Below are 72,089 nucleotides of genomic sequence, written 5' to 3'. Positions count from 1 at the left end.
GGAAGGAAATGAGATTGGTGAGGATAACAGAAGAGCATTTTTATCAAGGTGATCTGATTGAGGTGTTTAAGACTTTGAATGGATTGAGCAGCTCAATGCTTACGGGATTCTTCCTCTTGCTCAGATTATGCACATGAGGAGGCATAAATTCAAATTGAGGAAGGATGGTTATAGAACAGACGTATGGAAATTTTCCTTTAGCCAGTGGACGGTTGGTTGCTGGAACAAACTTCCATCTGTTGTTGCAGAAGTGGACAGCTTAAATAAATTCAAGGAAGAACTAAAAAAGCTATTTTAGTGAATATATAGGTGAAATAGGAAGTGTTTTTTTGGTTGATGCTATATAACTATATAAGCTTGATTTCTTACATTGCTTGCCACAGCTAATACTAAAACCAAGCAAAGATGTACTTTTCAGTGCAAACTTAAGTGCCATTTTAATGATATTAATTTAGGAGACACTTCAAGACCTGGACAAACTAGGTTGATGGGCTGAAAAATGGATACTGAGATTTAATATTTATACTGCAAGGTGGTGGCATTTGAGTAGGAATAATCCCAGAGTGGATAATGAAAAAAGACCTAGGTCTAATAGAACAGCCCAGAGGGTTCTGTTCTCTACTAGTTCCCAACGGAACTAGTAGTTGTTGGTGACTCTATTGTCAGGGAAACGGGGAACATGCTTTGTAAAAAGGATAGGTGGAACAGGACCAGGGTATGTCTGCCAGGGGCAAAAGGTTGATGGCGTAGAGCAGATATCATCTTTTAAGGGCACAAAAGGTGATATAGTTGTACATGTTGGCACTAATGGTGTGAAGAGTAGGAGACCAGCAGAATTACTTAACAAGTACAGTTCACTGTTGAAAAAAAGCCATGAATTAGGGTTGAATTTGAAAGTGTCTGCAATTCTGCCCAGACAATAGGAGGGAGTATATAATGAGAGCCTTGTCGATCAATTCGGCCCTGAAAAGATTGTGCAAGGCTCAAGGGGTAGAATTTTTTTCAGCCTGGACTGTACTTGTTAACAGGGGAGACTGCTTCTACAGGGATGGGATACACTTAAATAGAAAGGGTGCAAGAATATTTGCTGATGCTATCGAGGTTGTGTTAGGTGGGTCGGAAAACTGCTAGCTTTGGGGGTGAGACAAAGACTAATAGATTAACGGTAGCCACTGGCACAGGTGAAACAGATTCTTGCACTGCTTCTATTGGAATGAGCAGAAGCCTGAAAAACAAGATGCAGGATATTTCAGAGACTGCTGGGAGTCATCGCGGTACAAGTAAACACATGGGTTGTGTTAGGGTAGCTAAGAATAGAAACAGATGCATGTATACTTCCGTGTACACCAATGCTAGGAGTTTAGTAAATAAATTTGATGAATTTGAGGTATTGCTCAAAACATCAAAGGCAGATATTGTTGGGATATCAGAGACGTGGTGTCACACAGATATAAGGAATGCAGACCTGGAATTTGGGGAGTACGTCTACAGAAAGGATAGACTGGATAGGAAGGGAGGAGGGGTTATGCTATTAGTTAAGAAATACATAAAATCCAAGGAAGTGAAGCCAGTGGACATCGCTGGACAGTGCAGTGTCGAGTCAGTTTGGTGTGACATAAGCATTGGGAGATCAAAATTGAGAGTAGGAGTGTGCTATAGGCATAATGACTCTGATGAGTATAATAAGAAACTGTACAGGGAAATAGAGTGGGCCAGTAAATCAGAGAGTCTTATAATGGCAGATTTTAATTTCCCAGATATTGACTGGAATTTGGGGGCTGGTCACTCACACACTAGCAAGGCTTTTGTGGATTTATTGGATGATTGTTTTCTACATCAGCATGTTCGGGAGGCAACTAGACGGAGGAATACTCTTGATTTGATTATCAGCAGTGATTCTTCATGCATTAAGAATCTGCAGATAAATGAACCACTAGGTGGCAGTGATCACAGTGTGCTGAAGTGGGATTTACTCAAAGAGGTAACTACCATTAGGGGTAAAGGGAAGAGTTATTGCTTTCGTAAAGGCGACTATGATGGACTGAGACAGTATTTAAATTCTATACAGTGGGACCAACTGATGATGTTACAACAGCAAATGCAAAATGGGAAGCATTCAAAGAACCTATCTTGGAAGCTACTAGGCTTTACATACCAACCAAGAAATATTGTTCAAGGTTTAGGCCTAAATGGATGTCAGATGAACTGATGAGGCATATGGCAGAGAAGAAACATGCATGGGATACATACAAATTAACACATGACACAGAAGCCTATGATAGATACAATTTGATCTGTAACCAAGTTACAAAGGAGGTTAGGCAGGGAAAGGCAGATTACGAGAAATCTTTGGCAAGGGATGCAAAGAAAAACAGCAAAGAGTTCTTTACTTATGTAAACTGTAGAAGGAAGGGGATGAATCAGATTGGACCACTTGATATCGATGGGTCAACTGTTGATGATCCTGCTCAGGTAGCTAACAAACTAAATGAATATTTTGCATCGACATTCACACACGAGGAGTTATTTAGCGAGGGGAAAGCCAGAGGTGTATTCAACTCTAGCAGTAAGCTTGAGAATCTTGTAATAACTAAGAGTAAAGTGGAGGAGAAATTGTTGAAGATAAACACAAGAAAGGCACCTGGGGTGGATGGGATCTATCCAGTTATATTAAAGGAGGCAGCAGAGGAAGTACCCCACAGACTGGAGATGTGGAAATGTGACCCCAATTCACAAAGGAGGATCAAAGGCTGACACAAGTAATTATAGACCTGTGAGCTTAACTTCTGTTCCAGGAAAATTAATGGAGGCACTAGTTAAAGAAGCACTGCAGGATCATTTAGACAAGACTTCAGTTATAGCTCGGACACAGCATGGTTTTGTTAAGGGGAAGTCTTGCCTGACCAATCTGATGGGATACTATGATGCAGTCACAAAGGAACTGGATGCAGGGAATAACTTTGATATTATATACTTGGATCTTAGAAAGGCTTTTGATACTGTTGCACATGGAAGACTGCTGCACAAATTGGAGCAGTGTGACATTGGAGGCAAATTGCTGCTGTGGATAAAGGGGTGGTTGAGAGGGAGAAGACAGAGAGTGGTAATCAATGGACACTGCTCGTCGTGGACTAATGTTATTAGTGGAGTCCCTCAGGGCTCAGTGTTGGGTCCATTATTGTTTTCATAAATCATATTGATGATTGTATATCAAGCTTAATGTCAAAGTTTGCAGATGATACAAAGGTAGGCAGGGTTGTCAAGGACACTACTGACACTATGCTGCTGCAACAGGATCTGGAAAGGTTGAGCAGATGGGCTGAGAGGTGGCAAATGAAGTTTAACATTGACAAATGTAAAGTACTACACATGGGAAACAGCAACCCCAGAGCAACGTATCAACTCTGTGGTACTACACTGACAGTGGTAGAGAATGAAAGGGACCTGGGGGTGGTTGTGCAGGCAGATATGAAGTTCTCTGAGCAGTGCAGACGGGCTGCAAGAGTAGCTCATGGTGTATTGTCAATGATATATAGGAATTTTTCTAGCAGGGATAAGGAGGTGATTATTCCCTTGTATAAGGCAATGGTCAGGCCACACCTAGAATACTGTATACAGGTCTGGAAGCCTCATTTCAAGAAGGATGTAGAGCTGCTGGAACGAGTACAGAGAAGGGCAACAAGATTAGTGAATGGAACAAAGGGGTGCTCTTACGAAGAAAGGCTTAAGTTTTGCAAATTACAGTGTCTAGAGACTAGGCACCAGCGAGGTGATCTGATAGAGGTGTATAAAGCCTTGAATGGTTTGAGTATGCTCAATGCTGATGGGATTCTTCCTCTCGCCCAGAATAATCACCTGAGAGGGCATAAATCCAAATTGAGGAAAGACAGATGTAGGATAGACGTGTGGAAATTTGCCTTTAGCCAGTGGGTGGGTGGTTGGTTGGTGGAACAGACTTCCATCCCTTGTCGTGGAAGTTGATAGCCTAAATAAGTTTAAGGCTCAGCTGGACAGGTATTTTGAACGAACAGAGGGGTGAAGTGGAAGTGGTTTCTTTTTTTTTTATTTATTTTTTTTATTTTATTTTTTATTTTTATTTATTTATTTTTTTTATTTTATTTTTTATTTTTATTTATTTATTTTTTTTGGCTGATGCTGCATAAGCTTGCTTTCTTGCATCAAATGCCTCTACTAATGCTAATGCTAATGCTGATGGAAAACTTGAGTATGGTTGTTACAGGCACCAACAAAATCTGCTGTTGTGTTGCTTTGCTTCAGAGTGGTCAACTAAATAGTGTGAAGAAAAATTAGTGCTATTTGTTTCCTACCTACATAACTTTTATTTGGTTTTAATAAAATTGTTCTCTTTCTATTGATTTGATAGTTTTGATTATTGATGATTATCAATTTGAAGGCAAGGAATACACATTTAAAATAAGTATTCCTTGCCTTTAAATTGGATTTTGTCCAATTTGGCTTAGATCATCCAATGATAATCTACTTGCATTTCGATATGGCTAGTTAAGATGGATTTTGTTGTAACAAAACATGCAGTACCTTCATTTGTCAATGTTAAACTTCAGTTGCTGCTTCTCAGCTCATCTGCTTATTTCCCTCTTCTCTTAAGTACTAATTCAACATACCTGTGTTCAAGTATGGTGACCTCACCTAAAGAAAAACAATGCGTTTCCTGAAAGGGTCCAAAGGTGGGCAACATCACAATCAAATAAAATCTTTCAAAGTGTTCATAAAATGAAGGCCAAAACAGAATAATTCAATGTTAGTTAAAACTGTGTTTAATGCAGCTAATAAACCTCTATATGAAATGAGTAAGGTGACTAAAAAAAACAAGAGGTTGATTATATTGCATGGTGATCATATAATTAATCATGAACTTAAAAGCCAAAAAATAAATAGAAGTTGTCTTTCAACATGTTATTATCTATACTAAACAGTATTTGATACATTATCTTCATCAAGCAGCATTTGATGCACAAATAATACAATAAAAAAATTCAAACAACAAGCATTCCTATTAATTAACATACAGAACATGAGAAGATAATTTTATTTAGTGTACCTGAATGAAAATTTTCAGTTGCACCATGCAATGAGACTACACATGGAATTCCATATTCTCTTGCCACTACAGCTCCTAAAAAAATTGAGTACATCAAAATTTTTAATCAAAAACGAATAAAATTCATATTTGTTGAATTATCTTCAATTCATAATTCATTATCTTCAATTCATAATAATCCCAATAAAGCTATATATAATAATTCCAATAAAGTTATAAATAGCCTATAGTATATTTTAATTTTTACAAAAATTGAGTGAAAAAATGCACCAATACATAATAACAGTTCCATTTATCTTGAACCTGTAAGCAGGTTCACGGGGTATTATTTACAAGAGTGATAAAAATTTTCTGAAGGAAGAAGAGTATAGTTAATACAGTTACATTAAGTTTGAAATTATAAATCCAAAATATGGAATTTATGGAGATGGGGATGCATTTATAAACTACCAGTTCCTAGAAAAAATAGACATATACAGGGTGTCTCAAAAATATTGGTACAAACGTTTAGAGGAGGTAGGTAACATCTAAAGGAATGTGAATCGCATAGGAACCCATAACCGGAAACGTCACGGGAAAGTAGTAGCAGAGGCACAAGAAGCAGAAATGACACAAGACAGTAATTAGTGGCAAACATTTATTTGACATAATATTAACAATGGAGTACGAGATGGATGCATTTCATGATGTTACAACAGATGCTCGAAGGTTCCACGATGAGAAAAGATGCATGCGTGACACGGACACAGCATGGATTGGCGGACACGGTCGAACCCACCTGGAGTTTCTTTGACAGTAGCAGCAGTGCAGATGAGTCTCGCCACGAGATCCATTTCCGTTTCCACAGGCGAGTCACACATGATAGATTTGAGGGCCCCCCCACAGAAAGAAATCAAGGCTCAATAAATCAGGTGAGCGTGGGGGCCAGGCAACGGGTCCACCACCACCAATCCATCGACGCCCAAAATGCCTGTTCAAATGGTCATGAACACACCTTCCATAATGGGCAGGTGCCCCGTCATGTTGAAACCAAATGTTGCGTCTCACATTTGCTGGAACATCGTCAAGTAACCCTGGTAGAACTTGTTCAAGAAAGATCCGATATTTAGCGGAGTTCATTCGGGATGGTAACAGGTATGGGCCGACTAAGCAGTCACTGACCGTACCTGCCCACACATTTATTGTGAAGCGAATGTTGTGCTGCATGGGGGCGCACACCATGTGGGCCCTCTGCTAATCCATACACTAGGTGCATGTCTGCCAGCTCACAGTTTGTATATTGATGCATGCTCTTCGTGCGGCGACTACTGCTTGAATGACTAAACCAGAAATTTTCCCTCCCGCGAACTGATAAACAGCACCGTGTACTGACTTACGGTGACATTTTCTGTTATGTGTTCCTATGCGATTCACATTCCTTTAGATGTTAGCTACCTCCCCTAAACGTTTGTAGCAATATTTTTGAGACACCTTGTATAGGCTATAGATAAAATATCTGTACAGTTGTACAGATGAATATGATACAGTGAATCATATTCATCTGAAAAATATCTGTACAGTGAATATGATTCACTCAGCCTCATTTGCTACAGTGCTCTAAATTTTTTGATCTCTTTTCCCCCAGAGGTGTGCTCTGTTACTATGGAATAGTGCTATTCACTACAAACACCTTAGGAGAAATTACCCAATTAACAGGTGTTTGGGGTGCTTAAAAGACCCTATCAAAAAGAAAAAAAAAAAAAAAAATTAACTTCAATTTTATTTTTCAATTAACAGCAGTGCACAGAGTTTACCTTTAAAGGTGTGTTCTTTTCATTTTAAATCACTTTTAATTGATACAGTCAGTCCTCATATAACACGTGTTTGCACTACACGAATTCGATCATACACGATTTATAAATAGGGGAATGATATCTTATATAACACGAACCGAATTCGCTTATGCACGATTTGTGTTTACAAGAAATTACAGTCGAACGCAGAATCACCCCAACCAAATGCAACACGATAGGAATGAAGAGAAGATTCTGACAATGTATTTATGTTTTTTATATCAGTGAAGGGGAAACACATTTCACCATAATAACATAAAAACCAACACAATTCCAGCTATCAGCATAATCGCAAATGATGCAATTAGATCGAGTTTACTACCAGTTTATAACAGATTCCACTAGCAGAAACGCAACTGGAAATTGTTTTTATTGTTTTATGGCAGTAACCAATAGAAATGTGCTTTAGTAAAATGTGAGGTGTTAATTAATAGTGCATCTCTGCCTTTACGGTGTTGTTTATTCAGTTGCTACACGCACGCAGCTTTGTTTATGTGTATCAAGCGTGCCTCCTCGTTTTGTAATTCTGCTTTATTCCCTAAAAATGAGTAAAACACTTAAAAGGTGAGAAAAGGAAGCGTCCTGGTGAAGACACTGCAGATTCGGAGAGAAAAAGAAAAGCAATATCGATAAACAGAGGCAGACTGGGTCAAAAATTCTTACCCGGTAAAATTTATAGTGGCCTCATAGTATGAGGCCACTATAAATGGCCAGAATCACACCGGCCTCAGGCCCACCGGGGTTTCCCCGGTAAGGCTTAGGGCCAGTCCGCCTCTGTCGATAGAGAAAAAATATGAAATTGTGAAATGCTTTGAGCAAAATGAGAGACCGTGTGATATTGCACGTGCTACAGACCTAAATGAGGCAATGCCGAGAATTACAAAGAATGCAGAGAAAATAAAAACAACTTTCATAGCAGGAACAACTCAAAGTGTAATTAAAATACATTATATTAAGACAAAGGATTGGAAGAGATGGAAAGGCTGTCATCTGTTTGGATAGAAAATCAAACAAAAAACAAGTTTGCTTAAGATAGAAGCAAAAGCATTAGCAATATTTTATTACGTAATAGTCGTAATAAAATACTTACGTATTTTATTACGATTATTTATTGTGTTTGGTAATGTTTTGGTTACAAATGTGTGTTCAATCTTGGGTGGTCGGCACCTAACTCTGTTTTTCCCATAGGGCCTGTTGTTTATATTGCACGATTTTGCATTGCACAAAGATTTCTAGGAACACAACTATCGTGCTATACGAGGACTGACTGTATTGTAATTAACAAGAAAACAATTTCCCGACTTATGTAATACTCAACTTATGCAAATTCGACTTTAGGTAAGTTTTTGCCGGCTGGTGCAAACTAATAAAAAATATGAAAATGTATTTTTCATCTGTAGGGATAAATTGAGGTATTGCAAAAATATCGCAACGTGAACCCAATAACATATTTTTTTTGGTAATTTGTTTCAAGTCCTTGGAAGTTGAAATTTTCGCTATATTGCTAAGCTATTTATTGCTCTAAAAGGTCATATTTATAATGGAAATTGGACTACACTTTCATTGTTATCATATGTTCTCCCATTATAAGAATCAATTTTGAACGCCTTTGTGATATTTTTCTAAAGTAAGTTTCTGGAGGTCACAACCAAAAAACAATAAAACAATTTTCACTTTCTGGTTTATTGAGCTTTTCGGTTAGCACAATCTATTATATATTATAAACTCAATCTTATTGAATCTCCGATAATACCAATAACTGGAATTCTATGGGTTTTTACATTATGGTATTATGGTGGAATGAGTTCCTCTTCACTGAAATCTTCAATCAAATAAAGAAATTTTCAGAAACTTGTCTTCTTTCCTATTTACTTATTACAATGGTGAAGGGAAAGGGATCAACGGAAAGTACAAGTGCTGGCAGTGCTAAGAAAATAAACAAGTTTCATTTAGAAATGAAGATGATTAATTAAGTACGAAACAGGACAAAGTTTGTCATCACGGAATTAGGTCTCGCTGCTTCAACAGTGAATACTACTTTAAGGTACAGTGTGTATAAAAGAACATGTCAAAGAAAAAGGATCAATGCACTTAACAGTGATCACAAAACAACGCTCAGTTGCTATATTGAAGATGGAACAGCTATTAATAATATGGACGGAAAATCAGATTCAGAAGCAAGGGCCCCCGAGTCCAATGGCCATTCAAGCAAAAGCAAGACGTATTTAATAAAATATTAAGGATCAGTATGACGAACCCCAAGCCAAGTTCGTGGCAAGCAATGGGTGGTTTAATAGGTTCAAGCATCGTGCTGGTTTCCAAAACATTAAAGTATGTGGTGAAGCCACCAGTGCCAATTCTACAGCTGCAGAGAAATTTTATGATGTGTTGGAAAAAATTATTGATGAAGGCAGCTATTCAACGCTGCAAATTTTTAACATTGACGAGACTGCTCTGTATTGGAAAAAAAATGCTGGATTGAACATATATTGCCAAAGAAGAAAATGCAATGCCAAGTTTCAATGTATCAAAAGATAGGACCACGCACTTGCTTGGGGCTAATGCAGCTGGAGATTACAGATTAATACCACTGCTTGTGTACCATTCTGGAAATCCTCGTGCATTTAAGGGTATCAATAAATGCCACCCTACCCGCGCATTTCCGATCGAACCAGAGAGCATGGATAACAATATCTCTCTTTGAGGATTGGTTTAAATGCTGCTTCATTCCTGAGGTTGAAAAATATTGTAAAGACAACAATGTTTCTTTCAAGATTTTGCTTTTGTTAGATAATGCTCCTGGAGATCCTACGCATCTAGATGATTTCAATTTGAATGTGAGAGTCTTATTTCTACTGCCAAACACTACTTCACTCATCCACCCTATGAATCAGAGTGTTATTTCGAATTTAAAAGCATACTATTTATGCACAACATTTACTCAGGCATTGTCTGCAGTAGACGGTGAGAAAAATTTGACGTTAAGAGACTTTTGGAAATCTTACAATATTTACCACGCCATTTCTGCCCAGGCCTTATTAAACATTAATAAGGCCTGGACAGAAATTACTAAAAGTTGTTTAAATGGCACATGGAAGAAAATATGCCCACGGCACGTAAAAGGCTTTGAAAAAGATGAATCATATGAAGAGGTTACAGATATGATTGTAAAGGTTGCAGAGCTACTTCAGTTGGAGGTTGTTGCCAAAGACGTGGAGGAGTTAATAGAGGAAGAAGAGAAGGAATTATCTAACGAAGAACTTATTGACTTGCAGGCAGCAATGGTGAAAGAAGAAAATGCGATGAAGCTCAAGATGAACCAAATGAGGAGCTTCATCACCAGAGAGATGGCAATGGCATTTTGTGAAATTGCATTGGCAATGGCGAGGTTTGAGAAGATGGATCCTGACAGTGAACGATTCTTAAAAGTTAACAGGGGGGTGAATGGTATGCTTGCTTGCTACAAATAAATTGACAATTAAAAGAAGAAAAAAGCCACTGTCCAGTCATCCATTAATATGTTCTTTCGTAAGGTTGATTGGCCGACCCCTTCTAAATCTCCACAGTGGCATACTTATCAGCTGAAGATGTCGATTCTGGCAATGACGCTCAAGAGGTAAAACTCACTGATGTTATGCCTGTCTCCTCTCTTTTTTGTAATTTTATAATTTAAAATTTTTTTAAATTGCACGCTTTTGTGATTTTTTGTGCACATGAGATAAAAAATCGAATAAATTCAATAAATAATTCTATTCATATGTTTGTCGAACATTTCTTTTTTGATCCAATCAATTTAGCGAGCATAGTTGCGAGTGCTGCACAAGCACGGGGGAAAATTCCAACTTATGTAGAGTTCCGGGGAACGCAACCTTCACGTTAATTGGGGAGTGGCTGTAATTGCTATCTAAACTGGAAATGCTGCAAAGAATTTCCAATTTATGACAAGGAGAAACTTTTAAAGTGCCTGTTTATTGCTCCAAAACTTATTTGTCATGTCCAGACCGATGCAGTGCTCAAGATGTGGCCTGATCATTGCCTTATACCAGTGTTCCGCAACCGGTGTGCAAAAAAGATGACAGTTGTGCTGCAAACTTTGCTGATACCTATAAATAATACTATACGTATTATGATTAGAAATTGACAATTGAGGAACTTTTATCTATTGTAAGAAATTAACTGTACATTATTTACTCCCAATCATAATTTTTATGTTTGTTTGTAATGCTACTCATTGTTATTTTTCACAATACAGCATTTTTACTGAAACACAATGTTGTACGTGCGGGACAGTAAATTATTTTTCGCGTGGGTATCCAACACTCACTTTCTAAAGTTATTTGTGTGTTTGCCCTTCGAATATTTCTCATTTTGTCGCTGCACTGACTGAAATAAGATGCCGCTTGTTAAAGTTAGATACTTATGTGCTGTTCCTTAAAAGTGTAAGGATTATCAAAACCCTCCCCCCATCTTTTATTATTTTATTGGCTTGTTTTGATATTTGTCTCTGTTTGTCCATGCTAATTCAACTTTATTTTTTGTTCCTGTGCCGATGCACCCGCCCTTTGTTATAAGACTATATTTTAAAGCCATAGGTGTGCCCATCCCTCTGTTCGAAGAGCATTGGTCCCATGTCTATTATTTTCAGTTTTCTCACAGCTGCACTCTGAAATAGTCAGAAAACTGTGATCACAAGCCATAACATTGTTGATTTTCTTTTATTAACAATGGAGAAGTTCCTGGTAAGGAGTATTCCATCCAAGAGCACAAGTACTGAAAGTGCTGAGCCCAAAAAAAGAAACAAAAATTAGCATGCAGACAGTATAGTGAAAATTATTTGTTTTTTGGATTTTTCTGGTGTGGTGATAAAACATGCCCAACCCTCGAATGTCTCATGTGCAGAGAAAAACTCACAATGCTGCTATGGTTCCTAGTAAACTGAAACGGCATTTCTCAACAAAACAAAAAACAGGCAACGTTCATGATTTCTTCGGTACATATTTCAGAAAATGTACAGGGAGATAGCTATAAAAATAAGCTGTCCTTATCGTAAAGGCCAAGAAGCCACACACACACAACAGCCAAAACTTTGTTAATGCAGGCTTGTAAAGAGATGGTGAAAATAGTCCTGGGCCCAGAAGCTGCTAATGAAATTTCAAAAATTTCCACTCACAGCTGACACAATCAAGTCGCTTAGTCAGTGATATGTCTAGTGACATTGAAGACATTATGAAGGAGAAAATCAACAGCAGTCAGAAGTTCTCACTTCAGATCGATGAGTCCACAGATGTTAACGGTCACACTCAACTTCTTGCCAATATTCGGTTCATTGATGGAGATGTAACTGCAACAAATTTCTTTTTTTTTTTTTTTTGCAAAGTACTGCCTGAGCGATCCACTGGTGGAGAAATATTTTGTGTTACTAATGAATATATGCTCTAAAATGAATTAAGTTGAAGGATTGCATTAGTGTTTGCACAGATAGAGCTGCTTTCATGACAGGTCGAGTTACAGGCTTTGCAGCTAAAGTGCGCAAAGCGAATCCTGACATATATTGTGACCAGTGTCGCATTCACCATGACGCAATTACTGCCAAGTCTTTGCCATCTGCTCTGAAAGTCGTGCCGCATGAAGTAGTAAAAGTCGATAATTTTATCAAATTGCAGCCCTTCAATTAGCGGCTCTTTTCACACTCCTGCTACATACAGAAGTACGATGGTTGTCACGTAAAGTGTTAACACACTTTTTTGAACTTAAGGAGGAGGTAGAGATGTTTTTAACAGTTGAGGGGCATGAGTATGCAGAGTTATTTGCAGATGATGAATGGGTGACTAAGTTGGCATATCTTTCTGATATTTTCGTTCACTTGAATGAGCTGAACCGAAAAATGCTAGGCAAGAACGAACAAAATCTTTTTATGAGTATGGATAAGAGTCAAGGCTTTCAGAATAAGCTGGATTTGTGGATACAATGCACTGCAAATAGGTTATTTGAGATGTTCCCAACTGTATGGTCACTTGCTGTCGGTAATAAAGTGGTGATGGACTTCATTAAAGAACATTTGGATATCTTACAGCAGAAGTTCAAGGATTATTTTGGAGAGAGAGTTGAAGATTTTGACTCGATTCGTGATCCATTTGTTGCAGATACAAAATCTCTTCCGACGAATGTACAAGAGGAACTATTAGGTCTGAAGGCGGACAGAACATTGCTATTAAAACATCGTGAAGTGCAATTGCATTCTGGTTGTCAATAAGGAAAGAATACCTGACTAGCTCCGAGATGGCAATTAATATGTTATTACCATTTTCAACATATTTGTGCGAACTGGGCTTTTCGACCTTGACTGAAATTAAAACATCAAAGAGGGAGAGACTCAGATCTATTGATGAAGAAATGAGACTTGCATTGTCATCGATTCTGCCATGCATCAGCCGTCTGTGTTCAGCAAGGCATGCACAAGTATCACATTGAGGGTATGTGTAGTTATTTGGCTTAATACTAATAGAAGTTTTATTATTTTTATTTTTTTTTTTGGCATTGCTTTTGTACAGTGATTTAGGGTTCATAAAATGTTAATATATGTAGGAGCCAATTTCTGTTGGATTGTAGGAACAATAAGAATTGATTCTATTGTGACTTATAGCATATTCATATTAACATTTCCATAAATGATGCGTTTTGGGAGATTAAGATTTTGATATGCCATGTTGTGTTGTGGATAGCTTAAGGTGTGCCGCAAAGAGAAAAAGGTTGCAGAACACTGTCTTATACAGTGGGATAAGCACCTGGGGGACTTCACTAATAACATTAGTCTACAAAGACTGGTGTCTATCGATTACCATTCTCTGTATTCTCCAACTCAACCATTCCTTTATCTATAGCAGCAACTTGCCCTTAATGCCACACTACTCCAGTTGGTACAGCAGTCATCTGTGTGCACAGTATCTTTTGATACTGGAAGCATTCAGGGAGCTTTTGCTTTGCTGAAATCCAAGTACAGGTAGCCTTTGTTTTGTGCCAGTCCAATTTGTGCTGATTTGCAATAGCACCGGTCACTAACTACAAGGCCATGAATATTTATTTTTGAAATTTTTTTATAAATTGAAAGTTTAAAATCGTCAAACAAAATTTATCGGCATCATACTGTACTATGTATTATGCACTGTTCGCGTGATCTGTACATGTGATCAAGGGCAATCTGAGACCAATCACAGATAATACATCAGTTTTGCAATCCATGGACCAGGGGGTAATAGCCACTTTTAAAGCTTATTACCTACAGCAAATATTTGCAGAAATTATAAAAGCTTTGGATGAGTCCAACATTACCATCAGAGAATATTAGCGGTCATTTGATGTCTTAAAGGGCATCAATCACATTAACACAGCCCGGCAAGAAGTGACTGTCAACTGACTAAATGGAGTGTGCTGCAAACTTATTCCAGATTTCATGCATGACTTCAATGGATTCGAGCCACAACAGAATGTTGTAGAAAACATTAGCAGGCTGGCACTCATGGGGCAGGGTTAGAAGAAGTTACAGTTGAAGATGTAACTGAGCTCTTGAAAAGTCATGTACAGACTATTTCAGATGAAGATCTTGAAGAGTTAGCCGCAGAACCTAGCCAACAGCAGGAGGAAGAGAAAGAAGAAGACCCTCCTCTAAAAAGTTACAAAGGCTAGTAATCTACAATGGATTCTTGCAAGTGTAGAGTCCCACACTAATGAGCTCTGTGACATTGATCACGACTGGGAGAGGAGTGCCACAGTTAAAAGGGGTGTCATATTAACCAGGGCCATTAACAGAAGATCCACAACCAGGACCTTCAAAAGCCAACTAAAAACTTTGGCATTATGCCACTGTCAAAATGTTTTATGTAATTTATTTTTTATTTATTATATGTAACTGTATTTATGTAGGTTAAAAATAAATTAAATAAAACTCTCCAGTATTGAAAAGGGTAGGTAAAATTTTGTGCCCAGAACCTAACCCCAGCATAAATCATGGGCTACCTGTATATGATATCAAATTTATTTTTGGCATCCAGTTCCTTTGTGCCCACATCATAGTATCCAATCAAATTGGTCAGACAAGATTTCCCCTTAACAAACCCATTTTGTGTCTGAAGTATAATTGCAGCTTTGTCTGGATGAACCTACATCACCAGTAACTCCATTATGTTCTCTAGAATAGAAGTTAAACAAACAGGTCTGTAATTACTCATATCACCCTTTGATCTCCCTTTGTGAATTGGGGATACATTTGCCTATCTCCAGTCCACATGGACCTCTCCTGTATCCATAAGTACTCTCATAATTATGGCTAAGGCTTTGTTTACTTCCTTTCTGCCTCCCTTAATATAACTAGATAGATACCATTCATTCTAGGTATCTTTTTTACATTTTATGTTTATGCTTTCATAAAGGCGACTATGATGGTCTGAGACAGTATTTAAATTCTATACAGTGGGACCAACTGATGATGTTACCAACAGCAAATTCAAAATGGGAAGCATTCAAGGAACTAATCTTGGAAGCTACCAGGCTTTACATACCAACCAAGAAATATTGTTCAAGGTTCAGGCCTAAATGGTTGTCAGATGAACTAATGAGACATATGGCAGAGAAGAAAAATGCATGGGATACATACAAATTAATGGGTGACATGGAAGCCTATGATAGATATAAGTTGGTCTGTAACCAAGTCACAAAGGAGATTAGGCAGGCAAAGGCAGATTATGAGAAATCCTTGGCAAAGGATGCAAAGAAAAACAGAAAACAGTTCTTTACCTATTTAAACTCAAGAAGGAAAGGGATGAATCAGATTGGTCCACTGGATGTTGATGGTTCAACAGTTGAGGATCCAGCTCAGGTGGCTAACAATCTAAACGAGTATTTTGCATCTACATTCACACATGAGGAGTTATTCAGGAAGGGGAATGTTGCAGGTGAAGTAAACATTGGCAGTGAGCTAGATGATTTTCTAATAACTGAGAGGAAAGTGGAGGAGAAATTGTTGAGGATAAACATAAAAAAGGCACCTGGGGTGGATGGGATCTATCCAGTTATATTAAAGGAGGCAGCAAAGGAAGTAAGCAAACTCCTAGCCATAATTATGAGAGCTTCTTTGGACTCAGGGGAGGTACCCATAGACTGGAGATGTGCAAATGTAATGCCAATTCACAAAGGAGGATCAAAGGCTAACACAAGTAATTATAGACCTGTTAGTTTAACTTCGGTTCCAGGAAAATTAATGGAGGCGCTGGTAAAAGAAGCACTGCAGGATCATCTGGACAAGAATTCAGTTATAGCTCAGACACAGCATGGTTTTGTTAAGGGCAGGTCTTGTCTGACCAATTTGATTGGATACTATGATGTAGTCACAAAAGAACTGGATGCAGGGAATAACTTTGATATTATATATTTGGATCTTAGAAAGGCTTTTGATATTGTTGCGCATGGAAGACTGCTGCACAAATTGGAGAAGTGTGGCAATGGAGGCAAATTGCTGCTATGGATAAAGGGATGGTTGAGTGGCAGAAGACAGAGAGTGGTAATCAATGGACACTGCTCAACGTGGACTAATGTTATTAGTGGAGTTCCTCAGGGTTCAGTGTTGGGTCCATTGTTGTTTTCTGTATTTATAAATGATATTGATGATGGTGTATCAGGCTTAATGTCCAAGTTTGCAGACGATACAAAGGTTGGCAGGGTTGTTAAGGACACTACTGATACTATGCTGCTGCAACAGGATCTGGAAAGGTTGAGCAGATGGGCTGAGAGGTGGCAAATGAAGTTTAACATTGACAAATGTAAAGTACTACATATGGGAAACATAACCCCAGATCAACGTATCAACTCTGTGGTACTACGCTGACAGTGTTAGAGAATGAAAAGGACCTGGGGGTAATTGTGCAGGCAGACATGAAGTTCTCTGAGCAGTGCAGATGAGCTGCAAGAGTAGCTCATGGTGTCTTATCAATGATATACAGGAATTTTTCTAGCAGGGACAGGGATGTGATTATTCCCTTGTATAAGGCATTGGTCAGGCCACACCTTGAGTACTGTATACAGGCCTGGAAGCCTCATTTCAAGAAGGATGTAGAGCTGCTGGAACGAGTACAGAGAAGGGCAACAAGATTAGTGAATGGAACAAAGGGTTGCTCTTACGAAGAAAAGCTTAAGTTTTGCAAATTACAGAGCCTGGAGACTAGGCATCGGCTAGGTGATCTGATAGAGGTGTATAAGGCTTTGAATGGCTTGAGCATGCTCAATGCTGATGGGATTCTTCCTCTTGCTCAGAATAATCACCTGAGAAGGCATAAATTCAAATTGAGGAAGGACGGATGTCGGATAGATGTGCGGAAATTTGCCTTTAGCCAGCGGGCAGTTGGTTTGTGGAATAGACTCCCATCGCTTGTTGTTGAAGTTGATAGCTTAAACAAATTTATGGCTCAGCTGGACAGGTATTTCGAACGAACGGAGGGGTGAAATGGGAGTAGTGGTTGTTTTTTTTTTTTTTTTTTTTTTTGGCTGATGCTGAATAAGCTTGCTTTCTTGCATCATATGCCTCTACTAATGCTAATGCAAATGCTTTAAAAATTTCTCAGTTATCACAAAATCCTTTAGAGTTTGCTTAATGTCTAAGTCTGTAAATTCTTTATGCATGAATAATCACTGCTGATAATCAGATCAAGAGTGTTACTCCCTCTGGTTGCCTCTCTAACATGCTGCTGTAGAAAACAATCATCCAATAAATCCACAAAAGCCTTTCTAGTGCATGAGTGACCAACCCACAAGTTCCAGTCAACATCTGGGCCCACTCTATTTCTCTGTATAATTTTTCATTGTACTCATCAGAGTCATTAGGCCTATAACAGACTTCTACTCTCATTTTTGCTTTCTCAGTGCTTATGTCACACCAAACCGACTCTTTGCTTACACATAATCTTAGCCTTCGGCAATATTCTAAGAAATATTGTATTGCTTAGTACATCATTTATGGACTTTTTTTTTTTTTTTTTTTTTTTTCAGCTTTATATCATAATAAATGTCATCACCACTACTTTCTGCAGGCACCACATTCATTAGTTCCAATATACCTAGTACCATTATTAGTTCAATGGCATGGTAAACTTCAAATAAATAAAATAATCAAATAGGCATACTATTTCATTATCTTATTAAAATTAGTGGCTAAGGTAAAGAAAGCCAACATGAGAACCACAGCAAACTATGGGAAACTTAATGGACAAACTGGTTTTCCACTACTGCAGCTTTGCACTCATGCTCAGTAAACAGGTGATGCATGTGATCGGTCTGGAACAGAAGTCAAGAATGATATATTAGTTGACACGTAGGTGTGACAGACAATGTACTCATTGGTGCGTGGACACAACAGATGATAACATCATAGTGTTAAATGATTGACTGACGTTATGATTTGTATATACAAAGAATCTTTCTTTCTTTTCCTATTATTTCCTAACCTGGCCTTAAAGGTTAGGTTAAGAAATAATAGAAAAAGTTTCCTAAGGAAAAGGTTTCCTTACCTAACTTTAAAGGTTAGGTTAGGTCAGGAAATAATAGGAAAAGAAAGGGTTAATCTTAGAACAGGATGCACAGTCCAGTCTATTCAGTCACACTTTGGTGAACTGTGGTTTCTTTAATAGACTAATATTCATCTAGTGAAAAAAAGGTTAGGTTAAGTTTAAGCCACTAATTTTGGATGGATTCAAGCAAAAAAATTGTGATTGTATACGATAATGCACACTAAAGATTACGGACACCATTTTTCGCTTGAATCTGTCCTGAATTAGTGGCATAAACCAACCTAACCTTTGTTCACTAGCCTAATATTAGACTATTAAAAAAAATCAAAGTTGAACTGAATAGATTTTAGAGTGCACACCCTGTTCTAAAATTAACCAAACAAAGAAAGGTTCTTTATATATATATATACGTATCATAATGTCAGTCAATCACTTAACGCTATGATGTTATCTTCTGCTGTGTTTATGCACCAATGAGTACATTGTCTGTCACGCCTATGTGTCAATTATTATTATTATTATTATTAGCCATATGGTGCAAGGAAGCCTGAGGCTTACACTGCACCAGCCAAAAAAAAAAAAAAAAATTCCAAGTTATCATGAGAGACAGAGAGAGGGAGGGAGGGAGAGTCAGAAGTAGAAAGGAACCACCAAGAAAGAGAAGAATGATGATAACCAGCTCAGGACCCTGGGTTTGCCAAGCCCATACTCACCAGATGTGAGCCCCTCTTCTCCAGACCAATAGCATGCATCACCTGTTTACTGAGCATGCAGTGCAAAGCTGCAAACCAGTTTGTCTGGTAAGTTTTCCATAGTTCTCGTGTTGACTTTCTTTACCTTAGCCAAATTAGTAAACTAAAACTAATTATAATATAAAAAACATTTACTTTGAATACAAATAAGTAAAATATAAAACATGGCATGAGCCACTATTTTCTTTGGAATGGATGCAGTAGGACATATACTGCTTCCAAAAAAAATTAACAAACTGAGTACGAGCTGAATGTTGGAAACAGAATGTTGAAAAGCAATTTTTATTATTACGTACCATGAGAAATAAGACCGCCAATCTCTGTAACAACTCCAGCTAACATTGGGAAATAGGGACTCCAGGCTATATCGGTACTGTAGGTAATCAAAATGTCTCCTGGCTATATGAGACAAAAAACAACAACATGATATTAAAGAATTTTAAATGGCTGTTACATAATTTACCCAACAGAACAGTTTCTTTATTCTGTGAGTTGTGCAAGTCACAGTTTGAACAGAAATGAAATTTGATTACCATGAAGTGAATAAAACTGAAAAATTTTCAAAACTAATAATAGATATGATGACTACATTGTAAAAGAAAAAACACACAAAATAATAAACATAATTAAGTCATTATAGCTGATTGCTAATATGAATTTCAATATGAGCCTATCTATCTTGAGAGAGTCAACTTATCCTATGCTATGAGAATTAATTTTCACTCTTGGAGAGCCTTTGGAGATAGCTCGAAATTTTACTCCCTAGACATCCCATACACATTTAATGGGATTTGGTCTGAAATTATTACTTTGGATATTAGCATTAGTAGAGGCATATGATGCAAGAAAGCAAGCTTATACAGCATCAGCAAAATAAAAAAAAAAAACAAAAAAAAAAAAAAACCCCTTCCCATTTCACCCATTTATTTGCTCCAAATGTTTGTCTAGTTCTGCCTTCAATTTATTTAAGCTGTCAGCTTCTACAAAGACAGATGGAAAAGTTTGTTCCAGCAATCAACCTCCCGCTGGCTAAAGACAAATTTCCGCAGATCTATTCTACAACTGTCTTTCCTGAATTTGATATTATCTTCCCTCAGGTCCCATCAGCACTGAGCTTACTCAGACCATTCAAAGCCTTATACGCCTCAATCAGATCACATCGCAGGTGCCTTGTCACAAGACACTGTAATTTGCAGAAAACTAAGCCTTTCTGTGTAAGATCAACCCTTTGTTCCATTCACTAATCTTCTTGCCCTTCACTGTACTCATTCCAGCAGCTCTACATCCTTCGTAAAATGAGGCCTTCAGACCTGTATACAGTACTCAAGGTGTGACCTGACCATTGCCTTATACAAGGGGATAATCACCTCCTTATCCCTACTAAAAAAACTCTTGTATATCATTGACAAAACACCATGAGCTATGCTTGCAGACTGTCTGCGCTGCTCAGAAAATTTCATATCTGGCTGCACAATAACCCCCAGGTACTTTTCATTCTTTACCACCCTGAGTGTAGTACTGCACAGTTGATACGTTACTCTGGAGTTACTGCTACCCGTATGCAGTACTTTAGATTTGTCAATGTTAAACTTCAGTTGCTACTTCTCAGCCCATCTGCTGAACTTTTCTAGATCCTGTTGCAGTAGCGTACTGTCAGTGTCATTAACAACCCTGCCAACCTTCGTATTATCTGCAAACTTAGACATTAAGCCTGATATACATTCATCAATATCATTGATAAATATACAGAACAACAATGGGCCCAACAGGAACCCCTGGGGGACACCACTAATAACATTAGTCCACGAAGAGCAGTGTCCATTGATTACCACTCTCTGTCTTCTCCTACTCAACCATCCATTTATCCATAGCAGCAATTTGCCTCCAATGCTGCATTGCTCCAATTTGTGCAGCAGTCTTCCATGTGCAACAGTATCAAAAGCCTTTCTAAGATCCAAGTATATGATATCAAAGTTATTCCCACCATCCATTTGCTTTGTGGCTACATCATAGTATCCAATCAAATTGGTCAGACAAGACTTCCCCTTAACAAACCCATGCTGTGTCCGAGCTGTAACTGAAGTTTTGTCTAGATGATCCTGCAGTGCTTCTTTAAGCAGTGCCTCCATTAATTTCCCTGGAACAGAAGTCAAACTAACAGGTCTGTAATTACTTGTGTCACCGTTTGTGAATTTTAGATACATGTTCACACCTTCAGTCCATGGGGACTTTCCCCGAGTCCAAGGATGCTCTCATAATTATGAATAAGGGTTTGCTTACTTCCTTTGCTGAATCCTTTAATATAACTGGTTAAATCCCATCCACCCTGGTGCCTTTCTTATGTTTAACTTCAGCGCCTCCGTAGCCAGGTGGGAAGGAGCAGCAGTGCGTAGCACACGCTTCTTGATTAGACCGTGGTTTGAGCCCGTCACCACCAAATACGGAAAGGTCAGCGAATGACCACCGCATATCCCGGAGCAATATGGCCTTAGTTGCTAATGCTCCTAAAACACCAAATAACATGTTTAACTTCAACGATTTCTTTTCCACTTTTCTCTCAGTTATTACAAAATCATTTAACTCTCTGCCAGAATTTGATAAACATTTGGCCCTTTCCTACTTGAATGACTCCTCATGTGTGAATGTAGATGCAAAATACTCATTTGGATTGGCAGCTATCTGAGAATATCTATCTGTCTACAGTCAAACCATTGATATCAAGTGGACCAATTTGATTAATTCCCTTCCTTTTAGAGTTTACATAGGTAAAGAAGTCTTTGTTGTTTTTCTTTGCATCCATTGCCAAAGTTGCCTTTAAAAAAGCAAAAATCCTTCCCATTACCCCCGACAGTAGTTACCTCTTTGAGTAAATCCCACATCAGCACACTGTGATCAATTCCACCTAGTGGTTCCTTTATCTGCAGATTCTTAATGCACGAAAAATCACTACTGATAATCAGATCAAGAGTGTTACTCCCTCTGATTGCCTCTTTAACATGCTGCTGTAAAAAACAATCATCCAATAAATCCACAAAAGCCTTGCTAGTGTGCAAATGACCAACCCACAAGTTCCACTCAATATCTGGGAAATTAAAATCCCTCATTATAAGACAATCTGATTTACTGGCTGACTGTATTTCTGAGGCACCTCCGTAGCCAGGTGGGCAGGAGCAGCAGTGTGTAGCATACGCTTCTTTATTTGACTGGGGTTCAAGCCCGTGACTACCAAATACAGAGGATGCGGAAAAGTCAGGGAATGACCACCGCATAACCCCGAAGCAATATGGCCTTATTTGCTAATGCTCCTAAAAAAACAAAATAACAATAACTGTATTTCTCCGTACAGTTGTTCATTATACTCATCAGAGTCATTAGGCCTATAACACACTTCTACTCTCAATTTTGCTTTCCCAGTGCTTATGATACACCTAACCAACTCAACACTGCACTGTTCACCCATGTTCTCTGGCTGCACTTCCTTAGATTTTACGTGTTTCTTAAATTATAGCATAATTCCTCCTCCCTTTCTATTGTGTCTATCCTTTCTGTACACACTCTATTCGCTAAATTCCAATTCTGCATTCCTTATATCTGTGTGACACCATGTTTCTGATATCTCAACAGATATGCCTTTGATGTTTTGACCAGCCCTTCAAATTCATCAAATTTATTTACTATACTACCAGCATTTGTGTACACACAAGTATACATGCACTTGTTCTTATTCTTAGCTACTGTAACACTGCCCATGTATTTACTTGTTCTGCAAAGACTCAAGCAGTCTCTGAAATCCCCAGCAGCTTGTTTTCCAGGCTGCTGCTCATTCCAATAGAAGCAGTGCAAGAATCACTTTCATCTCTGCCAGTGGCTACTGTTAATCTATTAGTTTGTGTATCACCCCAAGGTAGCAGTTTTCCGACCCATCTAACACTGCTCAATAGCATCAGTAAATATTCTTGCATCCTTTCTATTTAAGTGTATCCCATCCCTGTAGAAGCAGTCTCTCCTGTTAACAAGCACAGACCAGGTTCAGAAAAATTCTATCCTATGAGCCTTGCGCCATCCCTCCAGGGTCAAACTGATTGACAAGGCTCTCATCATATACTGCCTCCTATTGTGCTTCTGCAGAATTGCAGACACCTTCAAATTTAACCCTAACTTGCAGATTTTTTCAACATTTTTTCTGCCATTCTCTTACTCTTGATATCATTGGTATGAATGTGTACAACAATATCACCTTTTGTGCCCTTAAAAGATGATATCTGCTCTACAACGTCATCAACTTTTGCCCCTGGCAGACATACCCTGGTCCTGTTCCACCTATCCTTTTTACACAATATATTCCCCATTTCCCTGACAATAGAGTCACCAACAATAACTAGCTCCTGTGGGACTAGTGCATTCTGCCCTGGGGATTTCTGCTGTGTTGCCTGATGATCCAGTCCAAGCTCTGGCATTGGCGTGGGCAGCTGGGAGCTTGATGGGCTCTCAATTTAAGTCTTTCGAGGGCATCTACTCTGTTCTTCAAGCTCTCATAAAGGACCATAACAATGGTGAGTGGCACCTCATTTTCCTCACACTCCTTACATCGAGAACACACAAAGACATTGCCCTTGGCAATATTATGTCCTGTTTCTGATAGCTCCACAAACATCAATCAAGCAGTACATTTCAAAAGGCTGTGATTCAGAGGAAATCCATCCCCCTCAGTTCTCCCCTGAGCTTACAGCACTCCAACTACCTTGAGCTCTTTGCTTTGCTGCTCTGAGGCATGATTTCGATTCAATTTCAATACAATTAAAAATATTACACTAAGCTTCTATCCCAATGCAGTAATAATGCTATATATATTTGTGTATAGAGTTTTATCTCCTTCAGAGTTACGTTATATTAATTTTGTATCTTCTGTCAAGTTTAAGTTATACAGCTGTATGTACTAATTTATAACATTATGTTTGTAAAATCTAAGTGGTTATATGTATTAAATTAAACGTTACATTTGTAAAATCTAAGTAGTTATAATAGATAATAAATTTAACTATCTATTGCCACCCACTCAGTTCAAACTCTCTCCAAATCACAGATTCTAAAAGCTCTACTAATATTACTGTCGTAAGTTACATCTACATGAGAAGTTAAATTATTAAAACGCATGAGCAGTGCTATAATTTATAGTTTATAATCCTCTGCTGATGCTGATTACACTGCTACAAGTTATGTAGAAGCTTGTAGTATCTACTATACTGATACGAAAACAATGGCGGCAGATTCAAATGCTACTGTCGATAAAATGTCAGCAGAATTGACTGTGGTTTTCTAGGCAATTACAAGGCCCAGTAAAGAATAAATGCACCAAATTAATCAGAAAATCACAAAAAATACTATACTAATAAATTTAAATGAAAAGTCATACAAAAACATTAAATTCAAATCAATAAATAAAAAAAGTCGACTTAGTGGCTTTGAACATGTCTGGCTCCCACTAGCCTCATCAGCAGACTTCAATTATCAGTTCTGCATCAGTTGAGCTCTCTTTGGGAAGATCATTTTCTGTTTGTTTTGTTGTTTTTTTCAGAATTTTTTACAAAGCAAACTAAGGAATCAGTATATTGTGTCAGTAAACTGTGTGTATGCACTCTGTGGTCAGTTTTCCTGCACTCAGGAATGAAACGCCTGAATTTTCAGGAGATAAAAATTTTCCACCCTTACCCAAGATAGACTAAGTTGGCCACAGTGAAAAAAAGTTCATAAGTTTTCTATAGCAGTTCCTGCTGTTCAGACAGGTAAGTATTTCTCAATTTCAGTTGGGAACTAAATTTAAGGCATTTTTACACCATATAAGAATGCAGCAATATTGTCCACTGAATATCTGCAAAAGTGCTTTCTCTTTCTCTCTTCAGCAGGAATCATATATTTTTTAGAGAAGACCATAATAATATTCACCCTAACTACTTGTTTTGAGACCACACTGAGAAGAATGGTCCAGTTATGACCCTTGCAATGAACACACACTAAACAATAATGAGTGCAGTGGAGAGTTTTGTTGATAACATGTAGTAGTAATGGCAAATGATTGAAGAAAGCAAGTTTATACAGCATCAGCCAAAAAAAAAAAAAAACCCTACACAGTTCACCCATCTGTACCCTCCATGAATTTGTCTAGTTCTTCCTTAAATTTATTCAACCCATCCACCTCCAAAACAACAGATGGAAGCCTGTCCCAACAATCAACCACTCGCTGTCTGAAGGCAAACCTCCACACATCTATCCATGCAACCATCCTTCCTCAACTTGAATTTATGCCCACTCACGTTTGTCATCTCAGCAAGTGGAATATGGCGTTAACATTCAGCTTACTCAATCCATTCAAGGCTTTAAAAAACACTTCAATCAGATCTCACCACCTAGACTTCAGATGCTGCAATTTACAGAACTGAAGCCTTTCTAGGTATGAGCACCCTTTTGTTCCCTTCACCAGTCTGGTTGCCCTTCCCTACATCCATTTCATCAGATCTACATCCTTCATAAAGTGAGGCTTCCAGACCTGTATACGGTACTCGAGATGAGGCCAAACCATGGCCTTATACAAAGGGATAATCACCTCTTATCCCTACTAGCAAAGTTTCTATTTATCATTGACAAAACCCTGTGAACTGTCCTGGCAGCATATCTGCACTGCTCAGAGAATTTCATGTCTGACTGACTACCCAGTTCTTTTTCATTCTTCACTACCCTGAGTGTAGTACTACACAATTGATAATTACTCTGGGGTTACTGCTACCCATATGCAATACCTTGCATTTGTAAATGTTAAACTTCAACTGCCATTTATCAACCCATTGACTAAATTTTCCTAAATCTTGTTGCAGTAGTATACCCTGCCAACTTTCGTATCATCTGTAAACTTAGCCATTAAGCCTTATATACCTTCATTAATATCAGTGATAAATATTGAAAACAACAATAGGCCCAGCACTGAACTCTGGGGAACTCCACTAATTACATTAGTCCATGAATAGCAGTGCCCATTGACTAACTTCTTCCACTTAACCATACCTTTATCCATAGCAGTAACTTGCCCTTAATGCCACTACTTTCCAGTTTTTACAGTAGTCTTTTACATGTGCAACAGTGTCAAAAGCCTTTCTGAAATCCAAGCATATGATGTCAAAATTATATAAATTATATAATCAATTAAATTTATTAACCTTATTAATTTTCATTGTTAATTAAATAAATTGCATTTAAATGGAAATCGTGCCCAAGACTAGAGCAGCAAAGCAATGTGCACAAAGTAGTGGGAGTGCTGTGGCTTGGGGGAGAACCAAAGGGGGCAATTCTCCAATGCATCACAGCCTAAAGAAATGTGCAACTTGTGAAATGTTTGCAGACCTTTCTGGGATGGGACATGATGTTGCCAAGGGGAATGTCTCGATGTAAGCAGGGTGAAGAAGTTAGGCACCAACTCAGCATTGTTATGGACCTTTATGAGAGCTTGAAGAACAGGATGGATGCCCTCAAAGGACTTAAATTGGGGGACCCATCAAGCTCTTAGCTGCCACATCAATGCCAGAGCTTGCACTTGATCATCAGGCAACACAGTGGCAACCTTCAGGGCTTTGTTTATTTTGGTTTTTAGGAGCATTAGCAACTAAGGCCATATTGCTCCGGGATATGCGGTGGTCATACCCTGACCTTTCCGCATCCTCCGTATTTGGTGGTGACGGGTTCGAACCCCGGTCTAATCAAGAAGCGTGTGCTATGCACTGCTGCTCCTTCCCACCTGGCTACGGAGGCGCAGAATGCGCTGGTCCCACAGGAGCTGGTTATTGTTGGTGACTCTATTGTCAGGGAGACAGGGAATATATTATGCAAAAAGGATAGGTGGAACAGGACAAGGATCAAAAGTTGATGAAATTGTGGAGCAGATATCATAAAAGTGATATTGTTATACACATTGGAACTAATGACCTTAAGAGTAAGCGATTTACAGATTTACTTAACAAGTACAGGTCAATGTTGAAAAAAAGTTGCAAGTTAGGGTTAAATTTGAAAGTGTCTACAATTCCACCCAGACATGATATGAGGGAGCATATGATGAGAGGCTTGTCAATCAATTCAGCCCTGTAGAGATTGTGCAAGGCTCATGGGGGAGAATTTTTCCAGCATGGTCTGTGCTTGTTAACAGAGAGATTATTTCTACTGGGATGGGATACACTTAAATAGAAAGGGTGCAAGAATATTTGCTGATGCTAATGAAGCAGTGTTGGGGGGGGGTCGGAAGGCTGCTAACTTGGGGGGGATTCACAGACTCATAGGTTAATAATGGCCACAGGCAGAGGTGAAAGTGACTCTTCTACTGCTTCTATTGGAATGAGCAGCAGCCTGGAAAGTGAGGTACTGGGGATTTCGAGGGCTGCTGAGTGTCATTATGGAACAAATAAATACATGGGATGTGTTAGGATAACTAAGAGTAAGAATAGGAGTATGTATACTTGCATGTACACCAATGCTATGAGTATAGTAAATAAATTTGATGAATTTGAAGTGCTGGTCAAGACATCAAAAGTGGATATTGTGGAGACATGGTTGTCCACAGAAAATTTTCCAGGGGTGGGGGGGGGGCAAAGCTTGGAGACAAATAATTATCAATAAATTTTTATTTAATTTTTTAAATAATTATTTAATTAAACAAGTAGATTATAGAATACAGTATTGCATCAATACAAAAACACATGAATGTATATAAATTTACAATATAAAGGAAACAAGAATTAATATATATATATATATATATATATATAAGTTTTTTTAGTTAATTGTAATACCAACTAGATAAATTGGAGAATTTAGCATAAAAGTATTAGGGATGCAAACAGAAACACATAGCTTCAGCTAATTATTGATGGGATATATTGAGTGGAGCTAGCCTTAACGTTCCATTCGATGTATCCATATATCTATAATCAGCTATATTATCATTTTAATTTTACTATTTTATATTATGTGTTTATTTATAGGGTACAACAAAGAAGTCCAACTTAGGTTATCTAAACTTGGCCCTTTGAACTAATGAGTATAGTTTGCACCCCTAATACATTTATGCTAAATTCTCTAATTTATCTAGTTGGTATTACAATTAACTAAAAAATTGTTATATACAGACAGATGTAATGTACAATTATAAATTTGATGGCATTAATCTGTTCTGTCACTCTTTCTCCTTTTTTATTTCTTATATTCTTTTACATAATTTCATATATATATAGATAATAATAATTTCAATAATCACGTATCATATAAGAATTGAATTCTCCGTCAATCGCTTGCAAACCTATTGATGACATTTTCAATAAATTTCTTATTTACCGCTTCCTCTTCTAGTTTCTTCCTGTGCACACTAATCATGCATAAACCTTATAGGCAAGTTTCTGAGATAGTGGACACCTTAACCATGTTTTCACACCTCTCAAGGTGCTGAAACTTCTTTCAATGGTACAGGTCATAACAGGTAATGTCATACCTGTGGGAGACAACAGAGAGTGGTAATCAAAGGACACTGCTCTTCGTGGGCAAATGTTATTAGTGGGAATCCCCAGAGTTTGGTGCTGGGCCCATTGTTGTTTTGTGTATTCATCAATGATATTGATGAAGATATATCAGGATTAATGTCCAAGTCAGCAGATGATACAAAGGTTGGCAGGGTTGTTAACATCAGTAAAGACAGTATGCTACACCAACTGGATCTAGATAAGTTGGGCAAATGGACTGAGAAATGGCAACTGAAGTTTAACATTGACAAATGCAAAGTACTGCATATGGGTAGCAATAACCCAAGAGAAATGTACCAATTGTGTGGTACGACACTCAGGGAAGTGGAAAGTGAAAAAGACCCGAGGGTAATTGTACAGTCAAATATGAAGTTTGCTGATCAGTGCAGATGAACTGCCAGGGCAGGTCATGGAGCCTTGTTAATGATATATAGGAATTTTGCTAGCAGGGACAGGGAGGTGATTATTCCGTTGTACAAGGCAATAGTCAGGCCACACCTAGAGTACTGTGTACAGGTCCGGAGGCTTCATTTTAGGAAGGATGTAGAGTTGCTAGAACGAGTACAAAGAAGGGCAACAAGATTGGTGAGGGGAACAAAGGGGTGCTCTTACCAAGAAAGGCTTAAGTTCTGCAAATTGCAGTGCCTGGAGAGTAGGCACCTGCAAGGTGATCTGAGTGAGGATATAAGGCCATGAATGGGTTGAGCAAGCTGAATGCTGATGGGATTCTTCCTATTGCTCAGATTAAGAACCCGACGGGGCATAGATTCAAATTGAGGAAAGACAGTTGTAGAATGGATGTGCGGAAGTTTGCCTTTAGCCAGTGGGTGGTTGATTGGTGGAACGGAATTCCATCTTTTGTTGTGGAAGTTGATAGCCTAAATACATTTATGGCTGAGCTGGACAGGCATTTGGGAATGAATGGAGGGGTGAAGTGGGCGTTTTTTTTTTTTTGGCTGATGCTGCATAAGCTTGCATCAAATGTCTCTACTAATACTAATGCTAATGCTAATGAACAACTGTACAGGGAAATAGAGTGGGCCAGTAAATCAGAATGTCTTTATAATGGGGAATTTTAACTTCCCAGCTATAGACTGGAACTTTTGGGTTAGTCACTAACACAACAGCAAGACTTTTGTGAATTTATTGTATGATTGTTTTCTACAGCAGCATTTTCGAGAGACAACCAGAGGGAGTAATACTCTTGATCTGATTATCAGCAGTTATTCTTTATGCATTAAGAATCCACAGATAAAGGAAGCACTAGGTGGCAGTGATCACAGTGTACTGATATAGGATTTACTTAAAGATGTAACTACTATCAGGGGTAAAGGGAAGGTTTTTTGCTTTCATAAAGATGACTACAGTGGTCTCAGAGAGTTTTTAAATTCTATACAGTGGGACCAACTGATGATGTTACCAACAGCAAATTCTAAATGGGTAGGATTCAAGGAATTAATCTTGGAAGCTACTAGGATTTTCATACGAACTAAGAAATACTGTTCAAGGTTTAGGCCTAAAATGGATGTCAGATGACCTAATGAGACTCATGGCAGGGAAGAAAAATGCATGGGATGGATATAAATTATCAGGACACACAGATGCCTATGGTAGATATAAGATAGTGTGTAATCAAGTCACAATGGACATTAGGCAAGCAAAGGCAGATTACGAAAAATCTTTGGGAAACAATGCAAAAAAAAGAAGACAGTAAACATATCTATGCTTATGTAAACTCTAGAAGAAAGGGGATGAATCTGATTGGTCCACTTGACATTGATGGTACGATTGCTGATGAACTTGCTGTGGTAGCTGACAAACTGAATGAGTATTTTGTATCTACATTCGCACACGAGGAGGTCTGTAGAGAAGTGGAGGCTAGACACTTGTCAAATTCTGGCATGGAGCTAAATGATTTTGTAATAACTGAGAGCAAAGTGGAGGAGAAGTTGAAATTGAACATAAGAAAGGCACCTGGGGTGAATGGGATCTATCCAGTTATATTAAAGGAAGCAGCAAAGGAAGTAAGCAAACCCTTAGGCATAATTATGGACGCTTCCTTGGACTCAGGCAAGATCCCCATGGACTGGAGGTCTGTAAATGTGTCCCCAGTTCACAAAGGGATATCAAAGGGTGGCACGGGTAATTACAGACCTATTAGTTTAACTTCTATTCCAGGGAAAATAATGGAGACACTGGTTAAGGAAGCAATATAGGACCATCTAGACAAGATGGCAGTTATAGTTCAGAGAAAGCATGGGTTTGTTAAGGGGAAGTCTTGTCTGAGAAATCTGACTGGATACTATTGAATAGCTAAGAAACTGGATGCAAAGAATAATTTTGATATCATATACTTGGACTTTAGGAAAGCTTTTGATACTGTGGCACATGGAAGACTACTATACAAATTGGAGCAGTATGGCATTAAGGGCAAATTGCTACAATGGATAAAAGGATGGTTGAGTGGGAGAAGACAGAGTGGTTATCAATGGACACTGCTCTTCATAGAATAATGTTATTAGTGGAGTCCCCCAGGTTTCAGTGTTGGGCCCATTGTTGTTTTTGGTATTTATCAATGATATCGATGAAGGTATATCAGGGTTAATGTCTAAGTTTGCAGACGATACAAAGGTTGGCAGGGTTGTTAATGACAGTAAGGATACTACGATATTGCAACAGGATGTGGAAAAATTGAGCAGATAGTCTGAGAGGTGGAAACTGAAGTTTAACATTGAAAAATGTAAAGTACTGCATATGGGTAGCAGTAACCCCAGAGTAACGTATCAACTGAGTAGTACTACCACTCAGGGTATTGGAGAGTGAAAAGGACTGCAAGAGTAGCTCATGGTGTCTTTTTATATATATATACAGGAATTTTGCTAGCAGGGATAAGAGGGTGATTGTCCCCTTGTATAAGGTAATCGTCAGGCCACAACTTGAGTACTGTATACAGGTCTGGAGGCCTCATTTTAAAAAAAAACTGTAGTGCTGCTGAAACGAGTACAGAGAAGGGCAACGGGATTTGTGAGTGGAACAAAGGGCTGGTGATACCAAGGAAGGCTTAAGTTCTGCAAATACTGGAGACTAGGCACCTGCGAGGTGATCTAATTGAGGTGTATGAGGCCTTGAATGGACTGAGCATGCTGGGATGAGCACAAATGGGATTCTTCCTCTTGCTCAGATTACTCACCTAAGGGGGACAAATTCAAACTGAGGAAAGACAATTGTAGAATAGATGTGCAGAAATTCACTTTTAGCCAGCAGGCGGTTGATAGTTGGAAAAAACTTCCATCTCTTGTAGTGGAGGTCAACAACTTAAATCAGTTCAATACAGAACTAGACAAACATTTGGAGTGAATGGATGGGTGAAATGGGAAGGGTGTTTTTTTTTTTTTTTTTTGCTGATGCTATATAAGTTTGCTTTCTTGCATCATATGTTTCTACTAATGCTATTGCTAATACTAATATTTTGCATCCAGTTCCTTGGTCACTGCATCATATTAACCTATCAGATTGGTTAGACAAGACCACCTCTTAAAAAATCCATGCTGTTTTTTCAGTATAATTGCATACCTGTCCAGATGGTCCTGCATTATTTTTTAACCAGTGATTCCATTATTTTCCCTGGAAAAGACATTAAGCTAACAGGTCTGTAATTATTCATTTCACCTTTTGATCTACCTTTATGAATTGGGGATACATTCGCACATCTCTAGTCCATAGGGACCTCCCATGAATCCAAGGATAATCACATAATTATGGATAAGGGTTTTCTTATCTCCTTTGTGCTTCCTTTAATATAATCGGATTGATTCCCTCCAGCTTAGGTGTCTTTTTTTATGTTTAGCTTCAACAATTTCTCTTCCACTTTCCTTTCAGTTATCACAAAGTCATTTAGCTACTCGTTAGAGTTTGATAAACTTCTGGCATCCCCTTTCCTAAAAAATTCCTCATGTGTGAATGTAGATGCAAAATACCTATTCAATTTGTCTGCAACCTGAGCAGGGTCCTTAACAGCTAACCCATAGACATCAAGTGGGCCTAGGTGATTCAGCCCCTTCCTTCTACTGCTAATATCAGCATAGAAGTCTTAGCTTGCCTAACCTCCTTTGTAACTTGATTACAGACTAATTTATATCTACCATAGGCTTCTTATATCACCTGATAATTCATATGCATCCCATGTGTTTTTCTTCTCTGCCACATGTCTCAATAATTCATCTGACATCCATTTAGGTCAAAGCCTTGAACAGTATTTCTTCATTGTTAAGAAAAGCCTAGTAGCTTCTTTGTTTACTTCTATGAATACTATTGGTAACAATAGTATTCGTACCAATAGCAAATTTAGAATTTGCTATTGGTAACATTATCAGTTGGTCCCACTGCACAGAATTTAAAAACTGTTTGAGACCACTGTAGTCACCATTTCAAAACCAAAAGCCCTTCCCTTTACACTTTTGACAGTAGTTATGTCTTTAATTAAATTACACATTAGTACACCATGATCACTGCCACCCAGTGGGTCTTTTACCTGCAGATTCTTAATGCATGAAAAAATCACTGCTAATAACCAGATCAAGAGTATTGCTTCCTCTTGTTGCATCTCTAACATGCTGCTGTAAAAATAGTCATCCAAAAACTCCACAAAAGTCTTGCTAGTGTGTGGATGACCAACCCACAAATTCCAGTTAACTATGGAAAATTAAAATCCCGATTATGAGACATTCTGATTTGTTGGCCCATTCTATTTCTTTGTATAGCTCTTTGGTAGAGTCATCAGAGTCATTAGGCCTATTACACACTCCTACTTTCAATTTTGTTCTTCCAGTGCTTGTATCACACCAAACTTACTCAAAATTGCACGTGTCACCCATGTCAATTGGATGCACTGCTTTAGCATCACTTATGTCTGAGTGACACAATGTTTCTGCTAGTACTGATAAAGTCATCAAATGCAGACATTGTAGGAATAGCAGAAACATTGTGTCACTCAGACATAAGTGATGTGAACATTTTTTCTCTGTCTTGAATTTCTGAATGATCTAGACTAATGGAATGCAAACTGTGGTCTGTAGCATGCCCCAGGTATGAGAGAAGGTGGTGATTACACAGCAAAAAAAGATACAAGCTTGCCTGTTACACTAATTTGGAATGGCAAGTTAGACTATTTTTGGAAGATGAGATTAGTATTAATAGTGGCAAATGATGCAAGAAAGCAAGCTTATACAGTAACAGCCAAAAAAAAAAAAAAAAAATCCCATTTCACCTATCCATCCTCTCCTAATTCCTTGAGATATTAAAGTGACTGTCTATAGGCAGACATATCAATACATTTTTAATTTTATTTTTTAAATCTGCATATTTTGAAACATGGAGGAGAAAATTTTTAAGATGCATTAGAAATATTTTTATTTTTTGGCAGTCACAATGTTTTATAATCATGAACAAAATGCTTTTTATTTTGTAGGTCTGTGATAAAGCCAGGAATCAAAAGGAACCTGAGGCTGAAAAAGTTTGCATGACACTGGACTTTTCTATTCCAAATTTCATCTCTGGGAAATTCATGGTTTGCCAACTAAAGTGCACACTTCATTTATAACAATCCTGTAAATAAACAATCCTTTATTTGAGCAAAAATAGTTGTATAAGTAACCATCATAGAAAGTAGTGTTATAGTTACTCTGATTTTCAAGTGAAGTCATGGCATTGACACCCTTACCATGTTATTACATGCAACCACAGATGAAATATACTGGCATCGAATAGCATTAGCCGCCTTAATGCTAAAGACACTTTATAGGGTGTTTTGTCTAGCAAACAATGCTGTTACATATACAATATATTGACATCTCATTCTTTTAGTTGATCTGGCATTTAACATAAAAATTTACCTAATATAATATTTGAATGGCAATGTTGCATAGGCTGTCTTGATCAAATTACCATTTTTTTCTGCAAATCATGATTTTTTTTTTTTTTTTTTTTTTTTGTCAGTTTGGTCTTTGGTGTTTTTGTGATGGTGCCACTGCAGGATTATAATCACTGATAGTGCAGAGAAGAAAAACTCTGTGAAACATATGATTTTTAGACTCTATTAATAATAAATTTTAAATCCGACAAAGGCGAAGTGCTTTCATTTCAAGTAATTTGATCTTCACTTCATTTCAATTTAAAAATGTAGTTAGTTCTTAAAAGGCCAACACAACAGTATTAAAGATGAGAGTACCTGAGTACACAAGTTGGAGAGTTTTTCAGAAATCTGTCATCTTTCAGTGGCAACACATAACTGATCCACTAGCTGTCTCAACTGCTGGACTGGTAGAGATAATGGAACTGAATGCTTGTTACATTTTCCCATTATTACAGTCAAACAATGTTCTGGTCAAATAGGTGATAACAGCCACTGGTGGCCAAGGATGTGAATGAAGTGAGCAACAGCCTGAGGCTTCACACCCCTAGAGGCTTCATGGCTGAAAAATTTCAAGTCCAGCTTATACAGAGGCAATTATCTATTGATGCTATTCTGATTTATATAGTAACTGATCCACTAGCAATATGTCTTTAGCATCTAAGACTATATTACACTGTATGTATTATATTTGTACAAGCGTGTGTTCGAGGGTCAACTTTCATGCTGTATGGGATAATTAGCTGCAATTCTCTTTGGTAATATTAATTGAAATATTAAGTTTGCTTGTTCCTTGTGTTTAAAGTCATTAGTTAAGATCAGCATCTAAACCAATGCTCAAGGATCTGGAGAGACCAATTTGCATGGTTTGCATGGTACAGATGAGATGCTGAAGTATGTCTGATCTTACCTTATCAGATTATTATTATTATTATTAGCCATATAGTGCAAGGAAGCCTGAGGCTTATGCTGCACCAGCCAAAAAAAAATTTCTGAGTTACCCAGAGAAACACAGAGAGAGAGAGAGAGAGAGAGAGAGAGAGAGAGAGAGAGAGAGAGAGAGAGAGAGAGAAAACAAGAGTTAGAAGTAGAAGGGAATCGCCAAGAAAGAGAAGAATGATGATATCCAGCTCAAGGCCATGGGTGTGTGCCAAGCCCATACTCGCCAGATGTGAGCCTCCGGGGTTAACATCTGCTTACAAACATGCGAACTACACCACACATGATGTACAGCACAGTGTTGTTGTGATCGCATAATCTTTAAATGTGTATTGATTTTTCCCTGATTGAATGCAATGGTTAAAAGTTGCCATATTGATGCTGCTTACATAAACTAAAACTGAAATATTTTATCTCAACTTAATGCTTCCATGCAAGAATCATGTGACTGAGGATCCCTTTTGAGTTCCCAATCACTAATTATCAATGAATCACTAATTTTGCCCACAAATAACAACAGGCAATCATATAACCTTTTGAAAAATTTCCTCCATGCTATAAATTAATTACAGAATGTAAACATGCCTTAATTCTAAAACAGCTGTATGCAGTGTACATCATTGCATGGAAATGCAATAAACTCAGATACCAGTTTATAAGATTTCCATGCTGGATTATAATTCAGCTTGAAACTATAGTGAAAGTCCAATAATTATTGGACTTTTACTATAGTTTTAAGACTGCTGAAATTCCAGTATTTGATGTAACTTAAAATTTCTTAATACTTACTTGGATTGAGTGGGCTTCACTAATGGAGCTGACTACTCTGGCAGGTCCTTCAACTATCCCTCGGCTTACAGGAACTCCTAATGTAACAAGCAGAAAATCATTACAGTGTACGTACATCAACAATACTCCAACAATTGTTCCATAATGATTAACTTGAAAGGGACTCTTGAATGAAAAATTTAATGATAACACATTATATTATAAAGTGTTTAGGAAGTAAGCCTCAAGCTATGGAAAAGCCTAGACTATGTATAAGTGTAGTGCGAAAGCATCAATAATACATAGCCAAATCTGAATGAACAGAATATTAGCAAAGTGGCATCGTTTTAAGTTATATCTCATACTGTGAATACCTTCACAACGAGTTGCCATGATATTGCACTACTTCGAATAAGTAACGCTTCACCTGAGGAGAAGACTAATGTTACTTATTCTCATATGGATACCACCACCCAGACAGCACCATTTCACGGCTATTTGGCCCTTCTTCAGTGGGTGGGTAGGTACCCGAGTGATGCAATGATGGCAAAACAGTTATGAAGTTTTTCTCCACAATATGAGAGATGCCTGATGGTGTATGATGTATTTACATCATACACCATCATTATGATGTATAGTCTAAATACATCATACACCATCAGGCATCTCTCATATTGTGGAGTTATACTTCATAACTGTTTTGCCATCATTGCATCACTCGGGTAAACTGAACCGAAGAAGGGCCAAATAGCCGTGAAACAGTGCCATCTGGGTGGTGGTATCCATCTGAGAATAAGTAACATTAGTCCTCTCCTCAGATGAAGCGTTACTTATTCAAAGTAGTACAATATCATGGCAACTCGTTGTGAAGGTATTCACAATATGAGATATAACTTAAAACGATGCTGCTTTGCTAATATTCTGTTCATTCGGATTTGGCTATGTATTATTGATGCTTTTGCACTACACTTATACATAGTGATAACACATTAATAATAATAATGCAACACTAATTGGCATCTCCATAGCCAGGTGGGAAGGAGCAGCAGTGTGTAGCACACGCTTCTTGATTAGACCGGGTTTGAGCCCGTCACCACCAAATACGGAGGATGCGGAAAGGTCCGGGAATGACCACCGCATATCCCGGAGCAATATGGCCTTAGTTGCTAATGCTCCTAAAAACCAAAAACAACAACAGCAACACTAATTCATTGCACAAACCCCACCATTTTTTGTATTATTTTGATTAAAATAATTATCAGAAGATCTTCAGATATGAGCATGTACAGTATGTATACGTCTGGGTCTTCTTAAACTGAAGACGGCATCGATGAGGAAAAGTTAGGTACTGGCAAAGCTGCATCACCATCTTTAATTTTGACTCATCGAGAACACAGAGGCAACAGTAATTGATATCCCCACTGCATATCAAGCAAAAAAACTGCTCACTTATAGTTGAAGTATGCTCACAATTCTTGTTATTTGTCGATGCTAGTAATTGCCAATTACTAGCATGGGTAAAAAAAAAAAAAAAAAAAAAAGAGTAAATTGCCGCCATCATCAACCCACTACAGGATGGAAGCCTCTGCAACAAATCATGTCGAGATAAATGGACCACAATCTGCCATGCTGGTCCAGTGCGGGTTGGCAGATCGACTGTATTTAGCAGTCAGGGACTTGAATCCTGGTCTGCCCAAAGAGTGTGTGCTATTGTACTCCCACTCCTGACCACTTGGCTAGTATCTGGCTATAAAGTGCCATTGAGCTACAGCACTGTCACAGTAATGCTGAATAATTAGAAGTAAGCATTCTGCTCCTATGTACCAAGCTACTTAATATTCAAAATAAAATAAAAATATAAATAAGAAAAGACAGAGCAATACTCATCCTCCAGTGCAAACAAGACCCCCTGCCCAAGGAGACATGTGCATACACCTATTAAAGAATGGGTGCCACTTTTATAATAATAATTACATAAATAGGAACTCGGAACTCAAGCACAACCTCTTCAAAGGGACATCAGCACTTGTTAACCCTAGAAGGATTATATTTCACTCACTTACTGCCATCCAACAAAATGTCAATGGATGGCCCTATATGATCCAACCCAGACAGAAAATAATGAACAGAACTAAAACCTACAATGTCATGGCCACCATCCTAAAGTTATTTATGATACAGATGTAACATGGTCCATTATATTTGTTTTTCCCCTTTCCTTCTTTGATTTATGTTTTCTTCCATTCCACTCTTCCTTTTGTTTTTATGCTCATGACCACAACTTGGTTTCTTCAAAACATCTGATTTTAATTTAGTTATTTATGTTAAATATGTTTATTATGATTTAGTTCAAGGTTAATTTGCATATTTTCATTTAGTTTAGACCTGTCAATCGGATGGATTGAAGTTAAAATTTTGTCTGTTTGCTTATTTAACCTACTATTAAATTAAACTTACACTGAGTGATGGCCATGACATACTTTAGAATTTAGAGTTTTGTTCATTATTTTCTGTCTGGTGTGGATTGTATAGTAACATCCACTGACATTTTGTTGGAAAGCAGTGAAAGACTGCTTTAGAGTTCACAAATACTGATCCTTTAGAGTTCACAAATACTGATGCCCCTTTGAAGTGCTTGTGAGCTGCCAGTTCCCATTTATCTAATTATCTGTTTATTATAAAAGTGTGCCCATTCTTGCATACATCTAGGGGCTCACATCTGGTGAGTATGGGCTTGGCACACCCAGGGTCCTGAGCTGGATATCATCATTCTTCTCTTTCTTGGTGATTCCTTTCTATTACTCTCTCTCTCTCTCTCTCTCTCTCTCTCTCTCTCTCTCTCTCTCTCTCTCTCTCTCTCTGTCTCAGGGTAACTTGGGAAGATTTTTTTTGGCTGGTGCAGCATAAGCCTCAGGCTTCCTTGCACCATATGGCTGCTAATAATAATAATAATAATAATAAGATCAAGGAGATGAGACATGAGATCAAGGAGATGTGGCATATGCAAGAAGTATCAACCATTCCAATCATCGTGTCAACCACCGATATAGTACCAAAGACTCTACATAGTAGCCTAGCAGCAATAGGTCTCCCAGAGAACACCTACAAGGAACTCCAGAAAGTCGCATCCTGAACACCTGTAGGATAGTCAGAGATTCCCTCAACCGACAGTAATATCAGACATTACAACCGCCCTGTGTACTTGGTAGCAGTACTCGTCATGGAGTGGAACCCCCCCAATCAGGGAGAAATAATATAAGAGCAACAATGATAATAATATCTTCTTGGGCAGGGAGTTGTGCATTGCACTGCTGAGTGTTGTTTATTTCAACCAAGTTCCACGTTAACTGCAGGAGTAATTTGCTGTATTTGTTACCTGGTTTAATGTTTTCTTTTCTTATAAGCTGTTGTGACATTGACATGTAGGTAATACCACTACAGTAAAGTTAACTATAAACAGGAGGAAAATAGGAGAGCTTTTGGCCAAAAGAGGCAAAAGCAGGAGTTCTTTGTGAAGAACAGCAGGGAAAGAATTTTTCATAAAAAGCGAGAGGTTTTTAAAGTTCATGTTGCACTGAAACTTAAATTTCACTCAAACATACACATTTTATATTACATAAAGCATGCATTCAAACAGTTTACTTAGGACTTTTTTGTCTGTAGATTTATGTTTGGACTGTCTGTCAAACAGCTGATTATGATTGTGACTGATTATGATTGCTTCAAGAAAGATATTGTTGCAGACTTTGCTCTCTTCAGAAATGTGTGCTATAGGCCTAATGATTGTGAAGAGTATAACAAAAAACTACATAGAGAAATAGAGTGGGCCAGTAAATCAGAATGTCTTGTGATAGGGGATTTTAACTTTCCACATATTTACTGGAACTTGTGGGTTGGTCACTCACATAGTAGTAAGACTTTTGTGGATTTAGTGGATGACTGTTTTCTACAGCAGCATGTTAGAGGTAATAAGAGGAAGCAATACTCTTGATCATGTTATCAGCAGCAATGATGATAACATGATCAAGCATGCATTGATTCCTCATGCATTAAGCATCTTCAGGTAAAAGATTTACTGGGTGGCAGTGATCACAATGTACTGATGTAGGATAAACTTAAAGACAACTTCTGTCAAGGGTAAAGGGAAAGGCTTTTGCTTTCATATGGTAACTACAGTGGTCTCGTAATGTTTTTAAATTCTATGCAGTGGGACAAACTGATGATGTTACCAATGGCAAATTCAAAATGGGAGGCATTTATGGAAGTAATTGTAGAAGCTACTAGGCTTTTCATTCAGACAAATACCATTCAAGGCATAAAATTCAATATATCAGTCAAAGTGATGAGATTTGTGGCAGAGAAGAAAAATACATGCGGATACATATAAATTATCAGATGATACTTGTTATTTGTTTTTTTTTTAGGAACATTAGCAACTAAGGCCATATTGCTCCGGGGATATGTGGTCATCATTCCCTGACCTTTCTGCATCCTCCGTATTTGGTGGTCACGGGCTCGAACCCCGGTCTAATCAAGAAGCGTGTGCTACTCACTGCTGCTCCTGCCCACCTGGCTACGGAGGCTCCTCAGATGATACAGAAGCCTATGGTAGATATAAACTAGTCTGTAATCAAGTCACAAAAAGCATGTTAGGCAAGCTAACACAGATTACGAGAAATCTCTGGCAAAGAAAAGCAGCAAAGACTTTACTTATATTAACAGCAGAAGAAAGGGGTTGAAACAAATTTTTCCACTTGATGTCAATGATCTAAGTGTTGACAATATACTTTCAATATAACTGGTATGCTTTCATCAATAATATTGATAAAGGTATACCCATATGGGTAGAAGTAACCCCAGAGAAAAGTACCAACTGTGCGGTACTACACTTAGGGTGGTAGAAAATGAAAAAGACCTGGGAGTAATTGCAAGTCAGATGTGAAGTTTTATTAGCAGTGCAGACAGGCTGCCAGAGCAGGTCATGGAGTATTGTCAGTGATATACAGGAATTTTGCTAGTAGGGAAAAACAGTTGATTATCCCTTTGTATAAGGCAATGGTCAGGCCACGCCTTGAGTACCGTGTACAGGTCTGGAAGTCTCATTTTAGGAAGGATGTAGAGTTGCTTGAGCGAGTACAGAGAAGGGCTACAAGATTGGTAAGGGAACCTCTTACCAAGAAAGGCTAAAATTCAACAAATTGCAGCATCTGAAGTCTAGACAAACCTTTAGAGGGAATGGATGTGCGAAATGTGTTTTTTTTTTTTTTTTTTGGCTGATGCTATATAAGTTTGCTTTCTTGCATCACATGCCTCTACTATCAATACTAATACTATAATCCTGCTCAGAATGCTGAAAAACTGAATAGATAAATTCACACATGAGGAATTCTTTAGGGAAGGGGATGTCATATGTTTATCAAACTCTAATAGGGAGCTGTGGCATTAATGTCAAGTTACTGTTATGGATAAAGAAATGGTTGAATGGGGGGGAGAGAGAGAGAGAGAGAGAGAGAGAGAGAGAGATTGGAACTAAAGGGTTTCAGGCAGCATCTGGAGAGTAGGCAGCCAAGAGAGATATGATTGAGGTGTTTAAGGCCTTGAAAGAATTGAGAAAGATCAATGTTGGTGGCATATTCCTCTTGCTAAGACTACATGCATGAGGGGGCATAAATTTAAATTGAGGAAGGATGGTTGCAGGCAAGTTGAAGGATGGTGCACCACCTTTTTTGTTCATCGAAGGTGGTACACCACCACATTTGCTCTTCAAAGGTGGTGGTGCACCACCTTTGATGAGCAAAAAATTTATTCACACATGCACTACCTTACAAAATATCCTGCCTGTGCCCACATCTATCCTGCAACCAACCCATGGTTGCAGGATAGATGTGGAGAAGTTTGCCTTCAACTAGCGGATGGATGACTGTTGGAACAAACATTCATTTGTTGTTGTGGAAGTTGTAGTTTGTATAAATTCAAGCAAGAACTAGATAAATTCTTGGAAGGGATGGACAGGGAAGTGGGTAGGTTTTTTTTTTGGCCAATGGTCTATAGGTTTGCTTTCTTGCATCATTTCCCACTACTAATAGTACAGTTTTGTTTATAAAAATGACACTGTAAAGAGCACTTCTGAAGTTCCATCGGATAGAGCAGATTTGAACTGTTTTTTTTTTTTTTTTTTCTTCTTTTCACCAGACTGAATATTCTCTCATACTCAGCACTGCTTTACACATTGTTAAAATGCCATGCATGATTTCGGAGTAAGTTGCTATATTTTGAACTTCCTTGTGCATTTTTTTTTATCAATGATACCGGAAACTTTTTTTTTTTTTTTATTTATTTCCAAATTAAATGACATTTGATTTGTTGTCATCTAATAGTCAGTTGACCTCATTGGTTCTCCAAATATGATTATATTTAAATTATTAAATAATATTTCACTTTTTATTTCTGAAGGAAGAAGAATATATTTAATACAGTTGACATAAGTTTGAAATTATAAATCAAAAGCATGGAATTTATGGTGGATGTGGCTGGTCTTTTAATGCTTTCAAATCTCAGTTAGCAACTTGCTATCTATGAATTCTGTTTAGTGCTAGCAGACTTTTTGACTGCTGTTAGGAAACACACTTTGGTCTTAGGAATTCACAAAAGAAAGGTAGCTGACTGCCAAACTAATTTCAGGTATATCATTTAATTTATTGACAGGAGAAGGCAGCGTTCTGGCTAATATTTCTAGACTATTGGCAATGCATGTTAGAGGAGTTATTACCCTGTTCATTTATTTTTGTTGAATATAAATCTTTACTGATAGTTTTTAATAAACTTTTAAGTTCTTTTATTAATATCAACTGCTTTCTAAACTGAGAGTGGGTATGATCTCTAGGCTGAATTAATGCATTGCATGTGAAATGAAAAACTTGTATGATAAAGTTTGCATTTTTATGGCTAACTAAACAATTACTTCAAAATACTCTCAGATGTTTATTATGGTTATATCCATTAATGAAAATAGGAAGAAAGTCACACAATTTTTCAACCATGAGTTAGGCATGCAAAAATTTGAAATTCCTCTGTGTGCATGAAAATTTGAAAAATCAGCAAGAAATAATTCAAAATTGTGAATTTTTTTTTGATGCCACCTATATTTTCAAACTTTTCTGAACCCAACTGTGAAAAATCCATGTTCTATATTAAAAACATATACTTTTAATTATTTTTTTACAATTAAAACTCCCTTTAGATCTGTTAGTGAGTGAATGCAAATTCAAAAACTGCATGCTTCAAAACATGAAACAAATGTGTGTACATCAACAATTTAATTCCAGATGATGCATCAATGTCACTAACACAGAGAGCATTGCCAATTGGAGGAAAACGTGTGGCAGTAAGACAAACGTGCAATCAATAATTCTATATAACATATGTCAATCAACATGTGCATATAATTAGGTTTTAACTTAATCATGAATTTTTCTTAATTGTATGATAATTAACAGACATTTCTAGAATTTTCAGCATAGCATTCAAAGAAAACATTTTAAACATCAGCTATTAGGAGTTTCAACTGTGTGGACAGAGTATGTGATGCACAAACTGTTGAAATATTGTGGGGATCAAATCAATCCTGCATGACTGATAGTTAAAAAATTATAATGTTAACAAAGTGCTGGTATTTTGACAAAAAGAAAAAGATGGAGAAAAAACTGTTACAGCAAATAAAGACCGACTCTTTATTATGATGGTGAGACAGAGAAAGGGTCCAATTGAGTCAAAAAGATGGATTATCTGTTCTAAGCCTGAAAAGTTAGCAATTATGCATAGTGTGCAAGGGCAGTACAGAACATTTGTTCTTCCTGAGTCCACAGGTCAGTTCTTTTTTTTTTTTTTTTTTTTTTTAGGAGGGTGCAAATGCCACAATTTCCAAAGAGGCATGATTGACTAATAATGCCAGAATCCATCAATAAAGTATATACCTGGGCCCAGAGGTGGATTTAACAGCGGGTGCACCAGGCGCGCACTAGGCCCCGACTTCTGAAGGGCCCCGCAGAACTCCAACTTTACACTTTTTTCTAATGACAACAACTTTGGTTTCATATGTGCAATTTTAATTATGTACAAGTTTACAATTGGCGGTAAAACCTAATAGTATGTTTATTGCTTATTTCCATTATTTCATTACTATTAGGGCAGTACAGAACATTTGTTCTTCCTGAGTCCACAGGTCAGTTCTTTTTTTTTTTTTTTTTTTTTTTAGGAGGGTGCAAATGCCACAATTTCCAAAGAGGCATGATTGACTAATAATGCCAGAATCCATCAATAAAGTATATACCTGGGCCCAGAGGTGGATTTAACAGCGGGTGCACCAGGCGCGCACTAGGCCCCGACTTCTGAAGGGCCCCGCAGAACTCCAACTTTACACTTTTTTCTAATGACAACAACTTTGGTTTCATATGTGCAATTTTAATTATGTACAAGTTTACAATTGGCGGTAAAACCTAATAGTATGTTTATTGCTTATTTCCATTATTTCATTACTACGCTGCATACTATACACATACTACGCTGCATAGGCGCTGCGCTACCGCTCATCAGAGCAATAGAATCGTATTTGCTACTTTGTACTTACAAAGGTTCTCCTGCAGTGCAGACTTACGATATATGCGTATATCGTATATTGTTGAAATTATATTAAGATAAAATTAATTCCTGTTGTTACATCAGCGCCTGGATTTTCGTAGTTTATGAATAATTTTTGAATTTTAATTAATCATTAATTTATTGCACTATAACGAAAAATCTATTCTCTAGTATTCTAATCATTCAGACTATTAAATTTCATATTTTTCTTTTCATTGGTAAGCTACCAATGGTAGCTAGAAAAATGAAACGACATCTATCAGGGGATGAAAAAAGACGCGAGCAAGTTGCCAACCAACAGAAAGGAGCATTGGACAAATTTATAACCGTACATGTTAATACATGTAATTAAAAATACATGTATTAACATGTGGGCGCCTCCGTAGCCAGGCGGGAAGGAGCAGCAGTGCGTAGCACACGCTTCTTGATTAGACCGGGGTTCGAGCCCGTCACCACCAAATACGGAGGATGTGGAAAGGTCAGGGAATGACCACCGCATATCCCGGAGCAATATGGCCTTAGTTGCTAATGCTCCTAAAAAAAAACCAAATAACCAAAGTATTAACATGTATTTTTATTTTCCCTGTCTCTCTCTTTTTTTTAAGGGGTCCGATATTTTCTTCTGCGCCCGGTGCCTCAACCAACCTTAATCCGCCACTGCCTGGGCCAGATGAATTCTATCCAGTTATACTGAAGGAGGCAGCAAGGGAAGTAAGCAAACCCTTAGCCATAATTATGGGAGCATCCTTAGAATCAGGGGAGGTCCCTGTGGACTGGAGATGTGCAAATGTATCCCTAATTCATAAAGGGGTTGCAAAGGGTGACACAAATAATTATAGACCTGTTAGTTTAACTTCTGTTCCAGAGAAAATAATGGAGTCACTGGTTAAAGAGGCAATACAGAATCACCTAGACAAGACTGCAGTAATAGTTCAGACATAGCATGGGTTTGACCAATTTCATTGGCTACTACAATGTGGTCACAAAGGAACTATATGCAAAAAATAATTTTGATATCATATACTTGGATCTCAGGAAAGCTTTTGATACTGTTGCACATGGAAGACTGCTGTACAAATTGGAGTGGTATGGCATTAAGGACAAGTTGCTGCGATGGATAAAGGGATGGTTGAGTGGGAGGTGGCAGAGAGTGCTAATATATGGACACTGCTCTATGTGGACTAATGTTAATAGTGGAGTCCCCCAGGGTTCAGTGCTGGGCCCATTGTTGTTTTGTGTATTTATCAATGATATCGATGAAGGTATACCAGGCGTAATGTCCAAATTTGCAGATGATACAAAGATTGGCAGAGTTGTTCACGACAGTAAAGACAGTATGCTACTGCAGCAGGATCCAGAAAAGTTAGGCAGATGGGCTGAGAAGTGGCAACTGACGTTTAACATTGACAATTGCAAAGTACTGCATATGGGTAACAGTAACCCAAGAGAAACATCAATTGTGAGATTCTACACTCAGGGAGGTGTAGAATGAAAAAGACCTGGCGGTAACTGTGCAGTCAGATATGAAGTTCTCTGAGCAGTACAGACGGGATGCCAGAACAGGTCATGGAGTTTTGTCAATGATATATAGAAATTTTGCTAGAAGAGACAAGGAGGTGATTATCCCTTTGTATAAGGCAATGTTTGGGACACAACTTGAGCACTGTGTACAGGTTTGGAGGTATCATTTTAGGAAGGATGTAGAGTTGCCAGAACAAGTACAGAGGAGGACAACAAGATTGGTGAGAGGAACAAAAGGGTGCACTTACGAAGAAAGCTTAAATTCTGCAAGTTGCAGCATCTGGAGACTAGGCATCTGTGAGATGATCTGATTGAGGTGTATAAGGCCTTGATTGGTTTGAGCACACTCAATGCTGACGGGATACTTCTACTTGCTCAGATTAAGAACCTGAGGGGACATAGATTCAAACTGCAGAAAGACAGTTGCAGAATAGATGTGCGGAAGTTTGCCTTTAACTAGCAGGTAGTTGATTGCTGGAAAAGACTTCCATCTGTTGTCGTGGAAGTTGATAGTTTAGATAAATTTAAAGCTGAACTAGACAAATATTTGGAGTCACCGGATGGGTGAAGTGGGAAGGGCTTTTGTTTTTTTTTTTGGCTGATGCTGTATAAGCTTGCTTTCTTACATCATATGCCTCAACTAATGCTAATTACTTTTCTTTGGCACAGCCGAATAGGTAATTTGGGAGTGCAGTAATATATGAGTTTAAGATGATTAGTTGTAAATTCCTCTGACATATGTGGTCATGCCAGAGTATAAACTGCACATTTATTTAATTCATTTTGAAGTGGAATTCTATTATTCCACTTCAAAATCATTCTTCTATTTCATTTTGAAATAGAAGAATGATTTCTATAAGAAGCAGGCTGAGGTCACCCACAATGAGACAATTGTACTTGTTAGCCCATTCAAACTCCCTAAGAGATTTGGATGCAGTAATTAATATTAGTTTGTAGTTTACTCTTCAATAACACTTATCAATAAGGAAGTACTGTTTATTTGTAATATATGATGTGCAAGTGTTGTTTACTTATGAAAGATTAATGCATTTTGAAAAGAAAAACACTTATCTAAATGACAATGAATTTGCATAGGAAAAGGTTTTTTCAATGAAAATTCAGAAATTAAATTATTTTTTTTAATCACTTACCTCTCATTTCCAAACAGCTTCCATTTTGGTGATGTAACGTGTCAGGAGTGTGCTATAAATAATGTAGAAAAATTCATATTTCTGAAGATATTTTTGTTTCAATGTAATTTATAACACAGAAATTTATTAAGCTATTTTTTCTTAATGAAAATAATGGCAATTGCTACTTTTTTATTTAACTGTTTATTTTTTAACTGCATCCTTCATTGTCTGTGCAACCTGAAGTTTATTTATGGCATGAAGTCATATAAAATGCATATATTTTTATGCTTATTCATTAGATGCATTCAGCAATTTGTTTTTCAGTGTTTCATTGAGCCAAATAGCAAAACTACAAATTCTGTCTCTCCCACGAGATTCTTGAACAACCCCAAGATGATAGATTAATGATAGTTTCATCACTGGTCTAATCCATTATATTTTGTATAGCTCGCAATCACAGGGCTACCACAAGCAGGTGTGCATGACATATCAGCGGCCAAACTAAGCGAACTTTTCAGCAAAATTTCATACAATCTCCCAGAGACAGCTTCCATTCATTGAATAAAAAACATTTTTTTTTTGGCAATTACAAAGAGATAAAAGAAAAACGAGAACAAGAGAAACACTCGTAGAACACAGCTATTAGTTCCTCTAGTAACAATTATCATATAATCTGGCAAAGTTTACCTCCGAAGAACTAAAAATTGACTAAAATTTTAAGTTAAAAGAATTGCACAATTGTACGTTATATACTCACTTTTCAGCCACTAGTAAATCATTTAGAAAATTTACTTGATTCTAATCTTAATTTTAATCTAAATTAAAATCAAGCTATAAACTTTTCCAACAAGAAGCACTTGTTAGAGAATGGTGTCGCCATAACACCACATTAGACAATTTGAACACGAAACTTCCAACAAACCTTTTCCCTATTTGGAACCTTGCACATGTCAAGTTCCCACATGTCCTAAAATGCATCATGGGAACTTAGGAATTCTTTAAGTATACAACCCCTTTTTTCCTTCATTATTGCCAACTGAAGACGTTATCATGAAAGTCATCTGTTATAACTATTGGCTTTATTTATTGGTTTTCACAGTTTTTAACAAATTTTATATAGGACAACCAGAGGATGGAGCAGTGCACGTCTTCCTCCTTTGGGCAAATATTTTTAATTACAGTTTTAATAGTCTCTAGTCTATTTATATTTTAAAAATTTAATTTTTTATGAAATTTAATTGAATTTCCACAACATTCACCTTAAACATTTGAGGTGAGTATCGTCAGTTAAGCTTTACTATTAATTTTATCAAGTTGGCTCACTTCTGTATAATTCAATGATAGTCTAGTGTGCTTACTTACATGTGACTGAAAAGCAGATACAAAGAAAGGAAAGTTCTGTCAAAGATCACTTCCATTCACTCCAAAATTTCTATACAATCTAGGCCAACCATTGAGTGACTGTTACTAATGGGGTAGTGGTATTACATATCTGTTATCATCAACTGATGTGCATTGTAGAAAATAATTATGTACTGTATATAGGTTATTACAAAGTATGCTCGTGTACTGTGAAATCGAAGAATTTTGGGCTCCTGGGAATGGATAAGCTTTTTTAAAAAAATTTGCCATTTTATTGACCTAATTAACATATTAAATCAATATTTTTGATTTAATATGTTAATATTTATTGAATTAAATCAATTAATTCAATAAATATCTTAACAGTCCTAATCACGTTCTTTAGTTTCTTTTAAAATTTAACTAGAGATTTTGTAAGTTATGACTTAATATACGTAGAACCTTTGTGTCAGTGATTATCTGATACAAATTTTATTATTTGTTATAATTAACTCATAACTTTATAAACCTAATGGTATAGCATAGTATATATAATGCAAAATTGATAGCATAATACAAATAACAAACTTGATAGTGTAATACAATGGTTCCCAAACTGGGGTGTGTAGACCAGTATATGGGCTATACCGGTCTACAGACCCCCGGGGTCTGTAGACCAGTTACAGGGGGTCCACGAAACGATCCTCTGGAACTGGTCAAAATATTTGTTCTATGTAGCAAATCGATGAAAAATAAAGTTATTATTATATATTTATGTAAGTATAAGAATAAAGTTGTTGTTTTAAACATAAAACTTTGAATTTTCTTTTCAGAAAACCCAGTATTCATACATATGCACACACAGAGAAACATATACAGGCAGGCCTCGCTTAACGCGAGTTCGATTAACACGGTTTTCAGTTACCGCGATTGGAAAAAATGATACCACTTTTTACTTTACGCGATTCAAATTTCCAGTTAACGCGATCTTTTATTTCTGATAGTTGAAAAAGATTCGAATCGCGCACTAAATGTCTGACTGCCAATAAACAAGCATTTGTCCGCTTCCCACCTCAGTGTGTTCCATCAACTAAGTAGACGTGTTACTTGTTTGTCTCCACCTAATAAAGTCACGTGCAGACATATTTAAAAATTCTAATTTTCTACCCCTGTTAATTATGGATAAAAGGAAGAGTGAAAAACAACGTGATTGTAATAAAAAAAAAAACGAAAAGTTATTACTTTAGCTGATAAACTTGAAGTTATTAAAAAACATGAACGTGGTGCAAACCATGTGAAAATCGTAAGAGATCTAGGATACAGTGAGTCTACCGTACGAACTATCTTGAGCCGTAAGAACGAATATAAAGAGAAAGGTAAAGTTTCATCATCTTCTTTTGTCTTACAAAATACCAGAAACAGAACTCTAATAATGATTGAAATGGAAAGTCTTTTATCAATTTGGATAGAAGATTGCAATCAAAAAAGAATTCCATTATCTAAGGACAATATTCAGAGCAAAGCTATTAACCTTTTTACTAAGCTCAAAGAAACAAAATATCAAGGGGAGACTGAAATGTTTGTTGCTAGTTCAGGGTGGTTTGGACGTTTCAAAAATCGAGCACGACTGCATAATGTTAAAGTAACAGGGGAAGCTGCTAGTGCTGATGAAGATGCTGCAGCCAAATTTCCTGCAGAATTGCAAAAAATCATTCAGGATGCTGAATACGACGATCGGCAAATATTTAATGTAGACGAAACGGGCGTATTTTGGAAACGGATGCCAACTAAAACTTATTTGGCTGCAAATGAAGCATCACAACCTGGGTATAAAGCCTCAAAAGATCGACTAACACTTTTATTAGGAGGTAACGCTGAAGGTGATTTTAAATTGAAACCCATGCTTGTGTACCGTGCACAAAATCCTAGGGCTTTAAAAGGATACAGCCATCACACTCTTCCAGTCATTTTTTGTTCAAATAAAAAAGCATGGATGACCAAAGCCCTATTTGAAGACTGGTTTACGTCTTATTTCTGTCCAACAGTTGAAGCCTATTGCAAGAAAAATAATCTTACTTTTAAAGCTCTGTTGCTTTTAGATAATGCACCTGGACATCCTTCTGCACTTGGTGACTTAAATGAAAATGTGAAAGTTGTTTTTTTACCGGAGAATACGACTTCGTTATTGCAACCCATGGACCAGGGGACGATTGCAACTTTCAAGGCTTACTATCTCCGCAGAACCTTTGCACAGGCACTTGAAGCTATAACAGGAGATAATGCAATTTCTGTACAGAATTTTGGAAAAAATATAACATACGATTGGCCATTGAAAATATTCATGCAGCATGGGAAGAAGTGACAGCCAGCAATATGAGAGCAGTTTGGAAGCATCTTTTACCTCGCGCAAACGATTTTACTTGCTTCAAAGATGCAGTTCAAAAAGTTATTGAAGACATAACTAATATTGGTAATGAACTTGGTTTCAAAGGCTTGGATGCGGCTAACGTTCGAGAATCACTGAATTCGCATTTAGAACAGCTAAGTGACAATGATCTCCTTCAAATAGAGCAACAGCGTGCGCACGAAGAAGCTGAAGAAAAAGAGTGTGAGCCAGATGAAAATGTTACCTCAAAGGAGATAACGGTAAAAGAACTAGGCGAAATTTTTCGTATCGCAGAGAACCTTAAACAAAAGGTAATGGATATTGATCCTAACATTGAAAGAAGCATGTTATTTCGCCAGGGCCTAGAGAAGCTTGTTGTCGGCTATCGGAAATGTATGATGAAAAAACGAAAGCCAAAACTGTTCAAACGACTGTGTTCAAATATTTCTGTAGCAAATAGTTAGTTTCTCCATTATATATTTTGAACAATAAACATTTAATTCTATAATTTTTATTATCTTTTACATGGCATGCAGTTAAAAAGTTATTTAAAAGTTATTTAAAATTCTTTATGGACATTCCAGAAGGTCAAGTACCAATTATAATTTTTCCTATTGGTTATGATATTCGATTAACGCGTTTCCGTTTTGCGCGATGCGCTCGCGGGACGAATTAATCGCGTTAATCGAGGCCCGCCTGTATATATATATATATATATATATATATATACACACTGAGTGATCACTGAATTATGACCATCCTTATGAAAACTGAATGCGACCCGCTGACCAAGTGAGGTATGAGAGTGTGCAGTTAGTCGACCTACGTAGCATAGATAATGTGTCAGTGGTTCAGTAGGTAGTAAAATTCCAAGCGTGATGTGTAAAAGGAAGGATTTATCGGACTTTGATAAAGGACAGATTGTGGGTGCTGATGAGCTGGTGCCTCGATTTCCCAAATGGCTGAACTGGCGGAGTGTTCAAGAGCCGCTGTAGTTAAAGTGTACCAGGACTGCCTTCAAAATGGTCAAACAATGAGCGCTGGGTCTGACGACATGTACAGGCGAAGAGGCATAGCACTGTTGAAGAGTTGACTACTCAATACAACATGGGACAACCTGGAACAATATCTGGCATGACCATGCATCGCACGCTTGCACGTATGGGCTATAACAGCAGACGACCCCTACGGCATCATCTCCTAACCAAGGCTTATTGGCATAAAACACTCACCTGGTGCAAAGAACATGCAAGTTGGATGTTAGAAGACTGGAAGAAGGTGTGCTGGTCAGATGAGTCACGTTATTTACTCCACACTGTGGATGGTTGTGTATGGATTTGGCATCGACAACATGAGGCTCTTCATCCATCATGTATGGTATCAAAAGTGCAGGCCGGTGGACGTGGTTGTATGGTGTGGGGCATGTTTCACTGGCAGGAACTTGGACCCGTGGTGCATGTGGAACAACGTATCAGTGGTCTCCGCTATTGTCAACTGCTTGCTTACTGTGTACACCACGCTATGCTACACTTTTTCACAAATGGCAATGGTGTCTTCCAAGATGACACTGCACCAAGCCATCGGGCACTTGTGCAGGAATGGTTTGAGGAACACGGTTCTGACTTCCAGCATATCGATTGGCCTCCGAACTCCCCTGATATCAATCCCATAGAGCACTTGCGGGATACCATGGAAAGGCATATCAGGTATCTGGATACACCAATTACTTCCATACCTGCATTTCTGACCGCATTACACACAGCGTGGTTGGCTATACCTCCTGAATGCTTCTGACATCTTGTTGAATCAGTGTCACGTCGGATAGCTGCTGTACTGAGGGTAAAAGGTGGTATTAGGTAAGTAGTCTAATTCAGTGATCACTCAGTGTGTGTGTATATATATATATATATATATATATATATATATATATATATATATATATATATATATATATATTATTATTAGCCATATGGGTGCAAGAAAGCCTAAGGCTTATGCTGCACCAGCCAAAAAAAATTTCTGAATTACTCTGAGAGAGAAAGAAAGAGAGAGAGAGAGAGAGAGAGAGAGAGAGAGAGAGAGAGAGAGAGAGAGAGAGAGAGAGAGAGAGAGAGAGTCAGAAATAGAAGAGAATCAACAAAAAATGAGAAGAATGACGATATCTAGCTCAGGACCCTGGGTGTGCCAAGCCCATACTCACATTTTTTTTTTTTTTTTTTTTTAATGAAAAGCCCAAACATGAAAGATATCAGAACCTATAGTACTTAGTACCATGCTTGAGTTGGAGGATGAGAAGACGAGAGAAGATATTTGTTGACATTAGACTTGAACTTCTGTAGACTGTAATTTTCAGGAAAGACGTATATGAAGGAAGGTTGTTCCAGAAAACGGTAGTTGAATGAATAAACGAGGAAGATGAAAAGTTGGTTCTGTGAGTTTGAAATTGGACAGTAAATGATGTTGGCTGGTGGCGGAATGTGTTCGGACTGTCCTGAAAGAGAGATCGGGAATTATAGAAACCAATTCAGAAGAACAGTGCCCATGGAAGTATCTGTAGAAAAGGCATGCAACAGAAACAGTATGTCTATGAGACAGCGAGTGGAGAGACTCTGTTAGAGATGAGCTATTAATTAACTTAACTGCTCTCTTATCAATGGAATCTAGAAGCCTGAGAGAGGTTTTGGGGGAACCGCCCCAGATGTGGGAACAATATTCCACGGTAGGGCGGATTTTTGATTTGTACAGAGTGAACAGCTGTTTGGAAGAAAAGTAATGCCAAGAGGGAAAGAGAAAAACCAAGTTTTTTAGATGCAGAGGAAGCAATATTTGTAATGTGCTTGTGCAAAGAGAGATTAGAAGTCAGGGTAATCCCCAAAAGAGATATATCAACTTGCCTAGAAATTGGAGTGTCACCAAAGATAAGCATAGGAGCAGAAGAATCCTTCTACTAAAATTAAAATTACAGTTGCTCAGAGTTGAAAGTAATTTTAATTTTAGTAGAATGAATCCGGAGCGCATAGGCCTCTTTAATCATAGAAGAATCCTTTTTGCGAGATAGAAGACAAAACTGAGTTTTAGAAGGATTGAAATCAACTAAGTTGTCTTTGCCCCACTGGAGATTGGCATTTAAGGAATTGGTAGCAGATATTCGAGAAGTTAAAGCTGATTGAGCAGGGCAAGGTTTCTCAAAATGGAAAGGAGAATGCAATGTGCTATCATCGGCAAAACTATGGATAGGATTTCCAGTCAATGGAAGAAGGTGATTAATATACAAGAGGAAAAAAGTGGGGGAAAGAACTGAACCTTGGGGAACACCGGCATTAGTGGAGAAGTTAGAACACAGAGAGCCATCTACCATCACCCTCAGTGAGCGATCAGAGAGAAAACTGGATAACCAATTACAAAAAACAGTTGGCAAACCATAAGATGGAAGCTTGTTTAGAAGACCTTTATGCCAAACACTATTGAAAGCCTTTGAGATGTCAAGAGCAACTGATTGTGTTTCACCAAACTTTAACATTGAATTTGTCGATAAATGGGTAACTTAAGCCGGAATATCACCAGTGGATCGACACTAATGGAATCCATATTAGCGATCGTTGATTAGATGGAAGGTTTCTAGGTAGTTTAAGAGCTGGCAGTTAACTGATTTCTCCATTACTTTAGAAAGAGTAGAAGTAATTGCAATGGGACAATAGTCACCCTTTTTAGGAACTGGCTGGATATGAGAAAATTTCCAAGCAGAAGGAAAAACACCTTTGGAATAAGAAAGTGAAAAAAGGCGGCAAAGAACAGGAGTAAATTCAGGAGCACAGGTTTTGAGAAGAAGAAGAACAGAAATACCATCAAGGCCCAGAGCTTTCTTAGCATAAATAATTTGTCAAAATCCTTCTGACATCCTTTTGACGGAAGACCACAGGAGGCATTGAATGGAGGTGTTTTACCAAGATCATTAATACATGAGTTGGAAGAAAAATGGAATGCTAGCAGGTCAGCTTTATCCTTGGCCAAAGTGGCAACAGAACCATCCGGTTTTGACAGAGGTGGGAGCAGAGATGGGCAAAAGTTGTGGCCAATAGCTTTAGCAAGAGACTAGAATGCTCGGCTACCATTAAGGCAAGAAGCAAGTTTTCTACTCTTAGCCTGTTCAAAATCTAGTTTGGACTGATTAATAACTGCTTTACAATTGTTGCGAGCTTTGGTGTAGGCAGAAAATGAAACTGAAGAATTGGAAACAAGCCAATTACGATATGCAACATTCTTCTCCTGAATGGCCTTAGCACATTTATTGGAAAATCAAGGTTTAGATTTATTTTATTTTATTATATATTTTTTTATTTGGTAGTTGTTGGTGCATCGGCTTCTGTGGCCATAATGCACCTCCCAGGTTTTTTGCAGTACTTTGACCCAAGCCCGAGGCGCGAATTGAACCCGCGACCTTTGGATTGCCAGACAGGCACTTTACCCACCCGGCTAGCTCGGCTGGCAAGGTTTAGATAAAGGACGAGATTTTAAAGTGGAGTGTGGGATAAAGGATTCCATTGCTACAAGAATAATTTCAGTGACACGATCTGAGCAAATGTTGACATTAGAAGTTATGAAACAGTAGTCCGACCAAGGAAAAGAAAAAAAGAAACCTCACAGGTCATTCCATTTTGCATTCTTGTAATGTCAAACAACACGAGGTTGGAATAGCCATGAGATAAAGGCTCCATTGTAAAGGAGACAATCATCAAGCTGTGATCTGAGGTGCCTAAAGGACCATTCACTTTGACCGTGTACTTAGAAGGGTTGTTTGTGAGAAAAAGATCAAGTGCATTGGCTGTATGGTTAGGATTGTCCAATATTCTTGAAGGTAAATGAACAATCTTGGGGGGGGGGTTACACGGACTAATAGATTAACAGTAGCTGCTGGCAGAGGTGAAAGTGATTCTTGCACTGCTTCTACTGGAATGAGCAGTAAGCCTGGAAAACAAGATGCAAGGGATTTCAGAGACTGCTGGGAGTCATTTCAGTACAATTCTTAGCTACCCTAACACATGAATTGTGTTAGGGTAGCAAAGATTAAGAACAGGTGCATGAATACTTGCGTGTACACCAATGGTAGGAGTTTGGTTAATAAATTTGATGAATTTGAGATGTTGGTCAAAATATCCCCCCAGGGGCTCACATCTGGTGAGTATGGGCTTGGCACACCCGGGGTCCTGAGCTGGATATCATCATTCTTCTCTTTCTTGGTGATTTCATTCTCTCTCTCTCTCTCTCTCTCTCTCTCTCTCTCTCTGGGTCCTAGGGTAAATAAATTTTTTTTGGCTGGTGCAGTATAAGCCTCAGGCTTCCTTGCACCATATGGCTATTAATAATAATAATAATAATAATAATAATAATAATAATATCAAAGGCAGATACTGTTGGGATATCAGAGACATGGTGTCACACAGATATAAGGAATGCAGAACTGGAATTTGGGGGGTACAATGTGGACAGGAAAGATAGACAGGATAGGAAGGGAGGAGGAGTTATGCTATTAGTTAAGAAACACGTAAAAATCCAAGGAAGTGCAGCCAGTCAATATAGCTGGACAGTGCAGTGTCGAGTCAGTTTGGTGTGACATAAGCAAAGGGAAATCAAAATTGAGAGTAGGAGTGTGTTATAGGCCTAATGACCCTGATGAGTATAATAAAAACTGTACAGAGAAATTGAGTGCTGTACAGAGAAATTGAGTGGGCCAGTACACAGAAAGTCTTATAATGGAGGATTTTAATTTGCCGGATATTGACTACAAGTTGTGGTTTGGTCACTCACACACTAGCAAGGCTTTTGTGGATTTATTGGATGATTGTTTTTTACATCAGCATATTCGGGAGGCAACTAGAGGGAGTAATACTCTTGATCTGATTATCAGTAGAGATTCTTCAATGCATTAAGAATCTGCAGATAAAGGTACCACTAGGTGGCAGTGATCACAGTGTGCTGAAGTAGGATTTACTCAAAGAGGTAACTACCATCAAGGGTAAAGAGAAGTGTTTTTGCTTTCATAGAGGTGACTATAGAGGTCTGAGACAGTATTGAAATTCTATACTGTGGGACCAACTGATGATGTTACCAACAGCAAATTAAAAATGGGAAGCATTCAAAGAACTAATCATGGAAGCTACTAGGCTTTACATACCAACTAAGAGATACTGTTCAAGGTTTAGGTCTAAATGGATGTCAGATGAACTAATAAGACATTTGGCAGAGAAGAAAAATGCATGGGATACATATAAATTAATGGGTGACATGTAAGTTTACGACAGATATAAGCTGGTCTGTAACCAACTCACAAAGGAGGTTAGGCAGGCAAAGGCAGATTATGAAAAATCCTTGGCAAAGGATGCAAAGAACAGCAAAAAGTTCTTTACATATGTAAACTCTAGAACGAAGCAGATGAATCAAATTGGTTCACTGGATATCGATGGTTCAACTGTTGATGATCCTGCTCAGGTGGATAACAAACTAAATGAGTATTTTGCATCTACATTCAAATTTGAGGAGTTATTCAGGGAGGGGAATGCCACAGATGAACTAAACTCTGGCAGTGAGCTAGATGATTTTGTAATAACTAAGAGGAAAGTGGAGGAGAAATTGTTGAAGATAAACTTAAGAAAGGCACCTGGGGTGGACAGGATCTATCCAGTTATATTAAAGAAAGCAGCAAAGGAAGTAAGCAATCCCTTGGCCATAATCATGAAAGCTTCCTTGGACTCATGGGAGGTACCCATGGATTGGAGGTGTGCAAATGTGACCCCAATTCACAAAGGAGGATCAAAAGGCAACACAAGTAATTATAGACCTGTTAGTTTAACTTCTGTTCCAGGGAAATTAGTGAAGGCACTGGAAATTAGTGGAGGCACTGGTTAAAGAAGCACTGCAGGATCATCTAGACAAGACTTCAGTTACAGCTCGGACACAGCATGGGTTTGTTAAGGGGAAGTCTTGTCTGACCAATTTGATTGGATACTAGGATGTAACCACAAAGCAAATGGATGCAGGGAATAACTTTGATATCATATACTTGGATCTTAGAAAAGCTTTTGATACTGTTGCACAAATTGGAGCAATGAGGCACTGGAGGCAAATTGCTGCTATAGATAAAGGGATGGTTGAGTGGGAGAAAACAGAGAGTGGTAATCAACGGACACTGCTCTTCGTGGACTAATGTTATTAATGGAGTCCCTCAGGGTTCAGTGTTGGGTCCACTGCTGTTTTCTGTATTTATAAATGATATTGATGATGGTATATCTGGCTTAATGTCCAAGTTTGCAGACAATATGAAGGTTGGAAGAGTTGTTAATGACACTAATGACAGTATGCTGCTGCAACAGGATCTAGAAAAGTTGAGCAGATGGGCTGAGAGGTGGCAAATGAAGTTTAACATTGACAAATATAGTGCTACATATGGGAAGCAGTAATTGCAGAGTAACGTATCAACTCTGTGGTACTACATGACAGTGGTAGAGAATGAAAAGGACCTGGGAGTAATTGTGCAGGCAGATATGAAGTTTTCTGAGCAGTGCAGACATTCTGCAAGAGTAGCTCATGGTGTCTTATCAATGATACACAAGAATTTTTCTAGAAGGGATAAGGAGGTGATTATCCCCTTGTATAAGGCGACGGTCAGGCCACACCTTGAGTACTGCATACAGGTCTGGAGATCCCAATTTAAGAAGGATGTAGAGCTATTGGAATGAGTACAGAGAAGGGCAACAAGATTAGTGAATGGAACAAAGGGTTGCTCTTACGAAGAAAGTATTAATTTTTTCAAATTACAGTGTTTGGAGACTAGGCACCTGCGAGGTGATCTGATTGAGGTGTATAATGGTTTGAGAATGCTCAACGCTTTATAATGGTTTGAGAATGCTCAACGCTGATGGGATTCTTCCTCTTGCTCAGAATAATCACCTGAGAGGGCATAAATTCAAATTGAGAAAAGACAGTTGTAGGATAGATGTGCAGAAGTTTGCCTTTAGCAAGCAGGTAGTTGATTGGTGGAACAGACTTCCATCTTTTGTTGTGGAAGTTGATAGCCTAAATAAATTTAAGGCTGAGCTGGACAGGTATTTGGAACGAACGGAGGGGTGAAATTGGAGCTTTTTTTTTTTTTTGGTTGATGCTGCATAAGCTTGCTTTCTTGCATTGTATGCCTCTACTAATGTTAATGCAAATCTGTGCAAGGTCATTAGTAATTGGAAAAGCCTCAGCATCTCGACCAGCTAGGTCAGTGTGACTAGAAAACGGAAGCCAGCTGGAGTTGTGAACATTAAAATCACCAAGGAAAATTACCTCACTCTTAGGAAAGTTCGACTGGAGAAAGTCAAGTTGCAAAGAGAGGAAGTCGACGAGCTCCAAAGTGATTAGTGGAGTTGGGAGAACAGTAGAGACAACAGATGAATTTGACACAATGGGATAGAGAGAGAGAGAAGATCGAAAAGAGGAGATTCCAAATTACCAAGTCTCTGACAGGGAATATCAGAATGAACATATGCACAAATACCACCTTTGAGGTGAAAGGAATCAGACAGCGAATAATTTGGGCAACTGAGATGAGCAGTAGTTGAATTAAACGATAACTAAGATTCTGTCAGAAAAAGTACATGGGATTTGGCAGACTGGAAGTGGAAATGGACATCATTGAGATTAGAATTGAGACCACGTATATTTGTGAAATGAACTAGGAAGTGTTCGGGAGGTTAAGATGTTTTCGCAGATAAGATTACTCTATTAGTTTGACAATTTATGGTGTTCAACAGTAATAAAAAGCGGGGGGGGGGGGGGAGGACATGCTGTATGAAGTAATGAAATTTTTGGATATGGTATACACATGGTAAGAATATATCCAGATCCATGACATAACATGGCCTCGACAATGCGCCTCGCATACACACTACTCGGACTCATTATCTGGCAGAGTAGAGGTAGCAAGATTATACACTAGCTGATTCGGAAGCCTCCCAAAGAGTTACAAATAGGTTCGGTCCGGTCTACTAACTAGCAGCTGGCCTGCGTACACCGTTTTAGAGCTGTATCCTCGAAATGTAAGGAAGATTGGATCTCGGCATGATGTCCATCATAACCTCAAAAGTCATCAGTCATACTGCATGATGGAAGAGATGGGGAAGGGTTCACTGGAACTTAGATCCGATCTGGTGGAGACTAATCATGGGTTCCACCACTTCAAGCCTCCAATAAGCAAATAGGTGGTATTGCACCAGTCGATGAGAGTCATCTACCACCTAGTATTGCCTGGTAACAGAGGGGTGGCATTCCTTCATGTGGTGTAGGTGCCATACCTCGACCCCTGCTTATATTGGTTTACACCTGGGTGGTCACCCACTGTGTACTTGTGCATGGGGGTTATACTCAGAATTACTAACAGTCCCACCATCGTGAAGGTGCAAGTGCATATATATACATATAAATGTATATATATGCACTTGCATACATATACTTGTATATATATGTATATGCATATGTTTCTGTGCATTTTTTTTTTTTTTTTTCTATTTTTGAAGGGGCCCCATAGATCTCAGTAGTTTAGGAACCACTGATGAAAATAATATCATTGCTGCATAACTGGTAAATAGAATAGTGTTATCATCAGATTTAAGTTTATTAGTTTAGTGTGGTATTCTCAATTATACTGAATTTAAATGGAACTCAATCCCGAGATTAGAGTAGCAAAGCAGTGTACTCAAAACAGCAGGAGCGCTGTGGCTCAGGAGATAACTAAAGGGAGCAATTCTCCTACAAATAATGACCTAAAAAAATGTACTGTTTGTTTGATGTTTGTTTGATGTTTGTAGACCTGTTGCCCATCAAGCTCAGCTGCCCAACTTAATGCTGAGCTCATAATTGTGCATCAGGAAACACAAAGGCAATCCCCAAGGTAGAATGTACTGGTTCTACAAGAGGTAGTTATTGTTGGTGACTCTATTGTCAGGGAAACAGGAAATATATTGTATTTCCTGTTTCCCTCCTAGGGGAAAAGTAGATGATGTTGCAGAGGAAGATATGTTTTGAGGGCACAAAAGGTGATATACATGTTGGCACTAATGACATTAAGAGTAGCAGATCTGTGAACATAACAAGTACAGGGCAATGTTGAGAAAAAGTTGTGAGTTGTGGTTAAAATTTAAAGTGTTTGCAATCCTGCCCAGACACAATAGGAGGGAGCATAGGCAGAGCCAGAAATTTTTTGATGGGGAGGAAGCACAGGTTCTCATGTCAATTATGATAGTTTAGCTTGTCTAGATGCTGTGTGTACAGGGTGTAACACCAGTATAGTAAATGAATTATGTTTTCCATATTAGGAGAATGAAATCACAAGGATCAGGAAATTGTAGTAAAACAAATTCAGAATCCTTTAAACTTACATTTTTTTTTTTTTACTTTGCTACATAATTCATTGCTACTTCACTTACAGGGTTTCAGAGGTAGTTCAAGTTCAGTCTACTGCTAAATTTTCTGCAGAATATTTCTAGCACCTCTTCTTTCCTTTTCATTTTATATCCAGTGCAAAAGTACGTTAAGATATGATGTTGTTTCTAATTCCAATTTGGGGAGGGGGGGCACATACCTTTGTGCCATTCTGATAAATTTGCCTATGGGAGAGAGTATAGATGAGAGCCTTGTCAACCAGTTTGGCTCTAGAGAGACTGTGAAAGGCTCATGGGGTACAATTTCTCTCAGTGTGGTCTGTACTTGTTAACAGGAGAGACTGCTTCTACAGGAATGGGATACACTTAAAGAGAAAGGGTGCAAGGGTATTCACTGATATCGTGGCAGTGTTAGGTGGGTCAGAAAACTACTGGCTTGGGGGGGGGATTCACAAACTAACAGATTAACAGTAGCCACAGGCAGAGGTGAAAGAGATCCTTGCACTGCTTCTATTGGAACGTGCAGTAGCCTGGACAGAGCCAGGGATTTCAAGGTCTGCTGTGAATTATCACAGAACAAGTAAATACATGGGATGTGTTTAGAGTAAGCGTAGGTGCTTCTATACTTGCCTTTACACCAGTGCTAGGAGCATAGTAACTAAATTTAATGAATTTGAAGTGCGAGTCAAGTCAGCAAATGCAGACATTGTGGAGATATCAGAGACGTGGTGTCATTCAGACATAATGGATGCAGAATTTGAATATAAAGTACAATGTGTACAGAAAGGATAGACTGGATAGGAGGGGTTGGTTATACTCTTAGTTAAGAAGCACATAAAATCTAAGGGTAGTGCATCCTGTTGACATGGGTGGAAAGTGCAATGTTGAGTCAGTTTAGTGTGACATATGCACCAGGAAAGCAAAAATAAGAGTAAGTGTTTATTATAAGCCTAATGACTTAGCATTAGCATTAGTAGTGGCAAATTATGTAAGAAAGCAAACTTATACAGCATTAGCCAAAAAAAAAAAAAATAATAATAATAAATAAATAAAATAAAATTTACTTTCCATCTCAAGCATCTATTTCCTCCAACAGTTTGTTGGAGGAAATAAATGCTTGAGATGGAAAGAATATCATTCATCATCAGATGATATTTATCAGCTTCCACAATAACAGATGGAAGCTCATTCTAGCAATGAACCATGGCTAAAGGAAAACTTCTGCATATTGATTCTGCAACTGTCCTTCCTCAATTTGAATTTATGCTCCCTCATGTGCACAGTCTGAGCAAGAGGAAGAATCCCATCAACACTGAGCTTGTTCAATCCATTTAAAGGCTTAAACACCTCACTCAGATCACCCCGCACATGCCCAGTCTCCAGAAACTGAATGTGCAGAACTGAAGCCTTTCTTGGTGAGAGCATCTCTTTGTTCTCCTCACCAATCTCACTGCCCTACTCTGTACTTGTTCAAGCAGCTCTACAGCCTTCCTAAAGTGAAGCCTCCAGAACCTGACTGCAGTACTCAAGGCATTGCATCAGGCATTGGCTAGACCAATGCCTGATGCAATGGAATAATAACCTCCTTATCCCTGCTACAAAAATACCAGTATATCATTGACAAAACCCCATGAGCTGTCCTGGCAGCCTGGCAGACTTTGATGAATACAATGAACGATTGTACAGAGAAACAGAGTTGGCCAGTAAATCAGATCTGATAAATGGGGATTTTAACTTTTCAGATATTGGATGGAACTTGTGAGTTGGTCACTCACACACACAAGAAATAATTTTTTGAATTTATTGGATGACAGTTTTCTACAGCATCACGTTAGAGAGGCAACAACAGAAAGTAATACTCTTGATCTCATTATCAGCAGTGATTATTCATGCATTAAGAATTTGCAGATAAAAGAACCAATAGGTGGTAGTAATCAGTGTATTGATGTGGGATTTACTTAAAGGTGTAACTACCATTAAGGGTAAAGGGAAGGGTTTTTGCTTTTGTAAAGCTGACTACAGTTGTCTCAAACAGTTTTTAAACTCTATACAGTGGGAATACAGTTTAAGACATACTATTCAAATCTTAGACTTAAATGGATATCAGATGAAGTAATGGGACACATAGCAGAGAAGAAAAATGCATGGGATGCATATAAATTATCAGATGATCAGCGGCGGCTCAGGGGTGGGCACTGCGAAACTGCAAAATCCCAGCTTTTTAAATCTAAATATACAGTCAATGGAGTTATATGAAATTTTGTGAAGAACAATGCAAAGCAATGAATATTTTTATTAACAGGTCCCGCATATAGTATACTAATTTCTTTGTTCGTATTATTTTCTCTTTCAGACTCTTCTATTGAAGTACACTTTTCTTTGAAAATTCATTCAATTATCTATTTTGCAGATCACATAATTTCATTTTTATTTGCCATAGCAAAAAAATTCATTATTAACCTCATTTAAACTATTTGGGGCTGAACTCCAGATTATGGGTACATCTTGTCACCATGTTGCGGGCATGGCCAAATTCAGGACGGATTCAAGTAGAAGTGTGGTTTTTTAACAGGCTTTCATTTTTGGCTAGTGAAAAAAAGCTTAGGTTAGTGTATGCCAGTAATTTGGGGTGGATTCAAGCAAAAGAAGCCACTTCCTCTGAAGGTGTACCCATAATCTTGAGTATAACCCTATTTGGATTGCTTAAATATCTAATAAGGGACACTTAAAGACTTTATCTCTACGTTTAAAAAGCTTATTACTTAAAATAAAATTTTGATTTTCCAAATTATGAAAGAGGACTAAAAATTGCTTCGCTTGTTAGTAGATTTGCATTACGATTACTTAATGCTTCAACTGCGATTCGCACTGGTTTTAAGCAGTTTAATATATCTACGCTGATTTTTGGATATCCATTCTTCCATAGATAAGAAAGTTTTAATTAATTTAGAGCAATTTTTATTGGTGTTAAAATCCTTAAAAATCTCTCACTTTCTAATGAAATAGTTATTTGAAACTATATTTAAATAAATTAAATAAAAAAAAAACTTAAATAAAAATAAACTATGTAGCAGTATGTATATTACAAAAAAAAAAAAAAAAAAAAAAAAAAATCTCAATTTCTCGGGAAATGTTTTTGCTTTTCCCGGAAATCAGGAATTTTAAAGATAGGAATTTTTTCCCGAGATTTCTCAAGAAGGAATTCTCAGGAAGACACCCTAGCAGTCAACAAAGGAACTGTATGCAAAAAATAATTTTGATATCTTATACTTGGATTTCAGGAAAGATTTCAATACTGTTGGACATAAAAGATTGCTGTACAAATTAGAGCAGTGTGGCTTAATTGCAAGTTACTGCTATGGATAAAAGGATGGTTGAGTGTGAGAAGACAGATTGGTTATCAATAGACAGTAACCTTCACGTACTAATGTTATCAGTGGAGCCACCAATTGTTCTTTTCTCTATTTATTAATGATATTGATGAAGGTATATCAGCCTTAATGTCTTAAGTTTGCAGATGATGGATAGGTTGGCAGGGTGGTTAATGACAGTATGCTACTGCAACAAGATGTAAAAAATTTAGGCAGACTGACTAGGGAAATAGCAGTTGAAATTTAACATTAACAAATACAAAAGTACTGCACATGGATAGCAGTAAGCACGGAGTAATGCGGAGTAATGTACCAACTGTGTGGTACTACACTCAGGGTAGTGGAAAATTAAAAAAGATCTGGTGATAATTGTGCACTCAGACATGAAGTTCTCTGAGTAGTGTAGACAGGTTGTCAAGGCAGTTCATGGGATTTTGTCAATGATATACAAAAATTTTGCTAGCAAGGACTAGGAGATGATTATCCGAATGTATAAGACAATAGTCAGGCCACATCTTGAATACCATATACAGTTCTGGAGGCCTCATTTTAGGAAGGATGTAGCTTATGGAATGAATAGTGAGAATGGCAATGCAATTGGTGAGTGGAAAAAAAGGAGTGATCTTATGAAGGCTTCAGTTCTGCAAATTGCAGTTTCTGGAGACTAGGCACCTGTGAGTAAACCTGAATGATGTGTTTAAGGCTTTGAAGGATCGATCAAGCTCAATGGTGATGGGATTCTTCCTCTTGCTCAGACTACACCCGAGAGGGAAAAATTAAATTTGAGGAAGGATGGTTGCAAAATAGATGTGCAGAAGTTTGCATGTAGACAGTGGATGGTTAATTGTTGGTGGTCCATCTCCTGTTGTGGAAGTGGATATCTTGAATAAATTCAAGAAAGAAATGATGAAAGGGGGATTTTTTTTTTTGGCTGATGCTGTATAAGCTTGCTTTATTGTATCATTTTCCACTACTAATACTAATATTAATAATGATGAATGAAATAAGTTCATCAAGAAAATATCTACACTATAGTAGTGAGAAAATAATAGGTGGCTCAAGGTTAGTCACTTGGCTTTCCACTACACCTAATTAATGGAACAGAAGGCCTAGTGAGTGACTTTGAGCTGCCTATTTTTTTCTTTCTACTTTAGTATATAAGTATCGTAAGCCTTCTGTCTGGCATTAGATCCATTTAAAAGATGAGGGATGCACTGGATGTGAAACACTTGGGCCCCAACACAGAAGGGGTCCCCCAGTTTCTTAAATGGTATAGCATAGTATTAGCATTAGCATTAGTAGAGGCATTTGATGCAAGAAAGCAAGCTTATGCAGCATCAGCCAAAAAAAAAAAAAAAAAAAAAAACCCACTTCCACTTCACCCCTCTGTTCGTTCAAAATACCTGTCCAGCTGAGCCTTAAACTTATTTAGGCTATCAACCTCCACCACACGGGATGGCAGTCTGTTCCACCAACCAACCACCCGCTGGCTAAAGGCAAATTTCCGCACGTCTATCCTACATCTGTCTTTCCTCAATTTGAATTTATGCCCTCTCAGGTGATTTTTCTGAGCTAGAGGAAGAATCCCATCAGCATTGAGCATGCTCAAACCATTCAAGGCTTTATACACCTCTATCAGATCACCTCGCTGGTGCCTAGTCTCCAGACACTGTAATTTGCAAAACTTAAGCCTTTCTTCGTAAGAGCACTCCTTTGTTCCATTCACTAATCTTGTTGCCCTTCTCTGTACTCGTTCCAGCAGCTCTACATCCTTCTTGAAATGAGGCCTCCAGACCTGTATACAGTACTCTAGGTGTGGCCTGACCATTGCCTTATACAATGGAATAATCACCTCCTTATCCCTGCGGGAAAAATTCCTGTATATCATTGACAATACTCCATGAGCTACTCTTGCAGCCCGTCTGCACTGCTCAGAGAACTTCATATCTGCCTGCACAATCACCCCCAAGTCCCTTTCATTCTCTACCACTGTCAGTGTAGTACCACAGAGTTGATACGTTGCTCTGGGGTTGCTTTTTCCCATGTGTAGTACTTTACATTTGTCAATGTTAAACTTCATTTGCCACCTCTCAGCCCATCTGCTCAACCTTTCCAGATCCTGTTGCAGCAGCATAGTGTCAGTAGTGTCCTTGACAACCCTGCCAACCTTTGTATCATCTGCAAACTTGGACATTAAGCTTGATATACCATCATCAATATCATTTATAAATACAGAAAACAATAATGGACCCAACACTGAGCCCTGAGGGACTCCACTAATAACATTAGTCCACGATGAGCAGTGTCCATTGATTACCACTCTCTGTCTTCTCCCCCTCAACCACCCCTTTATCCATAGCAGCAATTTGCCTCCAATGTCACGCTGCTCCAATTTGTGTAGCAGTCTTCCATGTGCAACAGTATCAAAAGCCTTTCTAAGATCCAAGTATATAATATCAAAGTTATTCCCTGCATCCAGTTCTTTTGTGACTGCATCATAGTATCCAATCAAGTTGGTCAGGCAAGACTTCCCCTTAACAAAACCATGCTGTGTCTGAGCTATAACTGAAGTCTTGTCTAAATGATCCTGCAGTGCTTCTTTAAACAGGGCGTCCATTAATTTTCCTGGAACAGAAGTTAAGCTCACAGGTCTATAATTACTTGTGTCAGCCTTTGATCCTCCTTTGTGAATTGGGGTCACATTTGCACATTTCCAGTCTATGGGTACCTCCCCTGAGTCCAAGGAAGCTCTCATAATTATGGCTAAGGGTTTGCTTACTTCCTTTGCTGCCTCCTTTAATATAACTGGATAGATCCCATCCACCCCGGGTGCCTTTCTTGTGTTTATCTTCAACAGTTTCTCCTCCACTTTACTTCCAGTTATTTCAAGATTCTGTAGCTTACTGCTAGAGTTGAATACACCTCTGGCATTCCCCTTGCTGAATAACTCCTCATGTGTGAATGTCGATGCAAAATATTCATTTAGTTTGTTAGCTACCTGAGCAGGATCATCAACAGTTGACCCATTAATATCAAGTGGACCAATCTGATTCATCCCCTTCCTTCTAGAGTTTACATAAGTAAAGAACTCTTTGCTGTTTTTCTTTGCATCCCTTGCCAAGGATTTCTCGTAATCTGCCTTCGCCTGCCTAACCTCCTTTGTAACTTGGTTGCATATCAACTTGTATCTATCATAGGCTTCTGTGTCATGTGTTAATTTGTAAGTATCCCATGCATTTTTCTTCTCTGCCATATGCCTCATTAGTTCATCTGACATCCATTTTGGCCTAAACCTTGAACAATATTTCTTAGTTGGTATGTAAAGCCTAGTAGCTTCCAAGATAAGTTCTTTGAATGCTTCCCATTTTGAATTTGCTGTTGGTAACATCATCAGTTGGTCCCACTGTATAGAATTTAAATACTGTCTCAGTCCATCGTAGTCGCCTTTACGGAAGCAATAACCCTTCCCTTTACCCCTAATGGTAGTTACCTCTTTGAGTAAATCCCACTTCACCACAGTGTGATCACTGCCACCTAGTGGTTCATTTATCTGCAGATTCTTAATGCATGAAGAATCACTGCTGATAATCAAATCAAGAGTATTACTCCCTCTAGTTGCCTCCCGAACATGCTGATGTAGAAAACAATCATCCAATAAATCCACAAAAGCCCTGCTAGTGTGTGAGTAACCAGCCCCCAAATTCCAGTCAATATCTGGGAAATTAAAATCTCCCATTATAAGACTCTCTGATTTACTGGCCCACTCTATTTCCCTGTACAGTTCCTTATTATACTCATCAGAGTCATTAGGCCTATAGCACACTCCTACTCTCAATTTTGATCTCCCAATGCTTATGTCACACCAAACTGACTCAACACTGCACTGTCCAGCAATGTCGACTGGCTTCACTTCCTTGGTTTTTATGTGTTTCTTAACTAATAGCATAACCCCTCCTCCCTTCCTATCCTGTCTATCCTTTCTGTAGACGTTGTACTCCCCAAATTGCATTTCTGCATCCCTTATATCTGTGTGACACCACGTCTCTGATATCCCAACAATATCTGCCTTTGATGTTTTGAGCAATACCTCAAATTCATCAAATTTATTTACTAAACTCCTAGCATTGGTGTACACGCAAGTATACCTGCACCTGTTTCTATTCTTAGCTACCCTAACACAACCCATGTGTTTACTTGTACCGCAATGGCTCCCAGCAGTCTCTGAAATACCATGCATCTTGTTTTTCAGGCTTCTGCTCATTCTAATAGAAGCAGTGCAAGAATCTCTTTCACCTCTGGTAGTGGCTACTGTCAATCTATTGGTCTTTGTCTCCCCCCAAGCTAGCAGTTTTCCGACCCACCTAACACTGCCTCGATAGCATTAGCAAATATTCTTGCACCCTTTCTATTTAAGTGTATCCCATCCCTGTAGAAGCAATCTCTCCTGTTAACAAGTACAGTCCAGGCTGAAAAAAATTCTACCCCTTGAGCCTTGCACAATCTTTCCAGGGCCGAATTGATCGACAAGGCTCTCATCATATACTCCCTCCTATCGTGTCTGGGCAGAATTGCAGACACTTTCAAATTCAACCCTAATTCTCGGCTTTTGTTCAACAGTGACCTGTACTTGTTAAGTAATTCTGACGGTCTCCTACTCTTAATATCGTTAGTGCCAACGTGTACAACTATATCACCTTTTGTGCCCTTAAAAGATGATATTATTATCTTTTAAAAGATGATAAAGATGATAAAGATTATAAAAGCCTTAAAAGATGATAAAGTTATAACAAAGGAAAGGAGGATCCCGAACCAAGGATCAAGCTATAACAAAGGAAAGGAGGATCCCGAACCAAGGATCAAGCTATAACAAAGGAAAGGAGGATCCCGAACCAAGGATCAAGCTATAACAAAGGAAAGGAGGATCCTGAACCAACCATGCACTCAAGTCCCAGATAGCTTTGCAGAGTTTTATTTTCCATATTTGAAAATATTTCTGACTATTTAGAAAATTATAAAATAACATAAACTAGTAACCAAGAAATTTAAAAAAATATATATTTAGAACCCATGTAATTAAAATTATTATAAATCAAGCTTTTCTTTCTTTCTACATCATTAATAGTTTTTTTTTCCTCATCTGTTTGCTTTTACTGCAAAAAGATGAGGAAATAATAATTTATTTATTATTTTAAAATAATAAAAAATTTTAAAATAATAATTTATTTTTGCAGTAAAATTATTCAATATTCTGAAAGTCAAGATATACTAAACACCAATTTAAAATAACAAAATATATTTAAAAGTCAAGTAATTTAACAAAAAATTACAGTTAACTATTGCATTATTCCTGCCTTAACAACTTTTTCACAATAATTGTGAAATGCATATGTTAAGCAAAAGGGAAAACAAAGGATTTTTTAAAATGTATTTTACTCTTAGTAGTCAGTTTGGTTGGCATTTTTGTTTTCACTATCCTCATTGTTTAACCTTAGATACCTTGTAACCCTAGGTAAAGTCTACTCAGGATGGGGAAAAGTGCATCATAGTTGTTAAAGGAAATGTTATTGAAGCGAATGGCAGTGATATGTGTGTATTAATACAGAATTCTCTAATCAGTAGAAACATTTGTTAGTTTGGTCTTTTGGAGTGTTTCTTTGACAGTAAAAACAGCAGAGGCAAGAAAAAAACTTTTTAACATATATTCAGACTCTATTAATAATAAACAGATTTTTAAAAATTTTACACAGGTGAAGTGCTTTTAATTTCAAGTATCCATATTTATATTTTTCAAGTATTATGAATTGCATGACTAAAGTTACATTTTAACTTACTGGTTTGGGGATTCCAATGATTATTTCTGGAAACTGAAGGGCATCTATTTCTGGATGTATACGCTGCCTTCTCTTAGCCCTATGGAAAAATTGTCGCTTCTTTGAATATGCAGTACAACCATGAAGACAACTGAACATGAAATCAAAAATGCTTACCTTTTGGAAATAAACATTTGAGTGTGTTTGTATCACATTTATATTATGAATCATTACTACTAGAAGTAGTGGCATATGATGCAAGAAACAAGGGAGCAAGCTTATAAAGCGTCATCCAAAAAAAAAAAACTTCCACATCACCTGTCCATCCTCTCCATGTCTAGTACTTCCTTGAATTTATTTAAACTGCCCACATTTACAACACTGGATAGAAGTTTTTTCCAACAATCAATCACCCGGTGACTGAAGGTAAACCTCCATACATCTGTCCTACAACCGTCTATCCTTAATTTGAATTTAAGCCCTCTCCTGTGTGTAGTCTCAGGAAGAGGAAGCATGCCATTAGCATTGAGCTTGCTCAATCTATTCAAGCTCTAAATATCTCAATCAGACCAGGTGCGTAGTCTCCAGATTTCAGAACTGAAGTCTGTCTTGATAAGAACACCCATTCATTCCCTTCACCAATCTTGTTGCCGTTCTCTGCACCCATTCCTAAAATGAGGCCCCCAGAATTGTATGCAGCACTCAAGATGTGGTCTAACCATTGCCTTATATAATGGGATAATCACCCCCTTATCCCTGCTAGCCAAGTTCCTGTATATATTGTAGCTAAAATCCCATGAGCTGTCCTGGCAGCGTGTCTGCTTTGCTCAGAGAACTTCATATCTGACTGCATAATTATATTTTCATCCAGGTCATTTTCCTATTCCCCAGGTCCTTTTCATATTCCACTTCCCTGAGTGTAGTATCACACAGTTGGTACATTAATCTGGGATTACTGCTACCCATATGCAGTAACTTGCATTTGTAAATGTTAAACTTCAAATTCCTTTTTTTCCTAGCCCACTGCCTAATTTTTTTTTGATTTTACCCATCAACAAGTTCCAAAGTTTCACAATTTTTCTCTTCTCTC

At 37.9% G+C, this 72,089-nt stretch overlaps 1 protein-coding gene and 1 long non-coding RNA gene across 2 annotated transcripts; one reads left to right on the top strand and one right to left on the bottom strand.

Annotated features, from left to right (window-relative positions):
- The first annotated feature begins 12,679 nt into the window (after window positions 1-12,679).
- Window positions 12,680-13,165, top strand: LOC150080565 (protein ZBED8L-like). The gene has a single exon (XM_090380739.1). The coding sequence runs from the start codon at window positions 12,680-12,682 to the stop codon at window positions 13,163-13,165; it is 486 nt and encodes a 161-aa protein (XP_090236865.1).
- A 6,402-nt stretch (window positions 13,166-19,567) lies between these two features.
- LOC150080564 (uncharacterized) lies at window positions 19,568-47,743 on the bottom strand. Its single transcript, XR_016547384.1, has 3 exons — window positions 47,692-47,743; window positions 36,404-36,480; window positions 19,568-19,615 (listed from the first exon to the last, which is right to left on the bottom strand). It is a non-coding gene; the product is annotated as an uncharacterized LOC150080564 (long non-coding RNA).
- Window positions 47,744-72,089: the final 24,346 nt, after the last annotated feature.

Source organism: Mastigoproctus giganteus, chromosome 9 (genome assembly GCF_048544385.1).
Source record: "Mastigoproctus giganteus isolate SK-2022 chromosome 9, ASM4854438v1, whole genome shotgun sequence".
NCBI classification, from domain to species: domain Eukaryota; kingdom Metazoa; phylum Arthropoda; class Arachnida; order Uropygi; family Thelyphonidae; genus Mastigoproctus; species Mastigoproctus giganteus.
This window is presented reverse-complemented; position numbering and strand designations above follow the sequence as displayed.

What these genes read in the sequence shown, in the direction of transcription:
- LOC150080565 (XM_090380739.1), top strand. Translation starts at nt 12,680, where the DNA reads ATGTTTTTAACAGTTGAGGGGCATGAGTATGCAGAGTTATTTGCAGAT.